At 46.2% G+C, this 58,848-nt stretch overlaps 1 long non-coding RNA gene and 1 pseudogene across 3 annotated transcripts; both read left to right on the forward strand.

Moving 5' to 3' along the window:
* Positions 1-39,907: 39,907 nt before the first annotated feature.
* On the forward strand, positions 39,908-56,388 carry LOC121847370 (annotated as a pseudogene).
* Positions 56,389-56,440: 52 nt separating this feature from the next.
* On the forward strand, positions 56,441-57,520 carry LOC121847372. Of its 3 annotated transcripts, none has more exons than XR_006084231.1 (3): positions 56,441-56,805; positions 57,020-57,106; positions 57,290-57,520. It is a non-coding gene; the product is annotated as an uncharacterized LOC121847372 (long non-coding RNA). The 3 variants fall into 3 exon arrangements; XR_006084233.1 differs by having other exon boundaries at positions 57,049-57,106; XR_006084232.1 differs by lacking the exon at positions 57,290-57,520 and adding an exon at positions 57,188-57,229 and having other exon boundaries at positions 57,020-57,097.
* Positions 57,521-58,848: the final 1,328 nt, after the last annotated feature.

Below are 58,848 nucleotides of genomic sequence, written 5' to 3' on the forward strand. Positions count from 1 at the left end.
CATTTGGGTTGATTTCCACTGTTCTGTCTGGGACATTTGGGTTGATTTCCACTGTTCTGTCTGGGACATTTGGGTTGATTTCCACTGTTCTGTCTGGGACATTTGGGTTGATTTCCACTGTTCTGTCTGGGACATTTGGGTTGATGGTCTCTAGAATTGAATCAGAATGTTATGGGTTAAACTCCAATCCGTTGATAGTGATTGACGCCAGACTGGAGGAACAAGGACAGAGGACCCTGATATCTACTGTAGTCTCTGAACACTGTGATCTGTAGCGGCAAATGAGGTCACAGAGGTTCAGAGAAACAAGCTTGTTTGGGCCCTACTGACTCAGGTTCAGAGAAACAAGCTTGTTTGGGCCCTACTGCCTCAGGTTCAGAGAAACAAGCTTGTTTGGGCCTACTGACTCAGGTTCAGAGGCTTGTTTGGGCCCTACTTCAGGTTCAGAGAAACAAGCTTGTTTGGGCCCTACTGCCTCAGGTTCAGAGAAACAAGCTTGTTTGGGCCTACTGACTCAGGTTCAGGTTCAGAGAAACAAGCTTGTTTGGGCCCTACTGCCTCAGGTTCAGAGAAACAAGCTTGTTTGGGCCCTACTGCCTCAGGTTCAGAGAAACAAGCTTGTTTGGGCCCTACTGACTCAGGTTCAGAGAAACAAGCTTGTTTGGGCCTACTGACTCAGGTTCAGAGAAACAAGATTGTTTGGGCCTACTGACTCAGGTTCAGAGAAACAAGCTTGTTTGGGCCTACTGACTCAGGTTCAGAGAAACAAGCTTGTTTGGGCCTACTGACTCAGGTTCAGAGAAACAAGATTGTTTGGGCCTACTGACTCAGGTTCAGAGAAACAAGCTTGTTTGGCCTACTGACTCAGGTTCAGAGAAACAAGCTTGTTTGAGCCCTACTGACTCAGGTTTAGAGAAACAAGCTTGTTTGGGCCTACTGCCTCAGGTTCAGAGAAACAAGCTTGTTTGTGCCTACTGCCTCATGTTCAGAGAAACAAGCTTGTTTGTGCCCTACTGCCTCAGGTTCAGAGAAACAAGCTTGTTTGGGCCTACTGCCTCAGGTTCAGAGAAACAAGCTTGTTTGGGCCTACTGCCTCAGGTTCAGAGAAACAAGCTTGTTTGGGCCTACTGCCTCAGGTTCAGAGAAACAAGCTTGTTTGAGCCCCACTGACTCAGGTTCAGAGAAACAAGCTTGTTTGGGCCCTACAGCCTGAGGTTCAGAGAAACAAGCTTGTTTGAGCCTACTGACTCAGGTTCAGAGAAACAAGCTTGTTTGTGCCCTACTGCCTCAGGTTCAGAGAAACAAGCTTGTTTGGGCCTACTGCCTCAGGTTCAGAGAAACAAGCTTGTTTGGGCCCTACAGCCTGAGCTTCAGAGAAACAAGCTTGTTTGAGCCTACTGACTCAGGTTCAGAGAAACAAGCTTGTTTGAGCCTACTGCCTCAGGTTCAGAGAAACAAGCTTGTTTGAGCCTACTGACTCAGGTTCAGAGAAACAAGCTTGTTTGAGCCCTACAGCCTGAGCTTCAGAGAAACAAGCTTGTTTGAGCCTACTGACTCAGGTTCAGAGAAACAAGCTTGTTTGAGCCCTACAGCCTGAGCTTCAGAGAGACATCCCTCCACTATAATTCTATAGCCTACAAGATACCAGATATTGTAAGGTTAATAACACTACCAAAGTTGTCTTTGAAGTCTAAACATGGAACCCAATATAACCAGTCGGAATTATCACTCACTTTGACAACTTGTGGTCACACAGTAGATAGCATCTGTCACTTCCCAATAGAGACTTCTTCTGTAGAACAACATCATTTTCTATATAATTTAATATAATTCTTACTCGTGCTTTATGAATTGACCATGTTGTAGTATTTTATTTGTCCCAAGTTAGCTCACAGATTTGACCGTTTTCTAAAGGAAAGTTTCACCCATTTTGAATGTTACCGTTTTTGTGCATCTCTGAGCGATGTTCTATCTTTCCCAGGGGGTCATTTCATGTTTTCCTTTTGTAGTTGCAGCCTGGTCTCAGTGACCAGACGTAACATACAGTAAATAGTACACTAGGCCCAAAACCAAAGGAGAGTGGTTAGTTGTACTGGATCGTTGGGGCGTATAACGTGAATGTCTAACAACCCTAACCCTAACAACCCTAACCCTAACAACCCTAACCCTAACCCAACTGTTGCTGGTTCAAATCTCATCATGGACAATTTGAGCTAATTAGCTACTTTTAAGCTCCTTACTACTTTTGTTTCTACTTTACAACTAATTAGCATGTTAGCTAACCCTTCTCCCAACCCTAACCTAATGTTAGCTAACCCTTCCCCCAACCCTAACCTTAATGTGAGCTAACCCTTCCCCCAACCTTAATGTTAGCTAACCCTTCCCCCAACCCTAACCTTAATGTTAGCTAACCCTTCCCCCAACCCTAACCTTAATGTTAGCTAACCCTTCCCCAACCTTAATGTTAGCTAACCATTCCCCCAACCCAAACCTTAATGTTGGCTAACCCTTCCCTAACCTTAATGTTGGCTAACCCTTCCCTAACCTTAATGTTAGCTAACCCTTCCCCAAAACCCTAACCTTAATGTTAGCTAACCCTTCCCCCAACCCTAACCTTAATGTTAGCTAACCCTTCCCCTAACCCTAACCTTAATGTTAGCTAACCCTTCCCCCAACCTTAATGTTAGCTAACCCTTCCCCAACCCCAACCTTAATGTTAGCTAACCCTTCCCCAACCCTAACCTTAATGTTAGCTAACCCTTCCCCTAACCCTAACCTTAATGTTAGCTAACCCTTCCCCCAACCCAAACCTTAATGTTAGCTAACCCTTCCCCAACCCTAACCTTAATGTTAGCTAACCCTTCGCCCAACCCCAACCTTAATGTTAGCTAACCCTTCCCCCAACCCCAACCTTAATGTTAGCTAAGCCTTCCCCTAACCTTAATGTTAGCTAACCCTTCCCCAACCCTAACCTTACTGTTAGCTAACCCTTCCCCTAACCCTAACCTTAATGTTAGCTAACCCTTCCCCCAACCCTAACCTTAATGTTAGCTAACCCTTCACCCTACCCAAACCTTAATGTTAGCTAACCCTTCCCCCAACCCTAACCTTAATGTTAGCTAACCCTTCCCCCAACCCTAACCTTAATGTTAGCTAACCCTTCCCCCAACCCTAGCCTTAATGTTAGCTAACCCTTCCCCAACCTTAATGTTAGCTAACCCTTCCCCAACCCAAACCTTAATGTTGGCTAACCCTTCCCTAACCTTAATGTTGGCTAACCTTCCCTAACCTTAATGTTAGCTAACCCTTCCCCAAAACCCTAACCTTAATGTTAGCTAACCCTTCCCCCAACCCTAACCTTAATGTTAGCTAACCCTTCCCCAACCCCAACCTTAATGTTAGCTAACCCTTCCCCCAACCCTAACCTTAATGTTAGCTAACCCTTCCCCTAACCCTAACCTTAATGTTAGCTAACCCTTCCCCCAACCCAAACCTTAATGTTAGCTAACCCTTCCCCCAACCCTAACCTTAATGTTAGCTAACCCTTCGCCCAACCCCAACCTTAATGTTAGCTAACCCTTCCCCAACCCCAACCTTAATGTTAGCTAAGCCTTCCCTAACCTTAATGTTAGCTAACCCTTCCCCAACCCTAACCTTACTGTTAGCTAACCCTTCCCCTAACCCTAACCTTAATGTTAGCTAACCCTTCCCCAACCCTAACCTTAATGTTAGCTAACCCTTCACCCTACCCAAACCTTAATGTTAGCTAACCCTTCCCCAACCCTAACCTTAATGTTAGCTAACCCTTCCCCCAACCTTAATGTTAGCTAACCCTTCCCCAACCCTAACCTTAATGTTAGCTAACCCTTCCCCCAACCCTAACCTTAATGTTAGCTAACCCTTCCCCAAACCTAGCCTTAATGTTAGCTAACCCTTCCAACAACCTTAATGTTAGCTAACCCTTCCCCCAACCCAAACCTTAATGTTGGCTAACCCTTCCCTAACCTTAATGTTGGCTAACCCTTCCCCTAACCTTAATGTTAGCTAACCCTTCGCCCAACCCCAACCTTAATGTTAGCTAACCCTTCCCCAACCCCAACCTTAATGTTAGCTAAGCCTTCCCCTAACCTTAATGTTAGCTAACCCTTCCCCAACCCTAACCTTACTGTTAGCTAACCCTTCCCCTAACCCTAACCTTAATGTTAGCTAACCCTTCCCCCAACCCTAACCTTAATGTTAGCTAACCCTTTCCCCCAACCCAAACCTTAATGTTGGCTAACCCTTCCCTAACCTTAATGTTGGCTAACCCTTCCCTAACCTTAATGTTAGCTAACCCTTCCCCAAAACCCTAACCTTAATGTTAGCTAATCCTTCCCCCGACCCCAACCTTAATGTTAGCTAACCCTTCCCCAACCCCAACCTTAATGTTAGCTAAGCCTTCCCTAACCTTAATGTTAGCTAACCCTTCCCCCAACCCTAACCTTACTGTTAGCTAACCCTTCCCCAACCTTAATGTTAGCTAACCCTTCCCCAACCCTAACCTTACTGTTAGCTAACCCTTCCCCAACCCTAACCTTAATGTTAGCTAACCCTTCCCCTAACCTTAATGTTAGCTAACCCTTCCCCTAACCTTAATGTTAGCTAACCCTTCCCCAAACCTAACCTTAATGTTAGCTAACCCTTCACCCAACCTTAATGTAAGCTAACCCTTCCCAACCCTAACCTTAATGTTAGCTAACCCTTCCCCCAACCCTAACCTTAATGTTAGCTAACCCTTCCCCAACCCTAACCTTAATGTTAGCTAACCCTTCCCCCAACCCTAACCTTAATGTTAGCTAACCCTTCCCCTAACCTGAATGTTAGCTAACCTTTCCCCAACCCTAACCTTAATGTTAGCTAACCCTTCCCCCAACCATAACCTTAATGTTGGTTAACCCTTCCCCTAACCTTAATGTTAGCTAACCCTTCCCTAACCCTAACCTTAATGTTCGCTAACCCTTCCCCAACCTTAATGTTAGCTAACCCTTCCCCAACCCTAACCTTAATGTTAGCTAACCCTTCCCCAACCCTAACCTTAATGTTAGCTAACCCTTCCCTAACCTGAATGTTAGCTAACCTTTCCCCCAACCCTAACCTTAATGTTAGCTAAACCTTCCCCAACCCTAACCTTAATGTTAGCTAACCCTTCCCCAACCCTAACCTTAATGTTAGCTAACCCTTCCCCAACCTTAATGTTAGCAAACCCTTCCCCCAACCCCAACCTTAATGTTAGCTAACCCTTCCCCAACCCTAACCTTAATGTTAGCTAACCCTTCCCCAACCCTAACCTTAATGTTAGCTAACCCTTCCCCCAACCCTAACCTTAATGTTAACTAACCCTTCACCCTACCCTAACCTTAATGTTAGCTAACCCTTCCCCCAACCCTAACCTTTATGTTAGCTAACCCTTCACCCTACCCTAACCTTAATGTTAGCTAACCCTTCCCCAACCCTAACCTTAATGTTAGCTAACCCTTCCCAAACCTTAATGTTTGCTAACTCTAACCTTAATGTTAGCTAACCCTTCCCTAACCTTAATGTTAGCTAACCCTTCCCCCAACCCTAACCTTAATGTTAGCTAACCCTTCGCCCAACCTTAATGTTAGCTAACCCTTCCCCCAACCCGAACCTTAATGTTAGCTAACCCTTCCCTAACCTTAATGTTAGCTAACCCTTCCCCAACCCTAACCTTAATGTTAGCTAAGCCTTCCCTAACCTTAATTATAGCTAAGCCTTCCCCAACCCAAACCTTAATATTAGCTAACCCTTCACCCTACCCTAACCTTAATGTTAGCTAACCCTTCCCCCAACCCTATCCTTAATGTTAGCTAACCCTTCCTCCAACCTTAATGTTAGCTAACCCTTCCCCAATCCTAACCTTAATGTTAGCTAACCCTTCCCTAACCTTCATGTTAGCTAACCCTAACCTTAATGTTAGCTAACCCTTCCCTAACCTTAATGTTAGCAAACCCTTCCCCAACCTTAATGTTAGCTAACCCTTCCCCAAACCTAACCTTAATGTTAGCTAACCCTTCCCCCAACCCTAACCTTAATGTTAGCTAACCCTTCCGCTAACCTTAATGTTAGCTAACCCTTCCCCAACCTTAATGTTAGCTAACCCTTCCCCAACCTTAATGTTAGCTAACCCTTCCCCAACCCTAACCTTCATGTTAGCTAACCCTTCCCCAACCTTAATGTTAGCTAACCCTTCCCCAACCCTAACCTTAATGTTAGCTAACCCTTCCCCCAACCTTAATGTTAGCTAACTCTTCCCCCAACCCAAACCTTAATGTTAGCTAACCCTTCACCCTAACCTAACCTTAATGTTAGCTAACCCTTCCACCAACCCAAACCTTGATATTAGCTAACCCTTCCCCTAACCTTAATGTTAGCTAACCCTTCACCCTACCCTAACCTTAATGTTAGCTAACCCTTCCCCCAACCCTAACCTTAATGTTAGCTAACCCTTCCCATAACCTTCATGTTAGCTAACCCTAACCTTAATGTTAGCTAACCCTTCCCTAACCTTAATGTTAGCTAACCCTTCCCCCAAACCTAACCTTAATGTTAGCTAACCCTTCCCCAACCCTAACCTTAATGTTAGCTAACCCTTCCCCTAACCTTAATGTCAGCTAACCCTTCCCCAACCCTAACCTTACTGTTAGCTAACCCTTCCCCTAACCCTAACCTTAATGTTAGCTAACCCTTCCCCAACCCTGACCTTAATGTTAGCTAACCCTTCACCCTAACCTAACCTTAATGTTAGCTAACCCTTCCACCAACCTTAATGTTAGCTAACCTTCCCTAACCTTAATGTTAGCTAACCCTTCCCCCAACCCTAACCTTAATGTTAGCTAACCCTTCCCCAACCCTAACCTTAATGTTAGCTAACCCTTCCCTAACCTTAATGTTAGCTAACCCTTCCCCCAACCCTAACCTTAATGTTAGCTAACCCTTCCCCAAAACCCTAACCTTAATGTTAGCTAACCCTTCCCCAACCCCAACCTTAATGTTAGCTAAGCCTTCCCTAACCTTAATGTTAGCTAAGCCTTCCCCAACCCTAACCTTACTGTTAGCTAACCCTTCCCCAACCTTAATGTTAGCTAACCCTTCCCCAACCCTAACCTTACTGTTAGCTAACCCTTCCCCAACCCTAACCTTAATGTTAGCTAACCTTCCCTAACCTTAATGTTAGCTAACCCTTCCCCTAACCTTAATGTTAGCTAACCCTTCCCCAAACCTAACCTTAATGTTAGCTAACCCTTCACCCAACCTTAATGTAAGCTAACCCTTCCCCAACCCTAACCTTAATGTTAGCTAACCCTTCCCCAACCCTAACCTTAATGTTAGCTAACCCTTCCCCCAACCCTAACCTTAATGTTAGCTAACCCTTCCCCAACCCTAACCTTAATGTTAGCTAACCCTTCCCCTAACCTGAATGTTAGCTAACCCTTCCCCCAACCCTAACCTTAATGTTAGCTAACCCTTCCCCCAACCATAACCTTAATGTTGGTTAACCTTCCCTAACCTTAATGTTAGCTAACCCTTCCCTAACCCTAACCTTAATGTTCGCTAACCCTTCCCCAACCTTAATGTTAGCTAACCCTTCCCCAACCCTAACCTTAATGTTAGCTAACCCTTCCCCAACCCTAACCTTAATGTTAGCTAACCCTTCCCTAACCTGAATGTTAGCTAACCTTTCCCCCAACCCTAACCTTAATGTTAGCTAAACCTTCCCCCAACCCTAACCTTAATGTTAGCTAACCCTTCCCCCAACCCTAACCTTAATGTTAGCTAACCCTTCCCCCAACCTTAATGTTAGCAAACCCTTCCCCAACCCCAACCTTAATGTTAGCTAACCCTTCCCCAACCCTAACCTTAATGTTAGCTAACCCTTCCCCCAACCCTAACCTTAATGTTAGCTAACCCTTCCCCCAACCCTAACCTTAATGTTAGCTAACCCTTCACCCTACCCTAACCTTAATGTTAGCTAACCCTTCCCCCAACCCTAACCTTTATGTTAGCTAACCCTTCACCCTACCCTAACCTTAATGTTAGCTAACCCTTCCCCCAACCCTAACCTTAATGTTAGCTAACCCTTCCCCAAACCTTAATGTTTGCTAACTCTAACCTTAATGTTAGCTAACCCTTCCCTAACCTTAATGTTAGCTAACCCTTCCCCAACCCTAACCTTAATGTTAGCTAACCCTTCGCCCAACCTTAATGTTAGCTAACCCTTCCCCAACCCGAACCTTAATGTTAGCTAACCCTTCCCCTAACCTTAATGTTAGCTAACCCTTCCCCCAACCCTAACCTTAATGTTAGCTAACCCTTCGCCCAACCTTAATGTTAGCTAACCCTTCCCCCAACCCGAACCTTAATGTTAGCTAACCCTTCCCCTAACCTTAATGTTAGCTAACCCTTCCCCCAACCCTAACCTTAATGTTAGCTAAGCCTTCCCCTAACCTTAATTATAGCTAAGCCTTCCCCCAACCCAAACCTTAATATTAGCTAACCCTTCACCCTACCCTAACCTTAATGTTAGCTAACCCTTCCCCAACCCTAACCTTAATGTTAGCTAACCCTTCCTCCAACCTTAATGTTAGCTAACCCTTCCCCAATCCTAACCTTAATGTTAGCTAACCCTTCCCCTAACCTTCATGTTAGCTAACCCTAACCTTAATGTTAGCTAACCCTTCCCCTAACCTTAATGTTAGCAAACCCTTCCCCCAACCTTAATGTTAGCTAACCCTTCCCCAAACCTAACCTTAATGTTAGCTAACCCTTCCCCAACCCTAACCTTAATGTTAGCTAACCCTTCCGCTAACCTTAATGTTAGCTAACCCTTTCCCCAACCTTAATGTTAGCTAACCCTTCCCCAACCTTAATGTTAGCTAACCCTTCCCCAACCCTAACCTTCATGTTAGCTAACCCTTCCCCAACCTTAATGTTAGCTAACCCTTCCCCAACCCTAACCTTAATGTTAGCTAACCCTTCCCCCAACCTTAATGTTAGCTAACTCTTCCCCAACCCAAACCTTAATGTTAGCTAACCCTTCACCCTACCCTAACCTTAATGTTAGCTAACCCTTCCACCAACCCAAACCTTGATATTAGCTAACCCCTTCCCTAACCTTAATGTTAGCTAACCCTTCACCCTACCCTAACCTTAATGTTAGCTAACCCTTCCCCAACCCTAACCTTAATGTTAGCTAACCCTTCCCATAACCTTCATGTTAGCTAACCCTAACCTTAATGTTAGCTAACCCTTCCCCTAACCTTAATGTTAGCTAACCTTCCCCCAAACCTAACCTTAATGTTAGCTAACCCTTCCCCAACCCTAACCTTAATGTTAGCTAACCTTCCCTAACCTTAATGTCAGCTAACCCTTCCCCAACCCTAACCTTACTGTTAGCTAACCCTTCCCCTAACCCTAACCTTAATGTTAGCTAACCTTCCCCAACCCTGACCTTAATGTTAGCTAACCCTTCACCCTAACCTAACCTTAATGTTAGCTAACCCTTCCACCAACCCTAACCTTAATGTTAGCTAACCCTTCCCTAACCTTAATGTTAGCTAACCCTTCCCTAACCTTAATGTTAGCTAACCCTTCCCCCAACCCTAACCTTAATGTTAGCTAACCCTTCCCCAACCTAACCTTAATGTTAGCTAACCCTTCCCCTAACCTTAATGTTAGCTAACCCTTCCCCAACCCTAACCTTAATGTTAGCTAACCCTTCCCCAACCCTAACCTTAATGTTAGCTGACCCTTCCCCACCCTAACATTAATGTTAGCTAACCCTTCCCCAACCCTAACCTTAATGTTTGCTAACCCTTCCCCAACCCTAACCTTAATGTTAGCTAACCCTACCCCTAACCTGAATGTTAGCTAACCTTTCCCCCAACCCTAACCTTAATGTTAGCTAACCCTTCCCCAACCCTAACCTTAATGTTAGCTAACCCTTCCCCCAACCCTAACCTTAATGTTAGCTAACCCTTCACCCTACCCTAACCTTAATGTTAGCTAACCCTTCCCCCAACCCTAACCTTTATGTTAGCTAACCCTTCACCCTACCCTAACCTTAATGTTAGCTAACCCTTCCCCTAACCTTAATGTTAGCTAACCCTTCCCCCAACCCTAACCTTAATGTTAGCTAACCCTTCACCCTACCCTAACCTTAATGTTAGCTAACCCTTCCCCAACCCTAACCTTTATGTTAGCTAACCTTTCCCCCAACCCTAACCTTAATGTTAGCTAACCCTTCCCCAAACCTTAATGTTTGCTAACCCTAACCTTAATGTTAGCTAACCCTTCCCTAACCTTAATGTTAGCTAACCCTTCCCAACCCTAACCTTAATGTTAGCTAACCCTTCGCCCAACCTTAATGTTAGCTAACCTTTCCCCAACCCGAACCTTAATGTTAGCTAACCCTTCCCTAACCTTAATGTTAGCTAACCCTTCCCCAACCCTAACCTTAATGTTAGCTAAGCCTTCCCCTAACCTTAATGTTAGCTAACCCTTTCCCCAACCCAAACCTTAATGTTAGCTAACCCTTCACCCTACCTAACCTTAATGTTAGCTAACCCTTCCCCAACCCTAACCTTAATGTTAGCTAACCCTTCCCCAACCTTAATGTTAGCTAACCTTCCCCAATCCTAACCTTAATGTTAGCTAACCCTTCCCTAACCTTCATGTTAGCTAACCCTAACCTTAATGTTAGCTAAAACTTCCCCTAACCTTAATGTTAGCAAACCCTTCCCCAACCTTAATGTTAGCTAACCCTTCCCCAAACCTAACCTTAATGTTAGCTAACCCTTCCCCAACCCTAACCTTAATGTTAGCTAACCCTTCCCTAACCTTAATGTTAGCTAACCCTTTCCCCAACCTTAATGTTAGCTAACCCTTCCCCAACCCCAACCTTAATGTTAGCTAACCCTTCCCCAACCCTAACCTTCATGTTAGCTAACCCTTCCCCAACCTTAATGTTAGCTAACCCTTCCCCAACCCTAACCTTAATGTTGGTTAACCCTTCCCCCAACCCTAACCTTAATGTTAGCTAACCTTCCCCCAACCCTAACCTTAATGTTAGCTAACCCTTCCCCAACCTTAATGTTAGCTAACTCTTCCCCCAACCCAAACCTTTATGTTAGCTAACCCTTCACCCTACCCTAACCTTAATGTTAGCTAACCCTTCCCCAACCCTAACCTTAATGTTAGCTAACCCTTCCCCCAACCCTAACCTTAATGTTAGCTGACCCTTCCCCAACCCTAACATTAATGTTAGCTAACCCTTCCCTAACCCTAACCTTAATGTTAGCTAACCCTTCCCCAACCCTAACCTTAATGTTAGCTAACCCTTCCCCAACCCTAATCTTAATGTTAGCTAACCCTTCCCCAACCCTAACCTTAATGTTAGCTAACCCTTCCCCTAACCTGAATGTTAGCTAACCTTTCCCCAACCCTAACCTTAATGTTAGCTAACCTTCCCCAACCATAACCTTACTGTTGGTTAACCCTTCCCCTAACCTTAATGTTAGCTAACCCTTCCCTAACCCTAACCTTAATGTTCGCTAACCCTTCCCCAACCTTAATGTTAGCTAACCTTCCCCAAACCTAACCTTAATGTTAGCTAACCCTTCCCCAACCCTAACCTTAATGTTAGCCCTTCCCTAACCTTAATGTTAGCTAACCCTTCCCCCCAACCTTAATGTTAGCTAACCCTTCCCCAACCCCAACCTTAATGTTAGCTAACCCTTCCCCAACCCTAACCTTAATGTTGGTTAACCCTTCCCCAACCCTAACCTTAATGTTAGCTAACCCTTCCCCAACCCTAACCTTAATGTTAGCTAACCCTTCCCCAACCTTAATGTTAGCTAACTCTTCCCCAACCCAAACCTTAATGTTAGCTAACCCTTCACCCTACCCTAACCTTAATGTTAGCTAACCTTCCCCAACCCTAACCTTAATGTTAGCTAACCCTTCCCCAACCCTAACCTTAATGTTAGCTGACCCTTCCCCAACCCTAACATTAATGTTAGCTAACCCTTCCCTAACCCTAACCTTAATGTTAGCTAACCCTTCCCCAACCCTAACCTTAATGTTAGCTAACCCTTCCCCAACCCTAATCTTAATGTTAGCTAACCTTCCCCAACCCTAACTTTAATGTTAGCTAACCCTTCCCTAACCTGAATGTTAGCTAACCTTTCCCCAACCCTAACCTTAATGTTAGCTAACCCTTCCCCAACCATAACCTTACTGTTGGTTAACCTTCCCTAACCTTAATGTTAGCTAACCCTTCCCCTAACCCTAACCTTAATGTTCGCAAACCCTTCCCCAACCTTAATGTTAGCTAACCCTTCCCCAACCCTAACCTTAATGTTTGCTAACCCTTCCCCAACCTTAATGTTAGCTAACCCTTCCCCTAACCTGAATGTTAGCTAACCTTTCCCCAACCCTAACCTTAATGTTAGCTAACCCTTCCCCAACCCTAACCTTAATGTTAGCTAACCCTTCCCCCAACCCTAACCTTAATGTTAGCTAACCCTTCCCCAACCTTAATGTTAGCTAACCCTTCCCCAACCCTAACCTTAATGTTAGCTAACCCTTCCCCAACCTTAATGTTAGCTAACTCTTCCCCCAACCCAAACCTTAATGTTAGCTAACCCTTCACCCTACCCTAACCTTAATGTTAGCTAACCCTTCCACCAACCCAAACCTTGATATTAGCTAACCCTTCCCTAACCTTAATGTTAGCTAACCCTTCACCCTACCATAACCTTAATGTTAGCTAACCCTTCCCCAAACCTTAATGTTAGCTAACCTTCCCCAACCCTAACCTTAATGTTAGCTAACCCTTCCCATAACCTTCATGTTAGCTAACCCCAACCTTAATGTTAGCTAACCCTTCCCAACCCTAACCTTCATGTTAGCTAACCCTTCCCCAACCTTAATGTTAGCTAACCCTTCCCCAACCCTAACCTTAATGTTGGTTAACCCTTCCCCAACCCTAACCTTAATGTTAGCTAACCCTTCCCCAACCCTAACCTTAATGTTAGCTAACCCTTCCCCAACCTTAATGTTAGCTAACTCTTCCCCAACCCAAACCTTAATGTTAGCTAACCCTTCACCCTACCCTAACCTTAATGTTAGCTAACCCTTCCCCAACCCTAACCTTAATGTTAGCTAACCCTTCCCCAACCCTAACCTTAATGTTAGCTTACCCTTCCCCAACCCTAACATTAATGTTAGCTAACCTTCCCCTAACCCTAACCTTAATGTTAGCTAACCCTTCCCAACCCTAACCGTAATGTTAGCTAACCCTTCCCCAACCCTAATCTTAATGTTAGCTAACCCTTCCCCAACCCTAACCTTAATGTTAGCTAACCCTTCCCTAACCTGAATGTTAGCTAACCTTTCCCCAACCCTAACCTTAATGTTAGCTAACCCTTCCCCCAACCATAACCTTACTGTTGGTTAACCTTCCCTAACCTTAATGTTAGCTAACCCTTCCCCCAACCCTAATCTTAATGTTAGCTAACCCTTCCCCCAACCCTAACTTTAATGTTAGCTAACCCTTCCCTAACCTGAATGTTAGCTAACCTTTCCCCCAACCCTAACCTTAATGTTAGCTAACCCTTCCCCCAACCATAACCTTACTGTTGGTTAACCCTTCCCCTAACCTTAATGTTAGCTAACCCTTCCCTAACCTAACCTTAATGTTAAACCCTTCCCCAACCTTAATGTTAGCTAACCCTTCCCCAACCCTAACCTTAATGTTTGCTAACCCTTCCCCAACCTTAATGTTAGCTAACCCTTCCCCTAACCTGAATGTTAGCTAACCTTTCCCAACCCTAACCTTAATGTTAGCTAACCCTTCCCCCAACCCTAACCTTAATGTTAGCTAACCCTTCCCCAACCCTAACCTTAATGTTAGCTAACCCTTCCCCAACCTTAATGTTAGCTAACCCTTCCCCAACCCTAACCTTAATGTTAGCTAACCCTTCCCCCAACCTTAATGTTAGCTAACTCTTCCCCCAACCCAAACCTTAATGTTAGCTAACCCTTCACCCTACCCTAAACCTTAATGTTAGCTAACCCTTCCACCAACCCAAACCTTGATATTAGCTAACCCTTCCCCTAACCTTAATGTTAGCTAACCCTTCACCCTACCATAACCTTAATGTTAGCTAACCCTTCCCAAACCTTAATGTTAGCTAACCCTTCCCCAACCCTAACCTTAATGTTAGCTAACCCTTCCCATAACCTTCATGTTAGCTAACCCCAACCTTAATGTTAGCTAACCCTTCCCCAACTCCTAACCTTCATGTTAGCTAACCCTTCCCCAACCTTAATGTTAGCTAACCCTTCCCAAACCCTAACCTTAATGTTGGTTAACCCTTCCCCAACCCTAACCTTAATGTTAGCTAACCCTTTCCCCAACTCCTAACCTTAATGTTAGCTAACCCTTCCCCAACCTTAATGTTAGCTAACTCTTCCCAACCCCAAACCTTAATGTTAGCTAACCCTTCACCCTACCCTAACCTTAATGTTAGCTAACCCTTCCCCAACCCTAACCTTAATGTTAGCTAACCCTTCCCCAACCCTAACCTTAATGTTAGCTTACCTTCTTCCCCAACCCTAACATTAATGTTAGCTAACCCTTCCCCTAACCCTAACCTTAATGTTAGCTAACCCTTCCCCAACCCTAACCGTAATGTTAGCTAACCCTTCCCCAACCCTAATCTTAATGTTAGCTAACCCTTCCCCAACCCTAACCTTAATGTTAGCTAACCCTTCCCCTAACCTGAATGTTAGCTAACCTTTCCCCAACCCTAACCTTAATGTTAGCTAACCCTTCCCCAACCATAACCTTACTGTTGGTTAACCCTAACCCTAACCCTTCCCCTAACCCTAACCTTAATGTTCGTAACCTTCCCCAACCTTAATGTTAGCTAACCCTTCCCCCAAACCTAACCTTAATGTTAGCTAACCTTCCCCAACCCTAACCTTAATGTTAGCTAACCCTTCCCTAACCTTAATGTTAGCTAACCCTTCCCCCAACCTTAATGTTAGCTAACCCTTCCCCAACCCCAACCTTAATGTTAGCTAACCCTTCCCCCAACCCTAACCTTCATGTTAGCTAACCCTTCCCCCAACCTTAATGTTAGCTAACCCTTCCCCCAACCCTAACCTTAATGTTGGTTAACCCTTCCCCCAACCCTAACCTTAATGTTAGCTAACCCTTCCCCAACCCTAACCTTAATGTTAGCTAACCCTTCCCCAACCTTAATGTTAGCTAACTCTTCCCCAACCCAAACCTTAATGTTAGCTAACCTTCACCCTACCCTAACCTTAATGTTAGCTAACCCTTCCCCAACCCTAACCTTAATGTTAGCTAACCCTTCCCCAACCCTAACCTTAATGTTAGCTGACCCTTCCCCAACCCTAACATTAATGTTAGCTAACCCTTCCCTAACCTAACCTTAATGTTAGCTAACCCTTCCCAACCCTAACCTTAATGTTAGCTAACCCTTTCCCCAACCCTAATCTTAATGTTAGCTAACCCTTCCCCCCAACCCTAACCTTAATGTTAGCTAACCCTTCCCTAACCTGAATGTTAGCTAACCTTTCCCCAACCCTAACCTTAATGTTAGCTAACCCTTCCCAACCATAACCTTACTGTTTGTTAACCCTTCCCCTAACCTTAATGTTAGCTAACCTTCCCTAACCCTAACCTTAATGTTCGCTAACCCTTCCCCAACCTTAATGTTAGCTAAACCTTCCCCAAACCTAACCTTAATGTTAGCTAACCTTCCCCAACCCTAACCTTAATGTTAGCTAACCCTTCCCTAACCTTAATGTTAGCTAACCCTTCCCCAACCTTAATGTTAGCTAACCCCTTCCCCAACCCCAACCTTAATGTTAGCTAACCCTTCCCCCAACCCTAACCTTCATGTTAGCTAACCCTTTCCCCAACCTTAATGTTAGCTAACCCTTCCCCAACCCTAACCTTAATGTTGGTTAACCCTTCCCCAACCCTAACCTTAATGTTAGCTAACCCTTCCCCAACCCTAACCTTAATGTTAGCTAACCCTTCCCCCAACCTTAATGTTAGCTAACTCTTCCCCCAACCCAAACCTTAATGTTAGCTAACCCTTCACCCTACCCTAACCTTAATGTTAGCTAACCCTTCCCCCAACCCTAACCTTAATGTTAGCTAACCCTTCCCCAACCCTAACCTTAATGTTAGCTGACCCTTCCCCAACCCTAACATTAATGTTAGCTAACCTTCCCTAACCCTAACCTTAATGTTAGCTAACCCTTCCCCAACCCTAACCTTAATGTTAGCTAACCCTTCCCCAACCCTAATCTTAATGTTAGCTAACCCTTCCCCAACCCTAACCTTAATGTTAGCTAACCCTTCCCTAACCTGAATGTTAGCTAACCTTTCCCCCAACCCTAACCTTAATGTTAGCTAACCCTTCCCCAACCATAACCTTACTGTTGGTTAACCTTCCCTAACCTTAATGTTAGCTAACCCTTCCCTAACCCTAACCTTAATGTTCGCTAACCCTTCCCCAACCTTAATGTTAGCTAACCCTTCCCCAACCCTAACCTTAATGTTTGCTAACCCTTCCCCAACCTTAATGTTAGCTAACCCTTCCCTAACCTGAATGTTAGCTAACCTTTCCCCAACCCTAACCTTAATGTTAGCTAACCCTTCCCAACCCTAACCTTAATGTTAGCTAACCCTTCCCCAACCCTAACCTTAATGTTAGCTAACCCTTCCCCAACCTTAATGTTAGCTAACCTTCCCCCAACCCTAACCTTAATGTTAGCTAACCCTTCCCCCAACCTTAATGTTAGCTAACTCTTCCCCAACCCAAACCTTAATGTTAGCTAACCCTTCACCCTACCCTAACCTTAATGTTAGCTAACCCTTCCACCAACCCAAACCTTGATATTAGCTAACCCTTCCCTAACCTTAATGTTAATTAACCCTTCACCCTACCATAACCTTAATGTTAGCTAACCCTTCCCCAAACCTTAATGTTAGCTAACCCTTCCCCAACCCTGACCTTAATGTTAGCTAACCTTCCCCAACCCTAACCTTAATGTTAGCTAACCCTTCCCATAACCTTCATGTTAGCTAACCCCTTAATGTTAGCTAACCCTTCCCTAACCTTAATGTTAGCTAACCCTTCCCCAAACCTAACCTTAATGTTAGCTAACCCTTCCCTAACCTTAATGTCAGCTAACCCTTCCCCAACCCTAACCTTAATGTTAGCTAACCCTTCCCCCAACCCTAACCTTAATGTTAGCTAACCCTTCACCCAACCTTAATGTTAGCTAACCTTCCCCAACCCTAACCTTAATGTTAGCTAACCTTCCCCAACCCTAACCTTAATGTTAGCTAACCCTTCCCTAACCTTAATGTTAGCTAACCCTTCCCCAACCTTAATGTTAGCTAACCCTTCCCCAACCCCAACCTTAATGTTAGCTAACCCTTCCCCAACCCTAACCTTCATGTTAGCTAACCCTTCCCCAACCTTAATGTTAGCTAACCCTTTCCCCAACCCTAACCTTAATGTTGGTTAACCCTTCCCCAACCCTAACCTTAATGTTAGCTAACCCTTTCCCCAACCCTAACCTTAATGTTAGCTAACCCTTCCCCAACATTAATGTTAGCTAACCTTTCCCCAACCCAAACCTTAATGTTAGCTAACCCTTCACCCTACCCTAACCTTAATGTTAGCTAACCCTTCCCCAACCCTAACCTTAATGTTAGCTAACCCTTCCCCAACCCTAACCTTAATGTTAGCTGACCCTTCCCCAACCCTAACATTAATGTTAGCTAACCCTTCCCCTAACCCTAACCTTAATGTTAGCTAACCTTCCCAACCCTAACCTTAATGTTAGCTAACCCTTCCCCCAACCCTAATCTTAATGTTAGCTAACCCTTCCCCCAACCCTAACCTTAATGTTAGCTAACCCTTCCCTAACCTGAATGTTAGCTAACCTTTCCCCAACCCTAACCTTAATGTTAGCTAACCCTTCCCCAACCATAACCTTACTGTTGGTTAACCCTTCCCTAACCTTAATTTTAGCTAACCCTTCCCTAACCCTAACCTTAATGTTCGCTAACCCTTCCCCAACCTTAATGTTAGCTAAACCTTCCCCCAAACCTAACCTTAATGTTAGCTAACCCTTCCCCAACCCTAACCTTAATGTTAGCTAACCTTTCCCTAACCTTAATGTTAGCTAACCCTTCCCCAACCTTAATGTTAGCTAACCCTTCCCCAACCCCAACCTTAATGTTAGCTAACCCTTCCCCCAACCCTAACCTTCATGTTAGCTAACCCTTCCCCCAACCTTAATGTTAGCTAACCCTTCCCCAACCCTAACCTTAATGTTGGTTAACCCTTCCCCAACCCTAACCTTAATGTTAGCTAACCCTTCCCCAACCCTAACCTTAATGTTAGCTAACCTTCCCCAACCTTAATGTTAGCTAACTCTTCCCCAACCCAAACCTTAATGTTAGCTAACCCTTCACCCTACCCTAACCTTAATGTTAGCTAACCTTCCCCAACCCTAACCTTAATGTTAGCTAACCCTTCCCCCAACCCTAACCTTAATGTTAGCTGACCCTTCCCCAACCCTAACATTAATGTTAGCTAACCTTCCCCTAACCCTAACCTTAATGTTAGCTAACCCTTCCCCAACCCTAACCTTAATGTTAGCTAACCCTTCCCCAACCCTAATCTTAATGTTAGCTAACCTTCCCCCAACCCTAACCTTAATGTTAGCTAACCCTTCCCTAACCTGAATGTTAGCTAACCTTCCCCCAACCCTAACCTTAATGTTAGCTAACCCTTCCCCAACCATAACCTTACTGTTGGTTAACCCTTCCCTAACCTTAATGTTAGCTAACCCTTCCCTAACCCTAACCTTAATGTTCGCTAACCCTTCCCAACCTTAATGTTAGCTAACCTTCCCCCAACCCTAACCTTAATGTTTGCTAACCCTTCCCCAACCTTAATGTTAGCTAACCCTTCCCCTAACCTGAATGTTAGCTAACCTTTCCCCAACCCTAACCTTAATGTTAGCTAACCCTTCCCCAACCCTAACCTTAATGTTAGCTAACCCTTCCCCAACCCTAACCTTAATGTTAGCTAACCTTCCCAACCTTAATGTTAGCTAACCCTTCCCCAACCCTAACCTTAATGTTAGCTAACCCTTCCCCAACCTTAATGTTAGCTAACCTTCCCCAACCCAAACCTTAATGTTAGCTAACCTTCACCCTACCCTAACCTTAATGTTAGCTAACCTTCCACCAACCCAAACCTTGATATTAGCTAACCTTTCCCTAACCTTAATGTTAATTAACCCTTCACCCTACCATAACCTTAATGTTAGTTAACCCTTCCCCAAACCTTAATGTTAGCTAACCCTTCCCCAACCCTGACCTTAATGTTAGCTAACCCTTCCCCAACCCTAACCTTAATGTTAGCTAACCCTTCCCATAACCTTCATGTTAGCTAACCCTAACCTTAATGTTAGCTAACCCTTCCCTAACCTTAATGTTAGCTAACCCTTCCCCAAACCTAACCTTAATGTTAGCTAACCCTTCCCCTAACCTTAATGTCAGCTAACCTTTCCCCAACCCTAACCTTAATGTTAGCTAACCTTCCCCCAACCCTAACCTTAATGTTAGCTGACCCTTCCCAACCCTAACATTAATGTTAGCTAACCCTTCCCCTAACCCTAACCTTAATGTTAGCTAACCCTTCCCCAACCCTAACCTTAATGTTAGCTAACCCTTCCCCAACCCTAATCTTAATGTTAGCTAACCCTTCCCCAACCTAACCTTAATGTTAGCTAACCCTTCCCCTAACCTGAATGTTAGCTAACCTTTCCCCAACCCTAACCTTAATGTTAGCTAACCCTTCCCCAACCATAACCTTACTGTTGGTTAACCCTTCCCTAACCTTAATGTTAGCTAACCCTTCCCCTAACCCTAACCTTAATGTTCGCTAACCCTTCCCCAACCTTAATGTTAGCTAAACCCTTCCCCAAACCTAACCTTAATGTTAGCTAACCCTTCCCCCAACCCTAACCTTAATGTTAGCTAACCCTTCCCCTAACCTTAATGTTAGCTAACCCTTCCCCAACCTTAATGTTAGCTAACCCTTCCCCAACCCCAACCTTAATGTTAGCTAACCCTTCCCCAACCCTAACCTTCATGTTAGCTAACCCTTCCCCCAACCTTAATGTTAGCTAACCCTTCCCCAACCCTAACCTTAATGTTGGTTAACCCTTTCCCCAACCCTAACCTTAATGTTAGCTAACCTTCCCCAACCCTAACCTTAATGTTAGCTAACCCTTCCCCCAACCTTAATGTTAGCTAACTCTTCCCCAACCCAAACCTTAATGTTAGCTAACCCTTCACCCTACCCTAACCTTAATGTTAGCTAACCCTTCCCCAACCCTAACCTTAATGTTAGCTAACCTTCCCCAACCCTAACCTTAATGTTAGCTGACCCTTCCCAACCCTAACATTAATGTTAGCTAACCTTCCCTAACCCTAACCTTAATGTTAGCTAACCCTTCCCCAACCCTAACCTTAATGTTAGCTAACCCTTCCCCAACCCTAATCTTAATGTTAGCTAACCCTTCCCCAACCTAACCTTAATGTTAGCTAACCCTTCCCCTAACCTGAATGTGAGCTAACCTTTCCCCAACCCTAACCTTAATGTTAGCTAACCCTTCCCCAACCATAACCTTACTGTTGGTTAACCCTTCCCCTAACCTTAATGTTAGCTAACCCTTCCCTAACCCTAACCTTAATGTTCGCTAACCCTTCCCCAACCTTAATGTTAGCTAACCCTTCCCCAACCCTAACCTTAATGTTTGCTAACCCTTCCCCAACCTTAATGTTAGCTAACCCTTCCCCTAACCTGAATGTTAGCTAACCTTTTCCCAACCCTAACCTTAATGTTAGCTAACCTTCCCCAACCCTAACCTTAATGTTAGCTAACCCTTCCCCCAACCCTAACCTTAATGTTAGCTAACCTTCCCCCAACCTTAATGTTAGCTAACCCTTCCCCAACCCTAACCTTAATGTTAGCTAACCCTTTCCCCAACCTTAATGTTAGCTAACCTTCCCCAACCCAAACCTTAATGTTAGCTAACCTTCACCCTACTCCTAACCTTAATGTTAGCTAACCCTTCCACCAACCCAAACCTTGATATTAGCTAACCCTTCCCTAACCTTAATGTTAATTAACCCTTCACCCTACCATAACCTTAATGTTAGTTAACCCTTCCCAAACCTTAATGTTAGCTAACCCTTCCCCAACCCTGACCTTAATGTTAGCTAACCCTTCCCCAACCCTAACCTTAATGTTAGCTAACCCTTCCCATAACCTTCATGTTAGCTAACCCTAACCTTAATGTTAGCTAACCCTTCCCCTAACCTTAATGTTAGCTAACCCTTCCCCAAACCTAACCTTAATGTTAGCTAACCCTTCCCCTAACCTTAATGTCAGCTAACCCTTCCCCAACCCTAACCTTAATGTTAGCTAACCCTTCCCCAACCCTAACCTTAATGTTAGCTAACCCTTCACCCAACCTTAATGTTAGCTAACCCTTCCCCAACCCTAACCTTAATGTTAGCTAACCCTTCCCCCAACCCTAACCTTAATGTTAGCTAACCCTTCCCTAACCTTAATGTTAGCTAACCCTTCCCCAACCCTAACCTTAATGTTAGCTAACCCTTCCCCAACCCTAACCTTAATGTTAGCTGACCCTTCCCCAACCCTAACATTAATGTTAGCTAACCCTTCCCCTAACCCTAACCTTAATGTTAGCTAACCCTTCCCCAACCCTAACCTTAATGTTAGCTAACCCTTCCCCAACCCTAATCTTAATGTTAGCTAACCTTCCCCAACCCTAACCTTAATGTTAGCTAACCCTTCCCCCTAACCTGAATGTTAGCTAACCTTTCCCAACCCTAACCTTAATGTTAGCTAACCTTCCCCAACCATAACCTTACTGTTGGTTAACCCTTCCCTAACCTTAATGTTAGCTAACCCTTCCCCTAACCCTAACCTTAATGTTAGCTAACCCTTCCCCAACCTTAATGTTAGCTAACCCTTCCCCAACCCTAACCTTAATGTTTGCTAACCTTCCCCAACCCTAACCTTAATGTTAGCTGACCCTTCCCCAACCCTAACATTAATGTTAGCTAACCCTTCCCTAACCCTAACCTTAATGTTAGCTAACCCTTCCCCAACCCTAACCTTAATGTTAGCTAACCCTTCCCAACCCTAATCTTAATGTTAGCTAACCCTTCCCCAACCCTAACCTTAATGTTAGCTAACCCTTCCCTAACCTGAATGTTAGCTAACCTTTCCCCAACCCTAACCTTAATGTTAGCTAACCCTTCCCCAACCATAACCTTACTGTTGGTTAACCCTTCCCTAACCTTAATGTTAGCTAACCCTTCCCTAACCCTAACCTTAATGTTCGCTAACCCTTCCCCAACCTTAATGTTAGCTAACCCTTCCCCAACCCTAACCTTAATGTTTGCTAACCCTTCCCAACCTTAATGTTAGCTAACCCTTCCCTAACCTGAATGTTAGCTAACCTTTCCCCAACCCTAACCTTAATGTTAGCTAACCCTTCCCCAACCCTAACCTTAATGTTAGCTAACCCTTCCCCAACCCTAACCTTAATGTTAGCTAACCTTCCCCAACCTTAATGTTAGCTAACCCTTCCCCAACCCTAACCTTAATGTTAGCTAACCCTTCCCCAACCTTAATGTTAGCTAACTCTTCCCCAACCCAAACCTTAATGTTAGCTAACCCTTCACCCTACCCTAACCTTAATGTTAGCTAACCCTTCCACCAACCCAAACCTTGATGTTAGCTAACCCTTCCCCTAACCTTAATGTTAATTAACCCTTCACCCTACCATAACCTTAATGTTAGTTAACCCTTCCCCAAACCTTAATGTTAGCTAACCCTTCCCCAACCCTGACCTTAATGTTAGCTAACCCTTCCCCAACCCTAACCTTAATGTTAGCTAACCCTTCCCATAACCTTCATGTTAGCTAACCCTAACCTTAATGTTAGCTAACCCTTCCCCTAACCTTAATGTTAGCTAACCCTTCCCCAAACCTAACCTTAATGTTAGCTAACCCTTCCCCTAACCTTAATGTCAGCTAACCCTTCCCCAACCCTAACCTTAATGTTAGCTAACCTTCCCCAACCCTAACCTTAATGTTAGCTGACCCTTCCCCAACCCTAACATTAATGTTAGCTAACCCTTCCCTAACCCTAACCTTAATGTTAGCTAACCCTTCCCCAACCCTAACCTTAATGTTAGCTAACCCTTCCCCAACCCTAATCTTAATGTTAGCTAACCCTTCCCCCAACCCTAACCTTAATGTTAGCTAACCCTTCCCCTAACCTGAATGTTAGCTAACCTTTCCCCAACCCTAACCTTAATGTTAGCTAACCCTTCCCCAACCATAACCTTACTGTTGGTTAACCCTTCCCTAACCTTAATGTTAGCTAACCCTTCCCCTAACCCTAACCTTAATGTTCGCTAACCCTTCCCCAACCTTAATGTTAGCTAACCCTTCCCCAAACCTAACCTTAATGTTAGCTAACCCTTCCCCAACCCTAACCTTAATGTTAGCTAACCCTTCCCCTAACCTTAATGTTAGCTAACCCTTCCCCAACCTTAATGTTAGCTAACCTTCCCCAACCCCAACCTTAATGTTAGCTAACCCTTCCCCAACCCTAACCTTCATGTTAGCTAACCCTTCCCCAACCTTAATGTTAGCTAACCCTTCCCCCAACCCTAACCTTAATGTTGGTTAACCCTTCCCCAACCCTAACCTTAATGTTAGCTAACCTTCCCCCAACCCTAACCTTAATGTTAGCTAACCCTTCCCCAACCTTAATGTTAGCTAACTCTTCCCCAACCCAAACCTTAATGTTAGCTAACCCTTCACCCTACCCTAACCTTAATGTTAGCTAACCCTTCCCCCAACCCTAACCTTAATGTTAGCTAACCCTTCCCCCAACCCTAACCTTAATGTTAGCTGACCCTTCCCCCAACCCTAACATTAATGTTAGCTAACCCTTCCCTAACCCTAACCTTAATGTTAGCTAACCCTTCCCCAACCCTAACCTTAATGTTAGCTAACCCTTCCCCAACCCTAATCTTAATGTTAGCTAACCCTTCCCCAACCCTAACCTTAATGTTAGCTAACCCTTCCCCTAACCTGAATGTGAGCTAACCTTTCCCCAACCCTAACCTTAATGTTAGCTAACCCTTCCCCAACCATAACCTTACTGTTGGTTAACCCTTCCCTAACCTTAATGTTAGCTAACCCTTCCCCTAACCCTAACCTTAATGTTCGCTAACCCTTCCCCAACCTTAATGTTAGCTAACCCTTCCCCCAACCCTAACCTTAATGTTTGCTAACCCTTCCCCAACCTTAATGTTAGCTAACCTTCCCTAACCTGAATGTTAGCTAACCTTTCCCCAACCCTAACCTTAATGTTAGCTAACCCTTCCCCAACCCTAACCTTAATGTTAGCTAACCCTTCCCCAACCCTAACCTTAATGTTAGCTAACCCTTCCCCCAACCTTAATGTTAGCTAACCCTTCCCCCAACCCTAACCTTAATGTTAGCTAACCCTTCCCCCAACCTTAATGTTAGCTAACTCTTCCCCAACCCAAACCTTAATGTTAGCTAACCCTTCACCCTACCCTAACCTTAATGTTAGCTAACCCTTCCACCAACCCAAACCTTGATATTAGCTAACCCTTCCCTAACCTTAATGTTAATTAACCCTTCACCCTACCATAACCTTAATGTTAGTTAACCCTTCCCCAAACCTTAATGTTAGCTAACCCTTCCCCCAACCCTGACCTTAATGTTAGCCCTTTCCCCAACCCTAACCTTAATGTTAGCTAACCCTTCCCATAACCTTCATGTTAGCTAACCCTTAACCTTAATGTTAGCTAACCCTTCCCTAACCTTAATGTTAGCTAACCCTTCCCCAAACCTAACCTTAATGTTAGCTAACCCTTCCCTAACCTTAATGTCAGCTAACCCTTCCCCAACCCTAACCTTAATGTTAGCTAACCCTTCCCCAACCCTAACCTTAATGTTAGCTAACCCTTCACCCAACCTTAATGTTAGCTAACCCTTCCCCAACCCTAACCTTAATGTTAGCTAACCCTTCCCCAACCCTAACCTTAATGTTAGCTAACCCTTCCCCTAACCTTAATGTTAGCTAACCCTTCCCCCAACCCTAACCTTAATGTTAGCTAACCTTCCCCCAACCCTAACCTTAATGTTAGCTGACCCTTCCCCAACCCTAACATTAATGTTAGCTAACCCTTCCCCTAACCCTAACCTTAATGTTAGCTAACCCTTCCCCAACCCTAACCTTAATGTTAGCTAACCCTTCCCCCAACCCTAATCTTAATGTTAGCTAACCCTTCCCCAACCCTAACCTTAATGTTAGCTAACCCTTCCCTAACCTGAATGTTAGCTAACCTTTCCCCAACCCTAACCTTAATGTTAGCTAACCCTTCCCCCAACCATAACCTTACTGTTGGTTAACCTTCCCCTAACCTTAATGTTAGCTAACCCTTCCCTAACCCTAACCTTAATGTTCGCTAACCCTTCCCCCAACCTTAATGTTAGCTAACCCTTCCCCAACCCTAACCTTAATGTTTGCTAACCCTTCCCCAACCCTAACCTTAATGTTAGCTAACCCTTCCCCTAACCTGAATGTTAGCTAACCTTTCCCCCAACCCTAACCTTAATGTTAGCTAACCCTTCCCCCAACCCTAACCTTAATGTTAGCTAACCCTTCCCCCAACCCTAACCTTAATGTTAGCTAACCCTTCCCTAACCTTAATGTTAGCTAACCCTTCCCCAACCCTAACCTTAATGTTAGCTAACCCTTCCCCAACCCTAACCTTAATGTTAGCTAACCTTTCCCCAACCCTAACCTTAATGTTAGCTAACCCTTCCCAACCCAACCTTAATGTTAGCTAACCCTTCCCCAACCCTAACCTTAATGTTAGCTAACCCTTCCCCAACCCTAACCTTAATGTTAGCTAACCCTTCACCCTACCCTAACCTTAATGTTAGCTAACCCTTCCCCAACCCTAACCTTAATGTTAGCTAACCCTTCCTTTACCCTAACCTTAATGTTAGCTAACCCTTCCCCCAACCCTAACCTTAATGTTAGCTAACCCTTCCCAAACCTTAATGTTTGCTAACCCTAACCTTAATGTTCCCCAACCCTAACCTTAATGTTAGCTAACCCTTCCCCCAACCCAAACCTTAATGTTAGCTAACCCTTCACCCTACCCTAACCTTAATGTTAGCTAACCCTTCCCCAACCCTAACCTTAATGTTAGCTAAGCCTTCCTCCAACCTTAATGTTAGCTAACCCTTCCCCCCAAACCTTAATGTTAGCTAACCCTTCACCCTACCCTAACCTTAATGTTAGCTAACCCTTCCCCAACCCTAACCTTAATGTTAGCAAACCCTTCCTCCAACCTTAATGTTAGCTAACCCTTCCTAACCTTCATGTTAGCTAACCCTTTAACCTTAATGTTAGCTAACCCTTCCCCCAACCCTAACCTTAATGTTAGCAAACCCTTCCCCAACCTTAATGTTAGCTAACCCTTCCCAAACCTAACCTTAATGTTAGCTAACCCTTCCCCAACCCTAACCTTAATGTTAGCTAACCCTTCCCCTAACCTTAATGTTAGCTAACCCTTCCCCAACCTTAATGTTAGTTAACCCTTCCCCAACCCTAACCTTAATGTTAGCTAACCCTTCCCCAACCCTAACCTTCATGTTAGCTAACCCTTCCCCAACCCTAACCTTAATGTTAGCTAACCCTTCCCCAACCTTAATGTTAGCTAACTCTTCCCCCAACCCTAACCTTAATGTTAGCTAACCCTTCACCCTACCCTAACATCAATGTTAGCTAACCCTTCCACCAACCCAAACCTTGATATTAGCTAACCCTTCCCCTAACCTTAATGTTAGCTAACCCTTCACCCTACCTAACCTTAATGTTAGCTAAACCTTCCCCAACCTTAATGTTAGCTAACCCTTCCCCAACCCCTGACCTTAATGTTAGCTAACCCTTCCCATAACCTTCATGTTAGCTAACCCTAACCTTAATGTTAGCTAACCCTTCCCTAACCTTAATGTTAGCTAACCCTTCCCCCAAACCTAACCTTAATGTCAGCTAACCCTTCCCCAACCCTAACCTTAATGTTAGCTAACCCTTCCCCAACCTTAATGTTAGCTAACCCTTCCCCAACCCTGACCTTAATGTTAGCTAACCCTTCCCATAACCTTCATGTTAGCTAACCCTAACCTTAATGTTAGCTAACCCTTCCCCCAACCTAATCTTCATGTTAGCTAACCCTTCCCCAAACCTAACCTTAATGTTAGCTAACCCTTCCCCAACCCTAACCTTAATGTTAGCTAACCCTTCCCTAACCTTAATGTCAGCTAACCCTTCCCCAACCCTAACCTTAATGTTAGCTAACCCTTCCCCAACCTTAATGTTAGCTAACCCTTCCCGCAACCCCAACCTTAATGTTAGCTAACCCTTCCCCAACCCTAATCTTCATGTTAGCTAACCCTTCCCCAACCCTAACCTTAATGTTAGCTAACCCTTCCCCAACCCTAACCTTAATGTTAGCTAACCCTTCCCCTAACCTTAATGTTAGCTAACCCTTCCCCCAAACCTAACCTTAATGTTAGCTAACCCTTCCCCCAACCCTAACCTTAATGTTAGCTCGTGTGGTTTTCCACCTTAATTTTGAGTGTGACTCCAAATCCAGACCTCCGGGGGTTGATACATTTTATTTCCATTGATAATTTGTGTGTGATTTTGTTGTCAGCACATTCAACTATGTAAAGAAAAAAGTATTTAATAAAAATATGTAATTCATTCAGATCTAGGATGTGTTATTTTAGTGTTCCTTTTATTTTTTTGAGCAGTGTATATATTCTGAGGGCTACAACCTATCTGTCTGTCGTAACGGATACTGCAGTTGAACAAGCATGACGCAGTCCCTACACTTTGGCCCCTTTTTGTTTTGTGATGATGTTTTGGGTCATATTTATAGTTACTGTCACAATCTTAATTCCTGAAAAGATACCACTACTTGACTGACTCCTGCACAGCTTAGCCAATGTTTGTAGTGACGATGAATAACGGACATGGCATCGCTAATTAGACTGCTTGTTTGTGTTCCACCCCTGGGCAGCCTAAAGTTTCAAGGGGCCGAGCAACTATGAATACCGGTGAAAAGAGTCTGACACTGGGGCGGGTTTGTTTTGTTTCGCCCGGCGCCTTAGTTTTGCCATATATGCTAATATCTTGGCGAGAGTAAATAGTTGCATGTAACTCAGCAGCTAAGAAGAACATTAAATCGTTATTACGTTTGCAATACTGACCACAAAGTTTGCACGAACATTTCGACAAAAGTATTTTGTGTAGAACATGTAAATAGCTGCATGTAGCCTATCACCCCTCATGAAGCAAAAACCGACAGGAAGTCGCGTTTATGCAACTCCTTGATCATACCTGCCGCTTCATTGCGCAATATGGTACACAGTATGTGCTCAACAAAAGTTCAACATTCACCTGCCAATATTTATATCAAGCCGTCTATGAATAACGTTTGGTGCATAATGACTCGATCACAGTGGCGGCGTCAGGTCATTGCGTTTCTGCACACCACAAATACATTAATTTCCAATGGAAGCTGCGTTGCTTTATGTGTGTTGCTTCATAAATGGGATTTATCGGATTTATGTGGAGACGGTTTGACAGAAATGGTCGCAGAAGGTGAATGTTGAACTTTTGTTGCGGACATATCCAGATGATGCTGCGTAGCATTTTGTGCGATAATGCTGTAGGTTTTTTTTGCGACGTGTAAATTTGATAAACCCAACCTATGCCACACAGAACACACTGCAACCGCCTCTGCAAGACAAACGGCAGCGTTCCATAGAGTACCACAGTATGAGTCATAATACCCATAAGACCTAGCGGTCGAACAGGGAAATGGTACCAATCATTTTTCCACCATACATTTCTCGCCATAGGGGATTTTAGAAACACTTAGAAACACTTAGAAACAAATAAGGGCTGTTTATTTTTTTTAATGTAAAAAATAAATGTTTCACCTTTATTTATTCATGTAGGCTTACCCGTAACATTTTGATAACCATGTAAATCCCTCTTTGACAAGGTGACTTTATGCTAATTATGCTAATTAGCTGCTAATGAGGCTATCATAAAGAACTACAAATACCATTATGATCTGGACGAGACTGCTGAATCAAGGCAAAGGTAAGAATCTCTGGATTAACTATCTAATGTTTGCTAAATGTAGTGATTAATAAATTGGCAAGTTATTTTTTTTAAATTATTCCAAGCGGCCTCCCGCCCCATGACTAACCAGGCCAGACTATGACCAGGTGTGTCAGGGTTGTTTGGCCACAAGCTTATTGTTTTTTTTACCCCGTTTTGTCCCTTGGCTTATATTTGCAACTCCTCAATGGTCTCCGGGAGAGGCGAAGGTAAATAAGGGCCCAGATCACCTACTCTGAGACTCTTTGTGAATAAGGGCCCAGATCACCTACTCTGAGACTCTTTGTGAATAAGGGCCCAGATGTTCAGTGAGTGTATTGCAGTTCATAAGTACTGAATGCAATCAAAAGTCATATTACACCAGACATGTTCAATCATTTCAAGGTCAAGCCTGAAGAGGGGTATCTAACTGCAATGGGATCAAGGACCTCATTGTTTTGGTTCTGAGGTCTCCATTCCCTTGGAGCACAGGACCCGATGTTCCAGCCTTGACGACGACCTGACGACAACAAAACTATCACATCAAACTTTCTGAAACAATTGGGATTGTTTACTCATCGTAACCTAGATAGAGTTACAGAGGACAAACACAACATCTTTATTAAGGTGACACAATTACACAACTAACACAACTACACACACAGCCCCAAACTACTAATACAACTACACATCCAGCCCCATACTACTAATACAACTACACAGACAGCCCCATACTACTAATACAACTACACACACAGCCCTATACTACTAATACAACTACACATACAGCCCCATACTACTAATACAACTACATATACTACTAATACAACTACACATACAGCCCTACTACTAATACAACTACACACACAACCCCATACTACTAATACAACGACACACACAGCCCTATACTACTAATATAACTACTGTGTTTGTGTGTGGGTGGGTGTGTATTTTGGCTGTTGATAAGATTCTGTGCAACTCACAGGGAGACTGGGGAAAATGTACTTCTTTCAACATTCTGTAGAACTTGATTTATGTGGGTCACAAAGGTGGGTCATTACCTCGTAATAAACCAGGTGACGAGAGAGTAATATTTAGTTAAGGTTAATAGTACATATAAATGTTATGTAGCAGATGAGTAGCTTGTGAAACTCATTCCTCAGCCTGACGTGTTGCCGGCGCGACAGGGGTAGAGACTCTTCAGGAGGACGGGTCACGTTGTGTTTAGGTGGGCCGAGCGGGGTTCAGAGTTTCAGCGGAATCAGGAGGAAGCGGTACTCGCCACACATGTACCACAAACAACGTTTACATAGCTTCTTCTGATGTGTCTGATTGAAATGACTCAAACATTCACGACTGTGCGCTTTTGATAGTAGCTTACCCTTCACGTGTTTTAAACCGTTCATTTCAGGTTGTTAAATGTACTAAATGATTGTTCTGAGAATTGTGCCCATTCTTCCAATTCCCTAACACACTCCATGGCTGGACATCAGCGGGCTGCCATGTACCCCAAAATGGCTCTGTATATAGCGCACTACTTATACATGGGGCCTATAGGTTTCAGTGAAAAGTGGTGCACTATATAGGGAAGAGGGAGCCATTTGTAACAAAGCCATTGGACAATGATAATTACATTTCCTTATTTCATTTGTTCTAGGTTCATTTTGTTTTGAATGTCATAAGGAAGTGTGATTAGAATGTTCTCGTCACGTACCGTTCTCTCTAGATAAAGATGGAAAGCTGCCGACTGCAATGTAAACAGATTCTTCTGGCATCACTACTGTGCGTTGATAAAATACCCCAATCAAACGAGTAGTCTAAGCTACGGCAGACTCTGTGGCTCGAGTTGGCTGCAATAGATCTCTTTTCGGTCAACTATACCAAAAAACTATTCTGTCATTAAATGTGACTCCCGAGTAGCGCAGCGGTCTAAGACACTCTGGTTCGAATCCAGGCTGTATTGCAACCGGCCATTATTGGGAGTCCTATAAGGCGGCGCACAATTGGCCCAGTATCGTCCGATAGGCCGTCATTGTAAATAAGAATTTGTTCTTAACTGACTTGCCTAGTTAAATAAAGGTTCAATTTAAACCAGTAGAATCAACAGTGTGGGTAGGACTAATGAATGACCACAAGGTGGCAGTACATGCTCACCAAACCAAACTGTTCTAGTGTAACAGTACTGCTTCATTGCCAGCACCTGGGCTCAAACCTGGGATCCTTTGAACTCATCAGCAACCATCACCCACAAAGAATCATTACCTGTCTATCTGCTCCCCATGTGGAGTAAAGGAAACAACTAGCTCTCAGAGCGAGTGACGTCACCGAATGAATGCAACTAGCACACCGCTAACTGGCTAGCCATTTCACACCGCTAACTGGCTAGCCATTTCACACCGCTAACTGGCTAGCCATTTCACACCGCTAACTGGCTAGTCATTTCACACCGCTAACTAGCTAGTCATTTCACACCGCTAACTGGCTAGTCATCACACCGCTAACTGGCTAGTCATTTCACACCGCTAACTAGCTAGCCATTTCACACCGCTAACTGGCTAGCCATTTCACACCGCTAACTGGCTAGTCATTTCACACCGCTAACTGGCTAGCCATTTCACACCGCTAACTAGCTAGTCATTTCACACCGCTAACTGGCTAGTCATTTCACACCGCTACCTGGCTAGCCATTTCACACCGCTAACTAGCTAGTCATTTCACACCGCTAACTGGCTAGTCATTTCACACCGCTAACTGGCTAGCCATTTCACACCGCTAACTAGCTAGTCATTTCACACCGCTAACTGGCTAGTCATTTCACACCGCTAACTGGCTAGCCATTTCACACCGCTAACTGGCTAGTCATTTCACACCGCTAACTAGCTAGTCATTTCACACCGCTAACTGGCTAGTCATCACACCGCTAACTGGCTAGTCATTTCACACCGCTAACTAGCTAGCCATTTCACACCGCTAACTGGCTAGCCATTTCACACCGCTAACTGGCTAGTCATTTCACACCGCTAACTGGCTAGCCATTTCACACCGCTAACTAGCTAGTCATTTCACACCGCTAACTGGCTAGTCATTTCACACCGCTAACTGGCTAGCCATTTCACACCGCTAACTAGCTAGTCATTTCACACCGCTAACTGGCTAGTCATTTCACACCGCTAACTGGCTAGCCATTTCACACCGCTAACTAGCTAGTCATTTCACACCGCTAACTGGCTAGCCATTTCACACCGCTAACTGGCTAGTCATTTCACACCGCTAACTGGCTAGTCATTTCACACCGCTAACTGGCTAGTCATTTCACACCGCTAACTGGCTAGTCATTTCACACCGCTAACTAGCTAGTCATTTCACACCGCTAACTGGCTAGTCATTTCACACCGCTAACTGGCTAGCCATTTCACACCGCTAACTAGCTAGTCATTTCACACCGCTAACTGGCTAGCCATTTCACACCGCTAACTGGCTAGTCATTTCACACCGCTAACTGGCTAGTCATTTCACACCGCTAACTGGCTAGCCATTTCACACCGCTAACTAGCTAGTCATTTCACACCGCTAACTAGCTAGTCATTTCACACCGCTAACTGGCTAGCCATTTCACACCGCTAACTGGCTAGTCATTTCACACCGCTAACTGGCTAGTCATTTCACACCGCTAACTGGGTAGTCATTTCACACCACTAACTGGCTAGTCATTTCACACCGCTAACTAGCTAGTGTTAAGCTCAGAGAGATGCAAGGGGAAGATGGTCTCTAAGGAGCTGTTCCTATAGCAGGGTCTCTAGTCTCTAAGGAGCTGTTCCTATAGCAGGGTCTCTAAGGAGCTGTTCCTATTGTAGGGTCTCAAAGGAGCTGTTCCTATAGCAGGGTCTCAAAGGAGCTGTTCCTATAGCAGGGTCTCTAAGGAGATGTTCCTATTGTAGGGTCTCTAAGGAGCTGTTCCTATTGTAGGGTCTAAGGAGATGTTCCTATAGCAGGGTCTCTAAGGAGCTGTTCCTATAGCAGGGTCTCTAAGGAGCTGTTCCTATAGCAGGGTCTCTAAGGAACTGTTCCTATAGCAGGGTGTCTAAGGAGCTGTTCCTATTGTAGGGTCTCTAAGGAGATGTTCCTATAGCAGGGTCTCTAAGGAGCTGTTCCTATAGCAGGGTCTCTAAGGAGCTGTTCCTATAGCAGGGTCTCTAAGGAACTGTTCCTATAGCAGGGTGTCTAAGGAGCTGTTCCTATTGTAGGGTCTCTAAGGAGCTGTTCCTATTGTAGGGTCTCTAAGGAGATGTTCCTATTGTAGGGTCTCTAGTCTCTAAGGAGTTGTTCCTATAGCAGGGTCTCTAGTCTCTAAGGAGCTGTTCCTATTGTAGGGTCTCTAGTCTCTAAGGAGCTGTTCCTATAGCACGGTCTCTAAGGAGCTGTTCCTATAGTAGGGTCTCTAAGGAGCTGTTCCTATAGCAGGGTCTCTAGTCTCTAAGGAGCTGTTCCTATACCAGGGTCTCTAAGGAGATGTTCCTATAGTAGGGTCTCTAAGGAGCTGTTCCTATTGTATAGGGTCTCTAAGGAGCTGTTCCTATAGCAGGGCCTCTAAGGAGCTGTTCCTATAGCAGGGTCTCTAGTCTCTAAGGAGATGTTCCTATAGCAGGGTCTCTAGTCTCTAAGGAGCTGTTCCTATAGCAGGGTCTCTAAGGAGCTGTTCCTATAGTAGGGTCTCTAAGGAGCTGTTCCTATAGCAGGGTCTCTAAGGAGGTGTTCCTATTGCAGGGTCTCTAAGGAACTGTTCCTATTGTAGGGTCTCTAAGGAGATGTTCCTATAGCAGGGTCTCTAAGGACATGTTCCTATAGCAGGGTCTCTAAGGAGATGTTCCTATAGCAGGGTCTCTAGTCTCTAAGGAGCTGTTCCTATAGCAGGGTCTCTAGTCTCTAAGGAGATGTTCCTATAGCAGGGTCTCCAAGGAACTGTTCCTATAGCAGGGTCTCTAGTCTCTAAGGAGATGTTCCTATTGTAGGGTCTCTAAGGAGCTGTTCCTATAGCAGGGTCTATAGTCTCTAAGGAGCTGTTCCTATAGCAGGGTCTCTAGTCTCTAAGGAACTGTTCCTACAGCAGGGTCTCTAAGGAGATGTTCCAATAGCAGGGTCTCTAAGGAGCTGTTCCTATTGCAGGGTCTCTAAGGAGATGTTCCTATTGCAGGGTCTCTAAGGAGCTGTTCCTATAGCAGGGTCTTTAAGGAGCTGTTCCTATAGCAGGGTCTCTAGTCTCTAAGGAGCTGTTCCTATAGCAGGGTCTCTAGTCTCTAAGGAGCTGTTCCTATAGCAGGGTCTCTAAGGAGCTGTTCCTATTGTAGGTTCTCTCGTCTCTAAAGGAGCTGTTCCTATAGCAGGGTCTCTAAGGAGCTGTTCCTATAGCAGGGTCTCTATTCTCTAAGGAGCTGTTCCTATAGCAGTGTCTCTAAGGAGCTGTTCCTATTGTAGGGTCTCTAAGGAGCTGTTCCTATTGCAGGGTCTCTAAGGAACTGTTCTCTAGGGCCTCTAAGGAGCTGTTCCTATTGTAGGGTCTCTAAGGAGCTGTTCCTATCGCAGGGCCTCTAAGAAGCTGTTCCTATTGTAGGGTCTCTAAGGAACTGTTCCTACAGCAGGGTCTCTAGTCTCTAAGGAGCTGTTCCTATAGCAGGATCTCTAAGGAACTGTTCCTATAGCAGGTCTCTAGTCTCTAAGGAGCTGTTCCTACAGCAGGGTCTATAGTCTCTAAGGAGCTGTTCCTATAGCAGGGTTTCTAGTCTCTAAGGAACTGTTCCTACAGCAGGGTCTCGAAGGAGATGTTCCTATAGCAGGGTCTCTAAGGAGCTGTTCCTATTGCAGGGTCTCTAAGGAGCTGTTCCTATTGCAGGGTCTCTAAGGAGCTGTTCCTATAGCAGGGTCTCTAGTCTCTAAGGAGATGTTCCTATTGTAGGGTCTCTAAGGAGCTGTTCCTATAGCAGGGTCTCTAGTCTCTAAGGAGCTGTTCCTATAGCAGGGTCTCTAAGGAGCTGTTCCTATAGCAGGGTCTCTAGTCTCTAAGGAGCTGTTCCTATAGCAGGGTCTCTAAGGAGCTGTTTCTATAGCAGGGTCTCTAGTCTCTAAGGAGCTGTTCCTATAGCAGGGTCTCTAAGGAGCTGTTCCTATAGCAGGGTCTCTAGTCTCTAAGGAGCTGTTCCTATAGCAGGGTCTCTAAGGAGCTGTTTCTATAGCAGGGTCTCTAAGGAGCTGTAACTATTGTAGGGTCTCTAAGGAGCTGTTCCTATAGCAGGGTCTCTAGTCTCTAAGGAGCTGTTCCTATAGCAGGGTCGCTAGTCTCTAAGGAGCTGTTCCTATAGCAGGGTCTCTAAGGAGCTGTTCCTATAGCAGGGTCTCTAAGGAGCTGTTCCTATAGCAGGGTCTCAGAGCTGTTCCTATAGCAGGGTCTCTAAGGAGCTGTTCCAATTGTAGGGTCTCTAAGGAGCTGTTCCTATTGCAGGGTCTCTAAGGAACTGTTCCTATCGCAGGGCCTCTAAGGAGCTGTTCCTATTGTAGGGACTCTAAGGAGCTGTTCTAAGGGCCTCTAAGAAGCTGTTCCTTTTGTAGGGTCTCTAAGGAACTGTTCCTATAGCAGGATCTCTAAGGAGCTGTTCATATCGCAGGGCCTCTAAGGAGCTGTTCCTATTGTAGGGTCTCTAAGGAACTGTTCCTATTGTAGGGTCTCTAAGGAGATGTTCCTATAGCAGGGTCTCTAAGGAGCTGTTCCTATAGCAGGGTCTCTAGTCTCTAAGGAGCTGTTCCTATTGTAGGGTCTCTAGTCTCTAAGGAGCTGTTCCTATAGCACGGTCTCTCAGGAGCTGTTCCTATAGCAGGGTCTCTAAGGAGCTGTTCCTATAGCAGGGTCTCTAAGGAACTGTTCCTATAGCAGGGTCTCTAAGGAGCTGTTCCTATTGTAGGGTCTCTAAGGAGCTGTTCCTATTGTAGGGTCTCTAAGGAGCTGTTCCTATAGTAGGGTCTCTAAGGAGCTGTTCCTATAGCAGGGTCTCTTGTCTCTAAGGAGCTGTTCCTATAGCAGGGTCGCTAGTCTCTAAGGAGCTGTTCCTATAGCAGGGTCTCTAAGGAGCTGTTCCTATAGCAGGGTCTCTAAGGAGATGTTCCTATAGCAGGGTCTCTAAGGAGATGTTCCTATAGCAGGGTCTCTAAGGAGATGTTCCTTTTGCAGGGTCTCTAGTCTCTAAAGAGCTGTTCCTATTGTAGGGCATCTAAGGAGCTGTTCCTATAGCAGGGTCTCTAAGGAGCTGTTCCTATAGCAGGGTCTCTAAGGAGCTGTTCCTATAGCAGGGTCTCTAAGGAGCTGTTCCTATAGTAGGGTCTCTAAGGAGCTGTTCCTATTGTATAGGGTCTCTAAGGAGCTGTTCCTATAGCAGGGCCTCTAAGGAGCTGTTCCTATAGCAGGGTCTCTAGTCTCTAAGGAGCTGTCCTATAGCAGGGTCTCTTAGGAGCTGTTCCTATAGTAGGGTCTCTAAGGAGCTGTTCCTATCGCAGGGTCTCTCGTCTCTAAGGAGCTGTTCCTATAGCAGGGTCTCTAGTCTCTAAGGAACTGTTCCTACAGCAGGGTCTCTAAGGAGATGTTCCTTTTGTAGGGTCTCTGCAGCTGTTCCTATTGCAGGGTCTCTAAGGAGCTGTTCCTATAGCAGGGTCTTTAAGGAGCTGTTCCTATAGCAGGGTCTCTTGTCTCGAAGGAGATGTTCCTATTGTAGGGTCTCTAAGGAGCTGTTCCTATAGCAGGGTCTCTAGTCTCTCAGGAGCTGTTCCTATAGCAGGGTCTCTAAGGAGCTGTTCCTATTGTAGGGTCTCTCGTCTCTAAAGGAGCTGTTCCTATAGCAGGGTCTCTAGTCTCTAAGGAGATGTTCCTATAGCAGGGTCTATAAGGAACTGTTCCTATAGCAGGGTCTCTAGTCTCTAAGGAACTGTTCCTATAGCAGGGTCTCTAAGGAGCTGTTTCTATAGCAGGGTCTCTAAGGAGCTGTTCCTATAGCAGGGTTTCTAAGGAGCTGTTCCTATAGCAGGGTCTCTAAGGAGCTGTTCCTATTGTAGGGTCTCTAGGAGCTGTTCCTATAGCAGGGTCTCTAAGGAGCTGTTCCTATAGCAGGGTCTCTAAGGAACTGTTCCTATAGCAGGGTCTCTAGTCTCTAAGGAGCTGTTCCTATAGCAGTGTCTCTCAGGAGCTGTTCCTATTGTAGGGTCTCTAAGGAGCTGTTCCTATAGCAGGGTCTCTAAGGACATGTTCCTATTGCAGGGTCTCTAAGGAGATGTTCCTATAGCAGGGTCTCTCGTCTCTAAGGAGCTGTTCCTATAGCAGGGTCTCTAGTCTCTAAGGAGATGTTCCTATAGCAGGGTCTATAAGGAACTGTTCCTATAGCAGGGTCTCTAGTCTCTAAGGACATGTTCCTATTGTAGGGTCTCTAAGGAGCTGTTCCTATAGCAGGGTCTATAGTCTCTAAGGAGCTGTTCCTATAGCAGGGTCTCTAGTCTCTAAGGAACTGTTCCTACAGCAGGGTCTCTAAGGAGATGTTCCTTTTGCAGGGTCTCTAAGGAGCTGTTCCTATTGCAGTGTCTCTAAGGAGCTGTTCCTATAGCAGGGTCTTTAAGGAGCTGTTCCTATAGCAGGGTCTCTTGTCTCTAAGGAGATGTTCCTATTGTAGGGTCTCTAAGGAGCTGTTCCTATAGCAGGGTCTCTAGTCTCTCAGGAGCTGTTCCTATAGCAGGGTCTCTAAGGAGCTGTTCCTATTGTAGGGTCTCTAAGGAGATGTTCCTATAGCATGGCCTCTAAGGATATGTTCCTATAGCATGGCCTCTAAGTGGAATCTATACCCATAGCATTGTCTCTAAGCGGAATCTATACCCATAGCATTGTCTCTAAGGGGAATCTGTTCCCATAACATTGTCTCTAAGGGGAATCTGTTCCCATAACATTCTAAGGGGAATCTGTTCCCATAACATTGTCTCTAAGGGGAAGCTGGTCCCATAACATTGTCTCTAAGGGGAAGCTGGTCCCATAGCATTGTCTCTAAGGGGAAGCTGGTCCCATAACATTGTCTCTAAGGGGAAGCTGGTCCCATAGCATTGTCTTTTAGGGGAAGCTGGTCCCATAGCATTGTCTCTAAGGGGAAGCTGGTCCCATAGCAGGATCTCTAATTCCTGGTGGGCTGTGTCGTTTGTCTGCAGATTTTTTTCTATTTCCTTTCCACAACCAGGTGAAAGGAGTCCCTAACTAATCAATTACCTTAATTGATCAATCAAGTATAAGGGAGTAGCGAAAACCCTCAGAAACTCGGCCCTCCAGCAACTAAGTGTGCCACCCCCAAAGGATTTATTCCACTTTAAAGTGTTCAACTTCTTACTTAGACACCCTCGGACCAAAAACGAGCATCTCAACGGCCGTTTTTTAATTTTTTTACTTTATTAAAACAGGAAGTCCCATTGAAGTCAGAAGTGCTAGCCTGGTCCCAGATCAGTTTTGGGGGTATATACCTTTCAGATTAATATCTGTACAATTTAATGACAGTATTCTGCTAATAACCTATCTAGGTTGGGAGATGAGTTGTTTACAGGAAGAATAACAACATGTATTTTTTGAAACGTGGTGACACATGTAACGGATGTGAAACGGCTAGCTTAGTTAGCGGTGGTGCGCGCTAAATAGCGTTTCAATCGGTGACGTCACTTGCTCTGAGCCCTTGAAGTAGTAGTTTCCATGGCTTTTGTGGAGCGATGGGTAACGATGCTTCGTGGGGTGACTGTTGTTGATGTGTGCAGAGGGTCTCTGGTTCGCGCCCGGGTATGGGCGGGGATGGTCTAGAGTTATGCTGTTACATGGTCCTGTGATAGGTGATCGAGCAACTCTGGGGCCTAGTTTTTATAACGTGATCTATCTGGATTTCGCCCGATCAGATAACATAGAAATGGAATGAATAGAACGGAAGTCCCCATTCAGTTCAATGATTTGTCCGTTCTATTCATTTAATCCTATTTGAGAGACGATTATCCAGATACTTTTAGATCAACTGGGCCCTGGTGAACCTTTGGGTTCACATTGATGATGATTTAAAAAATAAAAAGAAGAAGAAATATAGTCTCAGATTATTCAGGAAAAAAAAACGTCCCTTGACGCTTCTCCTACATTGTGGCTACGCACAGATCCCCACTAGATAGCACAGCCACAAAGTCAAAATTTGGCGATAGTAATAATTCTAGAAAACAAAACTTCGTTTTTTAAAATCTTAATTTAAGTTTAGGATTAGACATAAAGTTGTCAGTGTGGTTAAGGTTCGATTTAAAATCCGATTTTAAGAAGATCAATTCTAGAAATAGTCGGTTTGTTAATTACTTTGTGGCTGTGTTAACTAGTTACGACCTTACGCACAGCAAGGTAGAAATACTTCCGGGATTTGAATGTAGTTTTGATATTTTGTTTTACATTTCCGGTTTTCAGAAAAGTTCCAATTGTACTTTTGTCCCAAAGTCTCTAATAGTTTCCTGGCGCAGTTTGACATCGATCTAGAGATTAAATCCAAAGGAAACGGACGAAGAAATACATCTGAAAGAAATAGAAGGTAAAACTTTGCAAACTTTTCTGGTCGTTGTTTACGTTTTGTTCGCCAGGAGACATTCATAACTAACAACGAGTAAGTAGCCTACAAGTTGTACTTTAAACAGGCCTAACTTATACTTCTAATCACGGAAATAGCGGATGTTGTATAGAGAGAAATGGATTGCGAATGATTTCTAATTGATATGACTATCTGTCCGTCGTGTGACTAGTAGTCAGATGAGAGGAAGACAACGAAACCTCTCACTGCCCTGGCCAACTTGTTGTATAATATGAATGGCAAGTAACTATGTGTGTTGTGAATGTTTATTGGGGGGCTATTTGCAATGGGCCAAGCTTATTATACTAGAATTATAGACATTTTATCCGGTTGTTATACAAATGATTTACGAGACAACTATTCTGTCATTGAATGACAACAACAGTAATGTTACTAGTTTACGTGTGTGTTTGTAGTGTTGGTGAATAACCGCAGGTGGCAGTGTATGCTAACCAAACCAGACCGACCCTGTGGTAGTTGGACAGCTGGAGTGGAGAGTAGGAAGGCTCAGTCAGAGAGGAGGAGGAGGAGAGTAAAGCTCAGTCAGAGAGGAGGAGGAGGAGAGTAAAGCTCAGTCAGAGAGGAGGAGGAGGAGAGTAAAGCTCAGTCAGAGAGGAGGAGGAGGAGAGTAAAGCTCAGTCAGAGAGGAGGAGGAGGAGAGTAAAGCTCAGTCAGAGGAGGAGGAGGAGGAGGAGGAGAGTAAAGCTCAGTCAGAGGAGGAGAGGAGGAGGAGGAGGAGAGTAAAGCTCAGTCAGAGAGGAGGAGGAGGAGAGTAAAGCTCAGTCAGAGGAGGAGGAGGAGAGTAAAGCTCAGTCAGAGGAGGAGGAGGAGAGTAAAGCTCAGTCAGAGAGGAGGAGGAGGAGGAGAGTAAAGCTCAGTCAGAGAGGAGGAGGAGGAGGAGAGTAAAGCTCAGAGGAGGAGGAGGAGGAGAGTAAAGCTCAGTCAGGGAGGAGGAGGAGGAGAGTAAAGCTCAGTCAGGGAGGAGGAGGAGGAGAGTAAAGCTCAGTCAGGAGGAGGAGGAGGGGAGAGTAAAGCTCAGTCAGAGGAGGAGGAGGAGAGTAAAGCTCAGTCAGAGAGGAGGAGGAGGAGAGTAAAGCTCAGTCAGAGGAGGAGGAGGAGAGTAAAGCTCAGTCAGAGGAGGAGGAGGAGGAGAGTAAAGCTCAGTCAGAGAGGAGGAGGAGGAGGAGAGTAAAGGTCAGGGAGGAGGAGGAGGAGGAGAGTAAAGCTCAGTCAGAGAGGAGGAGGAGGAGAGTAAAGCTCAGTCAGTCAGGAGGAGGAGGAGGAGGAGAGTAAAGCTCAGTCAGAGAGGAGGAGGAGGAGGAGGAGGAGAGTAAAGCTCAGTCAGAGAGGAGGAGGAGGAGAGTAAAGCTCAGTCAGAGGAGGAGGAGGAGAGTAAAGCTCAGTCAGAGGAGGAGGAGGAGGAGAGTAAAGCTCAGTCAGAGAGGAGGAGGAGGAGGAGAGTAAAGCTCAGTCAGAGAGGAGGAGGAGGAGGAGAGTAAAGCTCAGTCAGGGAGGAGGAGGAGGAGAGTAAAGCTCAGTCAGGGAGGAGGAGGAGGAGAGTAAAGCTCAGTCAGAGAGGAGGAGGAGAGTAAAGCTCAGTCAGGGAGGAGGAGGAGGAGAGTAAAGCTCAGTCAGAGAGGAGGAGGAGGAGAGTAAAGCTCAGTCAGAGAGGAGGAGGAGGAGGAGGAGGAGAGTAAAGCTCAGTCAGGGAGGAGGAGGAGGAGGAGAGTAAAGCTCAGTCAGAGGAGGAGGAGGAGGAGGAGGAGAGTAAAGCTCAGTCAGAGAGGAGGAGGAGGAGGAGGAGAGTAAAGCTCAGTCAGAGAGGAGGAGAGGAGGAGGAGGAGAGTAAAGCTCAGTCAGAGAGGAGGAGGAGGAGGAGGAGGAGAGTAAAGCTCAGTCAGGGAGGAGGAGGAGGAGGAGAGTAAAGCTCAGTCAGAGAGGAGGAGGAGGAGGAGGAGAGTAAAGCTCAGTCAGGGAGGAGGAGGAGGAGAGTAAAGCTCAGTCAGAGAGGAGGAGGAGAGTAAAAGTCAGAGAGGAGGAGGAGAGTAAAGCTCAGTCAGAGAGGAGGAGGAGGAGGAGGAGAGAGTAAAGCTCAGTCAGAGAGGAGGAGGAGGAGAGTAAAGCTCAGTCAGAGAGGAGGAGGAGGAGAGTAAAGCTCAGTCAGAGAGGAGGAGGAGGAGGAGAGTAAAGCTCAGTCAGAGAGGAGGAGGAGGAGAGTAAAGCTCAGTCAGAGAGGAGGAGGAGGAGAGTAAAGCTCAGTCAGAGAGGAGGAGGAGGAGGAGGAGGAGAGTAAAGCTCAGTCAGAGAGGAGGAGGAGGAGGAGGAGGAGGAGGAGAGTAAAGCTCAGTCAGAGAGGAGGAGGAGGAGAGTAAAGCTCAGTCAGAGGAGGAGGAGGAGAGTAAAGCTCAGTCAGAGGAGGAGGAGGAGAGTAAAGCTCAGTCAGAGAGGAGGAGGAGGAGGAGAGTAAAGCTCAGTCAGAGAGGAGGAGGAGGAGGAGAGTAAAGCTCAGTCAGGGAGGAGGAGGAGGAGAGTAAAGCTCAGTCAGGGAGGAGGAGGAGGAGAGTAAAGCTCAGTCAGGGAGGAGGAGGAGGAGAGTAAAGCTCAGAGAGGAGGAGGAGGAGGAGAGTAAAGCTCAGTCAGAGAGGAGGAGGAGGAGAGTAAAGCTCAGTCAGAGGAGGAGGAGGAGAGTAAAGCTCAGTCAGAGGAGGAGGAGGAGAGTAAAGCTCAGTCAGAGAGGAGGAGGAGGGAGGAGAGTAAAGCTCAGTCAGAGGAGGAGGAGGAGGAGAGTAAAGCTCAGTCAGGGAGGAGGAGGAGGAGGAGAGTAAAGCTCAGTCAGAGAGGAGGAGGAGGAGAGTAAAGCTCAGTCAGAGAGGAGGAGGAGGAGGAGAGTAAAGCTCAGTCAGAGAGGAGGAGGAGGAGGAGGAGGAGAGTAAAGCTCAGTCAGAGAGGAGGAGGAGGAGAGTAAAGCTCAGTCAGAGGAGGAGGAGGAGAGTAAAGCTCAGTCAGAGGAGGAGGAGGAGAGTAAAGCTCAGTCAGAGAGGAGGAGGAGGAGGAGAGTAAAGCTCAGTCAGAGAGGAGGAGGAGGAGGAGAGTAAAGCTCAGTCAGGGAGGAGGAGGAGGAGAGTAAAGCTCAGTCAGGGAGGAGGAGGAGGAGAGTAAAGCTCAGTCAGGGAGGAGGAGGAGGAGAGTAAAGCTCAGAGAGGAGGAGGAGGAGGAGGAAGCTCAGTCAGAGAGAGGAGGAGGAGGAGAGTAAAGCTCAGTCAGAGAGGAGGAGGAGGAGAGTAAAGCTCAGTCAGAGGAGGAGGAGGAGAGTAAAGCTCAGTCAGAGAGGAGGAGGAGGAGGAGGTAAAGCTCAGTCAGAGAGGAGGAGGAGGAGGAGAGTAAAGCTCAGTCAGGGAGGAGGAGGAGGGGAGAGTAAAGCTCAGTCAGAGAGGAGGAGGAGGAGGAGGAGAGTAAAGCTCAGTCAGAGAGGAGGAGGAGGAGGAGGAGGAGAGTAAAGCTCAGTCAGAGGAGGAGGAGGAGGAGGAGAGTAAAGCTCAGTCAGAGAGGAGGAGGAGGAGAGTAAAGCTCAGTCAGAGAGGAGGAGGAGGAGGAGGAGAGTAAAGCTCAGTCAGAGGAGAGGAGGAGGAGGAGGAGAGTAAAGCTCAGTCAGAGAGGAGGAGGAGGAGGAGGAGGAGGAGGAGAGTAAAGCTCAGTCAGAGAGGAGGAGGAGGAGAGTAAAGCTCAGTCAGAGAGGAGGAGGAGGAGGAGGAGAGTAAAGCTCAGTCAGAGAGGAGGAGGAGGAGAGTAAAGCTCAGTCAGAGAGGAGGAGGAGGAGGAGGAGAGTAAAGCTCAGTCAGAGAGGAGGCGGAGGAGAGTAAAGCTCAGTCAGAGAGGAGGCGGAGGAGAGTAAAGCTCAGTCAGAGGAGGAGGAGGAGGAGAGTAAAGCTCAGTCAGAGAGGAGGAGGAGGAGAGAAGAGTCAGAGAGGAGGAGAAGAAGAGTTAAGCTCAGTCAGAGAGGAGGAGGAGGAGGAGAGGAGGGGCACTGCACTCAAAAGGAAGTGTTCAGCTCAAAATGAAAGGAAGTAGAATCTAATATTTATATTTCCATGGTTTGACTGTCTATAAAAGGTGTATTCTGTAGAAAGAAGGAAGGATGATGGTGGAGGGGGAGAACCAGAGAGGGGAGACCCTCATACCCAGCGAGGGAGAGGGGTCTGGTGGACAGGAGGCCATCCACATGGTAAGAACTACCAGGTATCCAGGACACTACTGAGTGTTGATCATAATATGTTTGGGACAAGAAGAGGACATATAAAAACTGCATTCTGTGATTTGAAAAACAACAAAACCCAGAGTCTCTCTGTGGTCTCTGGATATTCTTCCAGAATCAATTTGGGTAAATAGAAAAAGATTTAAAAGTGACCATTGAGAGGTTTCCAGATCCCTGAGTCTACTTTAACAATATGAACAATGTGTTTATGTTAAATATAGTATGTAATATTATTATAACACTGTATCATGTCAAGGATATCAGTATTTAGTGCTTATCAGCTTCATACTATCTAGAACGGATGAGTAACATCACTGGTTCATTCAGCCTGTCTACTGTTCTGATCAGTGTATTTATGAGATAAGAGTACCATTGTCCAGTGATTTGTCCAGTGATGTGTCAGGTAAAGGGTGTGGCACAATGATGTCATCAACAGGTGACTCACCTGTGGCACTGAAGTAGCAAACGCACACACACACACCTCCCCGTCTCTCTGTCTGCTAACCTCCCCGTCTCTCTGTCTGCTAACCTCTCTGTCTGCTAACCTCCCTGTCTCTCTGTCTGCTAACCTCTGTCTGCTAAACTCCCGTCTCTGTCTGCTAAACTCCCGTCTCTGTCTGCTAAACTCCCCGTCTCTGTCTGCTAAACTCCCCCGTCTCTGTCTGCTAAACTCCCAGTCTCTGTCTGCTAAACTCCCGTCTCTGTCTGCTAACCTCCCCGTCTCTCTGTCTGCTAAACCTCTCCGTCTCTCTGTCTGCTAACCTCCCCGTCTCTCTGTCTGCTAACCTCCCCGTCTCTGTCTGCTAACCTCTGTCTGCTAAACTCCCCGTCTCTGTCTGCTAAAAACCTCCCAAACTCCCGTCTCTGTCTGCTAAACCTCCTGCTAAACTCTCTCTGTCTGCTAAACTCCCCGTCTCTGTCTGCTAAACTCCCCCGTCTCTGTCTGCTAAACCTCTCTGTCTAAACTCCCCGTCTCTGTCTGCAAACCTCCCCGTCTCTCTGTCTGTTAACCTCCCCTGTCTCTCTGTCTGCTAACCTCCCCGTCTCTCTGTCTGCTAAACCTCCCCGTCTCTCTGTCTGCTAACCTCCCTGTCTCTCTGTCTGCTAACCTCCCCGCCTCTCTGTCTGCTAACCTAAACCTCTCTGTCTGCTAAACCTTTCCGTCTCTCTGTCTACTAAACCTCCCCGTTTCTCTGTCTGCTAACCTCCCCGTCTCTCTGTCTGCTAACCTCCCCCGTCTCTGTCTGCTAAACCTCCCCGTCTCTCTGTCTGCTAAACCTCCCCGTCTCTCTGTCTGCTAACCTCCCCGTCTCTCTGTCTGCTAACCTCCCAATCTCTCTGTCTGCTAAACCTACCCGTCTCTCTGTCTGCTAAACCTCCCCGTCTCTCTGTCTGCTAAACCCGTCTCTCTGTCTGCTAAACCTCCCCGTCTCTCTGTCTGCTAAACCTCCCGTCTCTCTGTCTGCTAAACCTCCCCGTCTCTGTCTGCTAACCTCCCCGTCTCTGTCTGCTAAACCTCCCCTCTGTCTACTAAACCTCTCTGTCTGCTAAACCTCCCCGTCTCTCTGTCTGCTAACCTCCCCCGTCTCTCTGTCTGCTAAACCTCCCCGTCCCGCTAACCTCTCTCTGTCTGCTAAACCTCCCTCTGTCTACTAAACCTCTCTGTCTGCTAATCTCTCTGTCTAACCTCCCCGTCTCTCTGTCTACTAAACCTCTCTGTCTGCTAATCTCTGTCTGCTAACCTCCCCGTCTCTCTGTCTACTAAACCTCTCTGTCTGCTAAACCTCCCCGTCTCTCTGTCTGCTAACCTCCCGTCTCTGTCTGCTAAACCTCCCGTCTCTCTGTCTGCTAACCTCCCCGTCTCTCTGTCTGCTAAACCTCCCCGTCTCTCTGTCTACTAAACCTCCCCGTCTCTCTGTCTGTTAACCTCCCCTGGGTCTCTCTGTCTGCTAACCTCCCCGTCTCTCTGTCTGCTAAACCTCCCCGTCTCTCTGTCTGCTAAACCTCCCCGTCTCTCTGTCTGCTAACCTCCCCGTCTCTCTGTCTGCTAAACCTCCCCGTCTCTCTGTCTACTAAACCCCCCGTCTCTCTGTCTGTCCGTCTCTCTGTCTGTTAACCTCCCCGTCTCTGTCTGCAACCTCCCCGTCTCTGCTAAACCTCCCCGCCTCTCTGTCTACTAAACCTCTCTGTCTGCTAAACCTCCCGTCTCTCTGTCTGCTAACCTCCCTCTTTCTGTCTGCTAACCTCCCGTCTCTGTCTGCTAAACCTCCCCGTCTCTCTGTCTGCTAAACCTCCCCGTCTCTGTCTGCTAAACCTCCCCGTCTCTCTGTCTACTAAACTTCTGTCTGCTAACCTCCCCGTCTTTCTGTCTGCTAACCTCCCCGTCTCTGTCTGCTAACCTCCCCGTCTCTCTGTCTGCTAAACCTCCCCGCCTCTCTGTCTGCTAAACCTCCCCGTCTCTGTCTGCTAAACCTCCCGTCTCTGTCTGCTAAACCTCCCCGTCTCTCTGTCTGCTAACCTCCCCGTCTCTCTGTCTGCTAACCTCCCCGTCTCTCTGTCTACTAAACCTCTCTGTCTGCTAATCTCTCTGTCTGCTAACCTCCCCGTCTCTCTGTCTGCTAAACCTTTCCGTCTCTCTGTCCACTAAACCTCTCTGTCTGCTAACCTCCCTGTCTCTCTGTCTGCTAAACCTCCCCGTCTCTCTGTCTGCTAAACCTCCCCGTCTCTCTGTCTGCAAACCTCCCTTGTCTCTGTCTGCTAAACCTTTCCGTCTCTCTGTCTACTAAACCTCTCTGTCTGCTAAACCTCCCCGTCTCTCTGTCTGCTAACCTCTCTGTCTGCTAAACCTCCCCGTCTTTCTGTCTGCTAACCTCCCCGTCTCTCTGTCTACTAAACCTCTCTGTCTGCTAACCTCCCCGTCTCTCTGTCTGCTAAACCTTTCCGTCTCTCTGTCCACTAAACCTCTCTGTCTGCTAACCTCCCTGTCTCTCTGTCTGCTAAACCTCCCCGTCTCTCTGTCTGCTAAACCTCCCCATCTCTCTGTCTGCTAAACCTCTCCGTTTCTCTGTCTGCTAACCTCCCCGTCTCTCTGTCTGCTAAACCTCCCCGTCTCTCTGTCTGCTAAACCTCCCCGTCTCTCTGTCTGCTAAACCTCCCCGTCTCTCTGTCTGCTAAACCTCCCCGTCTCTCTGTCTGCTAAACCTCCCCGTCTCTCTGTCTGCTAAACCTCCCCGTCTCTCTGTCTGCTAAACCTCCCGTCTCTCTGTCTGCTAAACCTCCCCGTCTCTGTCTGCTAACCTCCCCGTCTCTGTCTGCTAAACCTCCCCGTCTCTCTGTCTACTAAACCTCTCTGTCTGCTAAACCTCCCCGTCTCTCTGTCTGCTAACCTCCCCGTCTCTGTCTGCTAAACCTCCCCGTCTCTGTCTGCTAACCTCCCCGTCTCTGTCTGCTAAACCTCCCCGTCTCTCTGTCTACTAAACCTCTCTGTCTGCTAATCTCTCTGTCTGCTAACCTCCCCGTCTCTCTGTCTACTAAACCCTCTGTCTGCTAAACCTCCCCGTCTCTCTGTCTGCTAACCTCCCCGTCTCTGTCTGCTAAACCTCCCCGTCTCTCTGTCTGCTAACCTCCCCGTCTCTGTCTGCTAAACCTCCCCGTCTCTCTGTCTGCTAACCTCCCTGTCTCTCTGTCTGTTAACCTCCCCGTCTCTCTGTCTGTTAACCTCCCCCGTCTCTGTCTGCTAACCTCCCCGTCTCTGCTAAACCTCCCCGTCTCTCTGTCTACTAAACCTCTCTGTCTGCTAAACCTCCCGTCTCTCTGTCTGCTAACCTCCCCGTCTTTCTGTCTGCTAACCTCCCCGTCTCTGTCTGCTAAACCTCCCCGTCTCTCTGTCTGCTAAACCTCCCGTCTCTGTCTGCTCAAACCTCCCCGTCTCTCTGTCTGCTAACCTCCCCGTCTCTGTCTGCTAAACCTCCCCGTCTCTCTGTCTGCTAAGCCTCCCCGTCTCTCTGTCTGCTAAACCTCCCCGTCTCTCTGTCTGCTAAACCTCCCCGTCTCTGTCTGCTAAAACTCCCCGTCTCTGTCTACTAAACCTCTCTGTCTGCTAATCTCTCTGTCTGCTAACCTCCCGTCTCTGTCTGCTAAACCTCCCCGTCTCTCTGTCTACTAAACCTCTGTCTGCTAATCTCTCTGTCTGCTAAAACCTCCCCGTCTCTCTGTCTGCTAAACCTCCCCGTCTCTCTGTCTGCTAAACCTCCCCATCTCTCTGTCTGCTAAACTCCCCGTCTCTGTCTGCTAAACCTCCCCGTCTCTGTCTGCTAAACCTCCCCGTCTCTGTCTGCTAAACCTCCCCGTCTCTCTGTCTACTAAACCTCTCTGTCTGCTAATCTCTCTGTCTGCTAAACCTCCCCGTCTCTCTGTCTGCTAAACCTCCCCGTCTCTCTGTCTGCTAAACCTCCCCGTCTCTCTGTCTGCTAACCTCCCCGTCTCTCTGTCTGCTAAACCTCCCCGCCTCTCTGTCTGCTAAACCTCCCCGCCTCTGTCTGCTAAACCTCCCCGTCTCTGTCTGCTAAACCTCCCGTCTCTGTCTGCTAAACCTCCCCGTCTCTCTGTCTGCTAACCTCCCCGTCTCTCTGTCTGCTAAACCTTTCCGTCTCTCTGTCTACTAAACCTCTCTGTCTGCTAAACCTCCCCGTCTCTCTGTCTGCTAACCTCTCTGTCTGCTAAACCTCCCCGTCTTTCTGTCTGCTAACCTCCCCCCTCTCTGTCTACTAAACCTCTCTGTCTGCTAATCTCTCTGTCTGCTAACCTCCCCGTCTCTCTGTCTGCTAACCTCCCCGTCTCTCTGTCTGCTAAACCTTTCCGTCTCTCTGTCCACTAAACCTCTCTGTCTGCTAACCTCCCTGTCTCTCTGTCTGCTAAACCTCCCCGTCTCTCTGTCTTCTAAACCTCCCCATCTCTCTGTCTGCTAAATCTCTCCGTTTCTCTGTCTGCTAACCTCCCCGTCTCTCTGTCTGCTAAACCTCCCGTCTCTCTGTCTGCTAAACCTCCCCGTCTCTCTGTCTGCTAAACCTCCCCGTCTCTCTGTCTGCTAAACCTCCCCGTCTCTCTGTCTGCTAAACCTCCCCGTCTCTGTCTGCTAAACCTCCCCGTCTCTCTGTCTGCTAAACCTCCCCGTCTCTCTGTCTGCTAAACCTCCCGTCTCTCTGTCTGCTAAACCTCCCCGTCTCTCTGTCTGCTAAACCTCCCCGTCTCTGTCTGCTAAACCTCCCCGTCTCTCTGTCTTCTAAACCTCTCTGTCTGCTAATCTCTGTCTGCTAACCTCCCCCGTCTCTGTCTGCTAAACCTCCCCGTCTCTCTGTCTACTAAAACTCTCTGTCTGCTAATCTCTCTGTCTGCCAACCTCCCCGTCTCTCTGTCTGCTAATCTCTCTGTCTGCTAAACCTCCCCGTCTCTCTGTCTGCTAAACCTCCCCGTCTCTCTGTCTGCTAAACCTCCCCATCTCTCTGTCTGCTAAACCTCCCCGTCTCTCTGTCTGCTAAACCTCCCCGCCTCTGTCTGCTAAACCTCCCCGTCTCTGTCTGCTAAACCTCCCCGTCTCTCTGTCTTCTAAACTCTCTGTCTGCTAATCTCTCTGTCTGCTAACCTCCCCGTCTCTGTCTGCTAAACCTCCCCGATCTCTCTGTCTACTAAACCTCTCTGTCTGCTAATCTCTCTGTCTGCCAACCTCCCCGCCTCTCTGTCTGCTAATCTCTCTGTCTGCTAAACCTCCCGTCTCTCTGTCTGCTAAACCTCCCCGTCTCTCTGTCTGCTAACCTCCCCGTCTCTCTGTCTGCTAAACCTCCCCGATCTCTCTGTCTGCTAAACCTCCCCGTCTCTCTGTCTGCTAAACCTCCCCGTCTCTCTGTCTGCTAAACCTCCCCGTCTCTCTGTCTGCTAAACCTCCCCGTCTCTCTGTCTGCTAAACCTCCCCGTCTCTCTGTCTGCTAAACCTCCCCGTCTCTCTGTCTGCTAACCTCCCCGTCTCTCTGTCTGCTAAACCTCCCCGTCTCTCTGTCTGTTAACCTCCCCGTCTCTCTGTCTGTTAACCTCCCCGTCTCTGTCTGCTAACCTCCCCGTCTCTGCTAAACCTCCCCGTCTCTCTGTCTACTAAACCTCTCTGTCTGCTAAACCTCCCCGTCTCTCTGTCTGCTAACCTCCCCGCTCTTTCTGTCTGCTAACCTCCCCGTCTCTGTCTGCTAAACCTCCCCGTCTCTCTGTCTACTAAACCTCTCTGTCTGCTAAACCTCCCCGTCTCTCTGTCTGCTAACCTCCCCGTCTCTGTCTGCTAAACCTCCCGTCTCTGTCTGCTAACCTCCCCGTCTCTGTCTGCTAAACCTCCCCGTCTCTGTCTGCAACCTCCCCGTCTCTGTCTGCTAAACCTCCCCGTCTCTCTGTCTACTAAACCTCTGTCTGCTAATCTCTCTGTCTGCTAACCTCCCCCCTCTCTGTCTACTAAACCTCTCTGTCTGCTAAACCTCCCCGTCTCTCTGTCTGCTAACCTCCCCGTCTCTGTCTGCTAAACCTCCCCGTCTCTCTGTCTGCTAAACCTTTCCGTCTCTCTGTCTACTAAACCTCCCCGTCTCTGTCTGCTAAACCTCCCCGTCTCTCTGTCTGCTAAACCTCCCCGTCTCTCTGTCTGCTAAACCTCCCGTCTCTCTGTCTGCAACCTCCCCGCCTCTCTGTCTGCTAAACCTCCCGTCTCTCTGTCTGCTAACCTCCCCGTCTCTGTCTGCTAAACCTCCCCCGTCTCTCTGTCTGCTAAACCTCCCCCCTCTCTGTCTGCAAAACCTCCCCGTCTCTCTGTCTGCTAAACCTCCCCGTCTCTCTGTCTGCTAACCTCCCCGCCTCTGTCTGCTAACCTCCCGTCTCTCTGTCTGCTAAACCTCCCCGCCTCTCTGTCTGCTAAACCTCCCCGTCTCTCTGTTCTGCTAACCTCCCCGTCTCTCTGTCTGCTAAACCTCCCCGTCTCTCTGTCTGCTCAAGCAACCTCCCCCGTCTCTCTGTCTGCTAAACCTCCCCGTCTCTCTGTCTGCTAAACCTCCCCGCCTCTCTGTCTGCTAAACCTCCCCGTCTCTCTGTCTGCTCTCTCTGTTTTGTCTTTCTTCTTTTTGCTTACACACGCACACACACACACACACACACACACACACACACACACACACACACACACACACAGCAGTGTTTGTCCAAGGTGACGTTACTGTGTGCAGCAGGTAGAGGTGACTCAGTGTGTCCGGACTGTAAGGTGACTCAGCACAGGTGTTCTATTCTTTCATTCTGTCTGTTTTCACTTCCTACCAGAAGGAGTCCGTTGTCGAGGACAACACAGAACCCGATGAGGGTAAGGCAGCAATAAAATCAATGAATCACCCTCTCACCCTGACCTCTCACCCCCTCTCTAATCTACTACTACTAATAATAATAATAAACTATACTACTACTAATACTAATACTAATATACTATACTACTACTAATACTAATATACTACACTACTACTAATACTATACCACTACTAATACTAATATACTATACTACTAATACACACTACTACTACTGCTAATACACTATACTACTACTAATACACTACTACTACTACTACTAATACTAATATACTATACTACTACTACTAATACTAATATACTCTACTACTACTAATACTAATATACTACTACTAATATACTATACTACTACTAATACTAATATATTATACTACTAATACTAATATGCTATACTACTACTACTAATACTAATATACTATACTACTACTACTAATACTATTATACTATACTACTACTACTACTAATACACTATACTGCTACTACTAATATACTACTACTACTAATACTAATATACTGCTACTAATATACTATACTATACTACTACTACTAATATACTATACTACTACTACTACTAATACTAATATACTATACTACTACTACTACTAATACTAATATAATACTACTACTAATACTAATATACTATACTACTAATACTAATATACTATACTACTAATACTAATATACTATACTACTACTACTAATACTAATATACTATACTGCTACTAATATACTATACTAATACTAATATACTACTACTAATATACTATACTACTACTACTAATATACTACTAATACTAATATACTATACTACTAATACTAATATACTATACTAATATACTATACTACTACTACTAATACTAATATACTATACTACTAATACTAATATACTATACTACTACTACTACTAATATACTATACTGCTACTAATATACTATACTACTAATATACTATACTGCTACTAATATACTATACTACTACTAATATACTATACTACTACTACTAATATACTATACTATACAACAGCAAATCAGCTCCAAGTGATTTTTTTATTTTGGTCATCTGTTCAAAAGTCTTCCCACGCATTCCAGAGATAACAAACAAATTCAGGTTTTTAAATGATGTTTTCGTCTAATATTATATCTGTTTGGGTCTCTACCATCTAGGTTCACGGAAGCCAACCACAGGACCAGTGGTTGTCACGGGAAACCAGAAAATGCCCGCCATCGAGAAACTGGAACAGGTTCGCAAATGGAGCATCACTACTTATAAGGTGAGAGAGGGAGGGGGAGGAGAGGAATGGGGAGAGAGGGAGGGGGGAGGAGAGGAATGGGGAGAGAGGGAGGGGGGTGAAGAGAGAGGAGAGGGGAAAGAGAGAGGGAGGGGGTGAAAGAGAGAGGGAGGGGGTGAAAGAGAGAGGAGAGGGGAAAAGAGAGGGAGGGGGTGAAAGAGAGAGGAGAGGGGAAGAGAGAGGGAGGGGGTGAAAGAGAGAGGAGAGGGGAAAGAGAGAGGGAGGGGTGAAAGAGAGAGGAGAGGGGAAAGAGAGAGGGAGGGGGTGAAAGAGAGAGGAGAGGGGAAAGAGAGAGGGAGGGGGTGAAAGAGAGAGGAGAGGGGAAAGAGAGAGGGAGGGGGTGAAAGAGAGAGGGAGGGGGGAAGGAAAGGAAAGGGGGAGGAGAGGAATGGGGGGAGAGAGAGAGAGAGGGAGGGGGAGGAGGGAGGAAAGGGAGAGAGGGAGGAAGGGGGAAAGAGAGAGGGAGGGGGTAGGAAAGGGGGAGAGGAATGGGGAAAGGGAGGAGAGAGGGAGAAGAGAGGAGGGGAGAGGGAGGGGGAAAGAGACGGGGAAGGAAAGAGCAAGGAGAGAGGGAGGGAGGAGACGGGAGGGAGGGGAGAGAGAGCAAGTTCATCTTTAAGAAACTCCTTTCTCTGCTTGTCCTGCATGTCACATCTCTCTTTCTCTTCCTCTCCTCCCTCCCTCTCCATTCCTTACTCCCCCTTCTGCCCTTCCTTCCCTCCCCTCCCCCTCCTCCCCAGTGTACTAAGCAGGTTCTGTCAGAGAAGATGGGTCGTGGATCCCGTACGGTCGACCCAGAACTCGAGGCCCGCATCGACATTCTCCGTGATGACCGCCGCCGTTATGATCATGTGACCTGCCTGGCCCAGACACTCGCCACGCAGCTCGCCCAGGTCACACAGACGCAAAGGACTCTGGGCGATGCCTTCACCGAGCTCAGCCTCAAAACGCCGCCACTACACGTGAGAGATTCTAATACATTTTATTTTGAAAGAACATTCCTCTAGTCTGGGTACCAGTCCTCTAGTCTGGGCACCAGTCCTCTAGTCTGGGCACCAGTCCTCTAGTCTGGGCACCAGTCCTCTAGTCTGGGTACCAGTCCTCTAGTCTGGGTACCAGTCCTCTAGTCTGGGTACCAGTCCTCTAGTCTGGGCACCAGTCCTCTAGTCTGGGTACCAGTCCTCTAGTCTGGGCACCAGTCCTCTAGTCTGGGCGCCAGTCCTCTAGTCTGGGCGCCAGTCCTCTAGTCTGGGCGCCAGTCCTCTAGTCTGGGCACCAGTCCTCTAGTCTGGGCACCAGTCCTCTAGTCTGGGCGCCAGTCCTCTAGTCTGGGTACCAGTCCTCTAGTCTGGGTACCAGTCCTCTAGTCTGGGTACCAGTCCTCTAGTCTGGGTACCAGTCCTCTAGTCTGGGCACCAGTCCTCTAGTCTGGGCGCCAGTCCTCTAGTCTGGGCGCCAGTCCTCTAGTCTGGGCGCCAGGGTCAGCAAGGAGTCATCAGGCCAGGTAGTCCTGAGGTATGGTCCTCTAGTCTGGGGACAGCAAGGAGTCATCAGGCCAGGTAGTCCTGAGGTATGGTCAGAGAGAGAGAATATATATACTTAAATTGTAATCTGTACATGTTGATGGGGGTGAAGTGACCAGCACCGTCCTCAAGACAATTACTTTTATTTTTGGTTTAATTCTCATTTCTGGATAAGGCTTCAAATACAGACTTGAATGTTTCCAACAGTTTTTTTGTGTGCAAAGTGTCCTCTCAAATCCTCTTGTTCTGGTTTGTATTTCTCAGGTAGAGTTTGGTCTGAACGGGGACACCCAGCGGTTCCTGTCGAAGAGCGGAGAGGTCATGGTCTCGGCCGTGAACTCTTTCACCTCTGATATGAACACACTGGTTAACAAAACTATAGAGGACACCATGGTTAACGTGAAACACTACGAGACAGCCAGGTAACACACACACACACACACACACACAGAGAGAGAGACCAGGCAACACAACAACCTTTGTGTTATCTCGCTAGGCCAGCGACCATTTTGGCTCGAGAGGGCCACATCGGGATGTAAAAATTGAACACGACCAATGTCTTACAGGATCGAGTACGATGCGTGCACCGTTGTGACCTGGAGGACTTGAACCTGGGACTCGAGACACCGCCACCCTCCCCAAACTAGAGCAGGCCCAGAGAACCTTCCAGAACCAGAGAGAGAAGTATGAGAAGAGCCGAAACGACCTGTCAGTCAAACTCAAACTACTGGAAGAGAATAAGGTAAGGAGACGATATAAGAAGACGAGGTCAAATAGGGGTGCATTTATGGCCAGGGATCACTTCCTACTGAGTCACCTCAGAGAGTGGGGTCATGACCAGGGATCACTTCCTACTGAGTCACCCTCAGAGAGTGGGTCATGACCAGGGATCACTTCCTACTGAGTCACCCTCAGAGAGTGGGGTCATGACCAGGGATCACTTCCTACTGAGTCACCCTCAGAGAGTGGGGTCATGACCAGGGATCACTACCTACTGAGTCACCCTCAGAGAGTGGGGTCTTGACCAGGGATCACTTCCTACTGAGTCACCCTCAGAGAGTGGGGTCATGACCAGGATCACTTCCTACTGAGTCACCCTCAGAGAGTGGGGTCATGACCAGGGATCACTACCTACTGAGTCACCCTCAGAGAGTGGGGGTCATGACCAGGGATCACTTCCTACTGAGTCACCCTCAGAGAGTGGGGTCATGGCCAGGGATCAGACATTATTGACGGCCACCCTGGAGGGGGGTTTGGATGGAACACACTCATTCACTCCTCTCCCTCCCTCGTTTTCCCACTAATTCCCCTCCTCCCCCCAGGTAAAGGTTCTCCAGCATCAGTTGGTATTGTTCCATGGTGCTATAGCCTCCAACAGCACCTCCAACCACCAGCACCTGGAGCTCAGCCTGCAGCAGGCAAGCACCAAGCTACCCATGCCCGGCACGGAGCCTCCTTCCTGGCTAGAGGAGAGCTCATCACCCCAATAACCATCCACCATGTCTGGGGGCCCATGAAACCTTCCAGTATCTTAATGCAAGTTGGGGCCTCTCAACTGCCACATCTGTGGGCCAAAACAGAGGGTATTGTCGACATTCCTGTTCTCTTATCCTATAGGGCCTATAGGTTCTCCTCTTACCCTATAGGTTCTCCTCTTACCCTATAGGTCCTATAGGTTCTTCTCTTACCTCATAGGTTCTCCTCTTACCTCATAGGTTCTCCTCTTACCTCATAGGTTCTCCTCTTACCTCATAGGTTCTCCTCTTACCTCATAGGTTCTCCTCTTACCTCATAGGTTCTCCTCTTACCTCATAGGTTCTTCTCTTACCTCATAGGTTCTTCCCTCTTACCTCATAGGTTCTTCTCTTACCTCATAGGTTCTCCCTCTTACCTCATAGGTTCTCCTCTTACCTCATAGGTTCTCCTCTTACCTCATAGGTTCTTCTCTTACCTCATAGGTTCTTCTCTTACCTCATAGGTTCTCCTCTTACCTCATAGGTTCTCCTCTTACCTCATAGGTTCTCCTCTTACCTCATAGGTTCTTCTCTTACCTCATAGGTTCTCCTCTTACCCTATAGGTTCTCCTCTTACCCTATAGGTTCTCCTCTTACCCTATAGGTTCTTCTCTTACCTCATAGGTTCTCCTCTTACCCTATAGATCCTATAGGTTCTCCTCTTACCCTATAGGTCCTATAGGTTCTCCTCTTACCCTATAGATCCTATAGGTTCTCCTCTTACCCTATAGATCCTATAGGTTCTCCTCTTACCCTAGATCCTATAGGTTCTCCTACCCTATAGATTATAGGTTCTCCTCTTACCCTATAGATCCTATAGGTTCTCCTCTTACCCTATAGATCCTATAGGTTCTCCTCTTACCCTATAGATCCTATAGGTTCTCCTCTACCTATAGATCCTATAGGTTCTCCTCTTACCCTATAGGTCCTATAGGTTCTCCTCTTACCCTATAGGTTCTCCTCTTACCCTATAGGTCCTATAGGTTCTCCTCTTACCCTATAGATCCTATAGGTTCTCCTCTTACCCTATAGGTCCTATAGGTTATTCTCTTACCCTAATCCTATAGGTTATTCTCTACCCTATAGGTCCTATAGGTTCTCCTCTTACTATAGATCCTATAGGTTCTCCTCTTACCCTATAGGTCCTATAGGTTCTCCTCTTACCCTATAGGTTCTCCTCTTATAGGTCCTATAGGTTCTCCTCTTACCCTATAGATCCTATAGGTTCTCCTCTTACCCTATAGGTTCTCCTCTTACCCTATAGGTCCTATAGGTTCTCCTCTTACCCTATAGATCCTATAGGTTCTCCTCTTACCCTATAGATCCTATAGGTTCTCCTCTTACCCTATAGGTGACCTGACTATAGACTGTTGTTCACTCTGTTTCTCCTATTCACTGACTGTATAAGAGTTCTGTTTGGCAGTAGCATTGTTACTATCATAGCATTTGCGTTATTATTATACAGTATGTACAGTTCTCCTGTATTGACTAATGCTGTGTCCAAAATGTCACCCGGTTCCCCTACGTCATTCACTACCTTTGAGCTCTATATAAAGGGAAGTGCGTAGCATGTGGGGACGCAGCCTACAACTAAAGGACCAAACTAACATGCGTGCTGAGATATGGAACAAAGCCAGAGACTGTAGAATGTTCGAGACCGTTAGAACCTTTTACACTCTAGAACCTTCTTGGGCTTTATAAGGATCTTTAGATTCCTACCAGAATCAACTATACTGAGCAAAAATATAAAAATTACCCACAAAACAAATTTAAAAGATTTTACAGCGTTGCAATTCATATAAAGGAAACCAGTCGATCAATTCATTAGGTCCCTAATCTATGGATTTCACATGACTACAGGGGGTGCAGCCGTGGAGGGCATAGGCCCACAGAAATACTCCTCAGCACCCCCTCCCGATCCTACAGGTGATGTAGCCAGATGTGAGGTCCTGGGTTGTCGTGGTTACATGTGGTCTGCAGTTGTGAGGCCGGTTGACGTACTGCCAAATTCTCTAACATAACATTGGAGGTAGAGAAATGAACATTCAATTATCTGGCAACAACTATGGTGGACATTCCTGCTATCAACATGCCAATTGCACTCTCCCTCAACTTGAGACATCTGTAGCATTTTAGAGTGGCCTTTTATTGTCCCCTGGCACAAGGTGCACCTAATGTACGGATCATGCTGTTTTTAATCAGATTCTTGATTATGCCACACCTGTCAGGTGGATGGATTATCTTGACAAAGGAGAAATACTCACTAACAGGGATGTCAACACATTTGTGCACAAAATTTGGGAAATAAGCTTTTTTTGTGCGTACGGACATTTGGGGGATCTTTTATTTCGGCTCATGAAGCACTTTTTCCAGGTTGCGTTTTGTATTTTAGTTCGGTGTAATTCCAAACACATCTTTTTGCACTTGTCTACCTACCAAAATAACAATTGTGTGTTTTTGAATATAAAACGTAATTTAATGCCAAATATCGAGATCAACATTATTCTTTGTGTATAATGTACGTGTTTTTGATTCTTTTAAAATAGGAAATTCAAAAGCACTCGCACATCTGAGTTATCTTCGTTGCAGGTGCATGATAACGGTTGAATAAAACAGAGACAAAAGGAGAAACCTACATACTGCTCTTTAAAGCGTTGCAAATCGACCTCCCCGTCCAATCAGAGGCTGATCCATAAAGCATTACAGGCAGTGAGCGGGTTTCACCATTTTTTCAAATCTTAAAATAGGGAAATGACTTGCACATCGGGTGGAGCAATGCGTAT

This window comes from Oncorhynchus tshawytscha, linkage group LG10 (assembly GCF_018296145.1).
Source record: "Oncorhynchus tshawytscha isolate Ot180627B linkage group LG10, Otsh_v2.0, whole genome shotgun sequence".
Lineage (NCBI taxonomy): Eukaryota > Metazoa > Chordata > Actinopteri > Salmoniformes > Salmonidae > Oncorhynchus > Oncorhynchus tshawytscha.